At 49.3% G+C, this 71,217-nt stretch overlaps 2 protein-coding genes across 4 annotated transcripts in view; both read right to left on the reverse strand.

Moving 5' to 3' along the window:
- Positions 1 to 1,155: 1,155 nt before the first annotated feature.
- Positions 1,156 to 47,705, reverse strand: rfwd3 (ring finger and WD repeat domain 3). Of its 3 annotated transcripts, none has more exons than XM_072518492.1 (13): positions 47,606 to 47,705; positions 39,792 to 40,143; positions 27,546 to 27,754; positions 22,943 to 23,028; positions 20,826 to 21,053; positions 19,245 to 19,336; positions 16,936 to 17,050; positions 12,810 to 13,038; positions 11,526 to 11,676; positions 10,236 to 10,412; positions 9,415 to 9,629; positions 4,891 to 5,108; positions 1,156 to 2,455 (listed from the first exon to the last, which is right to left on the reverse strand). In XM_072518492.1, exons 2-13 carry the CDS (start codon positions 40,139 to 40,141, stop codon positions 2,312 to 2,314), a joined length of 2,214 nt encoding a protein of 737 aa, XP_072374593.1. In that variant the 5' UTR covers positions 40,142 to 40,143; positions 47,606 to 47,705; the 3' UTR covers positions 1,156 to 2,311. The 3 variants fall into 3 exon arrangements, with proteins under 3 accessions (XP_072374593.1, XP_072374592.1, XP_072374594.1); XM_072518491.1 differs by having other exon boundaries at positions 4,891 to 5,111; XM_072518493.1 differs by lacking the exons at positions 39,792 to 40,143; positions 47,606 to 47,705 and adding an exon at positions 39,318 to 39,706 and having other exon boundaries at positions 4,891 to 5,111.
- A 17,076-nt stretch (positions 47,706 to 64,781) lies between these two features.
- LOC140430796 (mixed lineage kinase domain-like protein) overlaps positions 64,782 to 71,217 on the reverse strand; it is a 68,779-nt gene continuing 62,343 nt past the window's right edge. The window contains exon 11 of the mRNA XM_072518494.1: positions 64,782 to 65,578. Within this exon, the coding sequence (XP_072374595.1) occupies positions 65,502 to 65,578 (77 nt within the window). The 3' untranslated portion in view covers positions 64,782 to 65,501. The remainder of the gene's footprint in view (positions 65,579 to 71,217) is intronic.

The raw sequence follows: 71,217 nt of genomic DNA on the forward strand, positions 1-71,217 counted from the left end.
AAAAAGGTGTAGAGTTGATGGTGGTGGGGAAAAAAAATGAAACCACAACTGAGAGGTTATAACTATCAGGAAGACTGAACAGACGGAGTCTCTTATCTCTGGAAAAAATGGTGGTTGGTGGGAGGGAGGGGATTGGCGACATGATAGAGATCTTTAAAGTTAAGCGATTTGATAGGATAGACCAAGAGGATGTTTCCACTTGTTGGGGAGCCCAGAAGCATAGGCCACAAATACAAGAGTTCCACTCATAAATTCAATCAGAAATACTGGAGAAACTGCATTACCCAGAGAGGAGCTAGAATCTAGAACTTTGGCCCAGTGGTTAGCACTGCTGTCTCATGGCACCAAGGACCTAGGTTTGATCTCAGCCCTCGGTCACTATCCATGTGGAGTTTGCACATTCTCCCCGTGTCTGCGTGGGTCTCACCCCCACAACTCAAAGATGTGCAGGGTAGGCAGATTGGCCACGCTAAATTGCCCCTTAGTTGGAGAAAAAAGTTATTTAAAAATGTAGAACTTGTTAATTTATGGGCTGATTGAGGCAAAGGAGATATGAGGGAGAAAGCAATAGGTTAGATTGATAGGGCAAGATGAAGTAAATAGAATTGGAGGACTCAATTAGCATAAAGACGAACCCAGGTTTTTGGGCCACATGGCCTGTCCCATCATTTTATATAATCCCACTACCAGTGTAATCCGAAGAGGTCACTTAGCTAGGCTGAGACTATTCCTGGTGCTACCCCCATTATAAGCCATATAACATCACCCATAACCCCAAATATTCCTTTCATTTATTGACAAACATTTCCAACCTTCTGTATCTTGCCCAAGTGGCTATTATTCACCTGAGCCTCAGTAAGATTCACAGGCTAATCAATCATGAAATATCACTCAGGTGAACTTCCGTTAAACGAACACAAAATTCTCACAGAAAATAGTCAAGCAAGTTTCCAATATTGGAAATACAACAGGTATTTGGTTGCCACAGACTGTAAAACGTCAATCCCAGTACACCAAGGTTCAGTTAGCACTATGTGGAAAGTGACAAAAGCCCAGTTGACAACTCTGGCACATTATTGAAGTTGCTCACAGTACAGGTCTGATACAGAAATGCTGCTAGTGTTCTACTATTACTGTTGTCTAGAAGAAAACAAATAGAGTTCACATTTTTTTTTATTTCAAAGTAATAAGAAAATGGCAATACTGTACATTAGCAAAGTTCAAATTGTACACAATTAGCAGATACAGATTTTCCATTCAAGCACACAATCATTACAGCTCCAGGCAATGTCTTTCAAAGCCCTCACCGGCAACCCATTGGGCAATGCTTCTGCACGGAATCAGACTAGGTTTCCGCCTTTCAGTCACATAACCTTCATGGATGTATATACTCAGTCATGGACTCCCTCCCTCAACCTTGGAATTATTAAATATCACATCTGTTTCCTTATTAAAAGACAAAATAAGCATTTGTCTATGTGAATCTCTATTTCCCAATCAAATCAACAGAACCAAAAATCAAGTCACCCAAAATAAATAGAAAGAGGTCAAGGCATTACACAGTATACCGTGACCTCAATATTCCTCTGCAGATTTCCCTGGCCGGAACCCTTTCTACTTTGTTATCAAACAGATCAAGATCTAGGGGGATTTAAAACAAAAGGTGGCTTCAAGTGGCAGTGTAGCAGACCAGTCCACAGCAGTAATAAGACAATACGCCACTGAATCATCACTGGTACTTTCAACTCTTTGGCGGTTTATTGCAAGAGTCAGTGAAGGGGAGGTTAGAAAGTCCCTATCGCCAGTGGAAGGGGAAACAAATGCACATTTGGGTAGATGATTCACTGCAAATCACCAAGTGGTTTCCTGGTATTGGGACACAGATTAGAGGCAAAGGTGGGAATGAATCTCCATGAAGAAAAATAGCAAAAGAAAAAAAAAAAAGACATGAATAGGGCTTTTATTCAAAAACAGTCTCCCTGGAAATGTCACAAATATGAAAACAAATAAACATTCATCAGAAAGTAGCAAACCTTTGGAAATGTGAGACTACTGATCATTATATTTAAGTAAAGGCCACGGTTTAAAACAAAGGGGGAAATTTGTGGATTACCAGGAAACAGCTCGGATTGGGCAGTCAAAGAAATCCAACTCAACCTGTGAGGACAGCTGGGCTAGTTTTAAAAAAGTTGCTTTGTTTCCTGGTCAGGTGCAGTGGAGCAACTCATTTATGACATCAACACCAACCTTGGGCCATAGATTTCCAATCCGAGTGAGTCTTCGAAGGCGAGCACTTAAGCACAAAGTCCCATCAGGCCCACTTGTAGATCTTGACCATTTTTTCTGTCAGAGTTCCCAAAAGATTAGTGTGATTCACCTCAAAGGGGCAGATATCCAGTACAGGCTGGTCGGCTTGGAGCTTCTGGATGAGGGAGCCACTCCCTGCATTCCACACCTGCCACATCAAGAAAGTAAAAAGGGTTAACATGGTCAGACACCTGCAGACAAAACTGAACCGAGGCAGCCTGCAGAATTCTACAGGTCAAACAATCAGGGTGTTTTGTTTCTTTCTCCACTAACAATCCCCTCTCAACAGTCTAACCCTGACATTCCCACATTTATGGTAGGTTACAGGGAGAAAGGGCAGAAAAATGACATGAAACACACAAATACCAGGAACTAAAGTAAAATTAAATGCTGGAAACAAAGCAGCCGGTTCACAGTCAGATGATCCAACAAGGAGGTGCAGTTTATAGATGAATGCAAATTTTCCTTTCACAGATGTCAAGAAACTCGCTGTGCATCGTCAGCATTTTAAAATCAGAAAGTTTGCCAACTTTTATACACATCACTGGATTGTGTCCAGTCTAACAACATTTACACAATCCCTCAATCTTCCTCCCACCCACGTTTGCCAAGCAGCCTTCTGTCTAGCCATCATTCCTCTCATTCCCACCCTTTTTTCATCATGCAAACACACATTGGTCCTCTATTAAACAGCATGACCCCACCCCCTTCACATATGCTCAGCACGCTTGGTTATAGATTGCTTTTCATCTTTACATGGCATCAGCAAAAATGATCAAACAAGTTGCAAAATTACATTGCGGCAAATGGAATGGAAAGAAAACGGAATCACTTTTCTTTTTCTTTAAATTTTCCAATTAAGGAGCAATTTAGCGTGGCCAATCCACCTATCCTGTACATCTTTGGGTTGTGGGGGTGAGACCCATGCCAGCATGGAGAGAATGTGCAAACTCCACACAGATAGTGACCCCAGGCCGGGATCGAACCCGGGTCCTCGGCGCTGTGAGACAGCAGTGATAACCACTGCACCACCACGGATCATTTTTCCATGACACCAAATCTTCAATGAGTTCAAGTTAAGTTAAATAATCAGCTTTTATGAATTCATGTTTTAAATCGAATTCAACACCGGGAGTCTAAAATCTCACGCAGAACTGCAGGATGAGTGTACCACATAATCTGGATGCTCTCACCAGTGCTGCCCATGACCAAAGTATTCATTTCATTTTAATTGGACAAAATAGAACCCTCAATCACAAGTCTGAGCATACCTGCTGCCACCATGTGGCTTAACTCAGGATCACACCAGAAATCACTAAAATATACTAGCCACCCAGAATTAAGAGTGTGTACACAGCTCTTACAACTATACTGCAGGATCGGTGAACCGTGAATATGTGTTCAAAGGCACCATTGGTCATTATCTGTAATAAACATGAAGACACTTCACTGAGACTTACTGCAGCTGAACTATGCCAGTGAAATTACAACTGCTGACAATCGGGCACCACGCACTGTGTTGCAGAGAGGCAGCCTGTAGTGTATCACATAAGCACACGGGTTCATTGTCCTGAAAGTTGTATGGCAGTGATTGTCAATTGGCTGGAAGCCCACTCTTGTACAAATCACAGCCTGGTGATGGAATCAACCACAGGGATTCCCACTATGTGGGCGGCAAGCCCCAATGGGGTCACAGAGGTAACATTTGGAGTCACGAGATGCCCTCCTCTGAGCAGTCACGTCAATTGTGCGTAGGAGCCAACCCAGTCCAGAGGCTCGAGTGGGACAGCCCTTGAAACAACTGAATTATTTCTGCCAAACAGTAACCCAAAGTGCTCCTAGATTAATCGTTTTATTAGTGGTGAGTGCAGAGCAGGCCCAGGATGTTTGCGCGGCTGCTTGGTGCAGCTTGAGGCTGGCAAGTGTAACTCCGTCACCAACTGAGTGCAGAAAAAAAACAAATAGTGCTGTGGCTGAGCCGGAAAGGTGAGTGGTAGCTTTAGTGTGTGATCTGGTCCTTACCCAAGACAGCATCTGCTTCTCAGATACTGGAAGCGACACAGAAAGGGCAGCAAGTAAGAGAGGCTGCTAAGTTTATAATAATCTTTATTAGTGTCACAAGCAGGCTTACACTAACACTGCAATGAAGTTACTGTGAAAATCCCCCAGTCGCCACACTCCGGCGCCTGTTCGGCTGCACTGAGGGAGAATTCAGAATATCCAATTCACCTAACAAGCACGTCTTTTGGGAGAAGGGGGTTTGGGAAGAGGGGTTGCTGACTGGGGTTCAGAAAAGGGGGTGATTATGTATAATTTTTTGAGTGGGGGGAAAAAAAAAAAAAAAAAAAAAAAAAAGAGGGGCTTATGCTCCCTTCACACTTTGTTCATATTTTCAATCATTATTTGACCCTGATTTTATGAAGAATACAACAGAACAATCTACCACCGTTGTCCTCAATAATCTAACCGGCTGCCATGCTGTAACTCCGAGCGCAGAATGTCAAGGAAGCTAATCTGAAAGTCGATAATCGAAGATGTAGCTGGTGACAAAGTTGATGGAGAAGAAGGATTGCCATCACCTACCATAGCACTGTTGGTTGCCTCATCCCCAGCACACACCAAGACAGTGCCGTCATTCTCTGGACTTGCAAAAATGGCATTTTTGGTGAGTAGTTTACACGTCGGGCCCGCTTGAAACGTTTGCACCGGGTAACATGTGCAGACTAGGTTTTCCAGCGAATCTGGGGAAGGACTGCTCGACAGCTCCATCATCACACACCGTAAAGAACTATGAGTTTTACCTGCTTTAAAAAGAAAACATTCATCATGCATTTAAGAGTGGCAGCGGTTTTCAATTTTGAAAGTATAAAATTCTCCCTTTCAACAGGTGAGGGTGTTTGCTGAGATTTAGCGCCACAGCTGCCAGCAACACGAGGAAAGTGGGTCTTTCAGAACTGGGGGAAGATATTTTATAAATATATTAATGGTAAAAGGTGTCTGCGTGGGTTTCATCCCCACAACCCAAAAGATGTGCAGGTTAGGTGGATTGACCACACTAAATCGCCTCTTAATTGGAATGATATGGAGATGCCGGCATTGGACTGGGGTGAGCACAGTAAGAAGTCTTACAACACCAGGTTAAAGTGCAACAGGTTTGTTTCAAACACTAGCTTTCGGAGAACTGCGGGTGGGTGGTGTTCTCGCGTATAATGGTGGTATTCATGTCGATGATCTGGCACGTCTTGCAGAGATTGCCATAGCAGGGTTGTGTGGTGTCGTGGTCGCCGTTCTGAAGGCTGGGTAGTTTTCTGCAAACAATGGTTTGTTTGAGGTTGCGCGGTTGTTTGAAGGCAAGTAGAAGGCTGCGAAGATGATGTCGTAGTTTCTCCTTTCCCGGAGCGGAGAAACTACGACATCTTCTTCGCAACCTTCAACAAGTCATCGATGAAGATGAACATCTTGCCAAGGTCATCCCCACACCCCCACTACTTGCCTTCAAACAACCGCGCAATCTCAAACAAACCATTGTTTGCAGCAAACTACCCATCCTTCAGAACAGCGACCACGACACCACACAACCCTGCCATGGCAATCTCTGCAAGATGTGCCAGATCATCGACATGGATACCACCATTACACGTGAGAACACCACCCACCAGGTACGCGGTTCATACTCGTGCGACTCGGCCAATGTGGTCTACCTCATATGCTGCAGGAAAGGATGTCCCGAAGCATGGTACATTGGCGAGACCATGCAGACGCTGCGACAATGAATGAACGGACATCGTGCGACAATCACCAGGCAGGAATGTTCCCTTCCAGTCGGGGAACACTTCAGCAGTCAAGGGCATTCAGCCTCTGATCTCCGGGTAAGCGTTCTCCAAGGCAGCCTTCAGGATGCGCGACAGCGCAGAATCGCCGAGCAGAAACTTATAGCCAAGTTTCACATAAGAGTGCGGCCTCAACCGGGACCTGGGATTCATGTCGCATTACGTTCATCTCCCACCATCTTGCCTGGGCTTGCGAAATCCTACCAACTATCCTGGCTTGAGACAATTCACGCCTCTTTAACCTGGGGTTACCCCTATCTCTGGATCTGTGAACACTTAATTAACTGCAAATGCTCGCATTCAAAGCATTGTCTTGCATCTTTGAATTTGTCTATATATGTGTTTCTGGAACATACCTCTTCATTCACCTGAGGAAGGAGCAGTGCTCCGAAAGCTAGTGTTTGAAACAAACCTGTTGGACTTTAACCTGGTGTTGTAAGACTTCTTACTGTCTTAATTGGAAAAACATTTTTTTTATTATTTTTTTTTTTTAAATTGGGCACTCTAAATTTATTTTTAAAAAATTAATGGTAAATGGTTGGTTGAGGAAAAAATGGGATCTATTAGAGAGGAAAAAGAGAACTTGTGTAGATGCAGAGGCTGTGCGAAGGGTTTTAAATGAATATTTTGTCTGTGTTTACAAAGGAAATGGATGATGCAGATATAGAAGTCCAGGAGGAAAATGGAGATATTAGATGGTATGATCATAAAGAGAGAGGAAGTACTTGAAGGGTTGGAATCTTTGAAAGTTGATAAGTTGTCAGGGCCAATTGGATTGTTTCAGAGGTTACTGAAGGAGGTCAGGGAGGACATAGCAGATGCTCGGAGGATGATTTTTCAATCCTCACTTGATACAGGGGAGGTGCTGGAGAAATGCAAACGAAAGAGGTTCCATTGTTTAAAAAGGGATTGAAGGAAATGCAAAACAACTATATTAGTCTTACATTGGTAGTGGGCAAATTAGTAGAATCAATCCTGAGAGATAAGATTAAAGGCATGGACTAGTCAGGGATAGTCAGCAAGGATTTGATAAAGGAAGGTCTTGCCTCACAAATTTGATTGAATTCTTTGAAGAAATGACAAGAAGGGTTTATGAAGGTAGTGCAGTGGATGTTGTATACATGGATTTTAGCAAGGATTCTGACAAGGTCCCACATGGCAGATTGGTCAAAAAGTAAACGCCCATGGGATACAGGGCAATGTGGCAAACTGGATAAAACGTTGATTTAGTAACAGGAAACAAAGGATAAATGGTTAATGGCTGGCCTTGCAAATGGAAAGTTATTTCAAGTGGTGTTCCAGAAGCTCGGTGTTGGGACCCTTGCTGTGCGTTATATATTAACGATTTGGACGTGAATGCGGGGGGCACAATTGGGAAGTTTACAGTCAACACAAAGATTTGCTGAGTGGTGGACAGTGTAGAGGATAGCGATAATCTCCAAATGAATGTAACTGGTTGGTGGAGTGGACAATAAAGTGGCAGATGGAATTTAACACAGAAGTGTGAGGTCATGCATTTATGAAGGTCAAACAGTTATAGGGAGTACACATAAATGGGAACATACTAAAGGGTAGATGAAGTGAGAGATCGTTTTTAAAAAAAATTCCAATTAAGGGGCAATTTAGTGTGGCCAATTCACCTACCTTGCACATCTTTGGGTTGTGGGGGTGAGACCCATGCAGACACAGGGAGAATGTGCAAGCTCCACATGGACAGTGCCCTGGGACCATGATCGAACCCGGATCCTTGATGCCATGAAGAAGCAGTGCTAACCACTGCACCACGAAGTGAGTGATCTTGGCTTACAAGTTCACAGGTCCCTAAAGGCAGCAGTTCCAAGTAGACAAGATTTTTAAAAACGCACATGAAATGCTCTGCTTTATAGGTAAAGGTATAGAATATCAAGGTAAAGATATAATGCTGGAATGGTATAAAAACTGGTGAGGCCACAACTGGAGTAGTGTGCAGTTCTGGTCGCCACATTACAGGAAGGACATAATTGCTCTCTCCAAGTGCAGGGGAGGTTTACAAGAATGTTGCCAGGGCTAGAAAAGTGCAGCTACAAGGAGCGATTGGATAGGTTGGGGTTAGTTTCTTTGGAACAAAGAAGGCTGAGGGGTGACTTAATGGAGGTGTACAAAATTATGAGCAGAAGTGATAAGAGTGGACAAGATAAAATCATTTCCCTTTACGGATAATTTTAGAACCAGGGGACATAGATTCAAGATAAATGGCAGAAGGTTAAAGAGGACATGAGGAATAACTTTTTTTAGGTAGAGTATTGTGGGAGTTTGGAATTTGCTGCCTAAGTTGGTGGCGGAGGCCCTAAACTTAAAAAAAAAAAAATCTGGATCTGCAGCTCAAGTGTTGTACGCTGCAGGGCTATGGACTGGGTGCAGGAAGGTGGGATTAGAAAGGGTGTCCTCGGGCTGACATGGATAAGTTGGGCCGAATGGCCTCCTTCTGCGCTGTAACTTTTCTACGGGTCACTATTTAAAAATAAGGGGCCGTTCATTTAAGACAGATGAGGAGTACATTTTTCTCTCACCGAGACTCATAAATCTTTGGAACTCTTCTTCAAAAAGCAGTGAAGCACAGTCTTTGAATATTTTTAAAGTCAAATGTAGATAGATTCTTGGTAAAGGGGTGAAAAGTTGTTGGGATAGGCGGGAATGCAGAGCGGACGTTACAATCAGATCAGCCATGATCTTATTGAATGGCAGAGCAGGCTTGAGAGGCCAAGTCATAGAATTTACAGTGCATGAGGCCATTCGGCCCATGGAGTCTGCATCGGCCCTTGGAAAGAGCACCATACTTAAGTCCATGCCTCCACCCTATCCCCATAAGCCAGTAACCCCACCCAACCTTTTGGACACCGAGGGGCAATTTAGCATTGCCAATCTATCTAACCTGCACATCTTTGGACCGTGGGAGGAAACCAAAGCACCCGGAGGAAACTCACGCAGGCACGGGGGGGAACATACAAACTCCAGGCAGTCACCTGAGGCCGGAATTGAACCCAACTCCCTGGAGCTGTGAGGCAGCATGCTAACCACTGTGCCACCCTGGAGCCTGATGCTGTCTTCACCCATGAGGCTTACTGGACCAGCAGTATACAATCCTGGCTGGTTCCATCTTCTCTCACTCAAGGGCACTAAAGCCAGTATCACTCTGCCTTCCATTCAAGCCAGATGGCCTAAAAGATTCAGTGTCCATAACTGCTTCATTGGGCATGCCATAACTCCCCCACCTCCTCCCAAATGTTGTCCAACGTACTTGGCCTGTAAGTAACGAGACAGTGTCGCATCGTGGGTTCGATCTGTATATCTGTGCAGCTTCCAACTTCTAGGGGCAGCAAATGCGCCTTGTATGTGTTTGTGGATTTCTGCTCCCAGAAGCACCCTCCCTCCAGGGTGCCGGCCACCAGACCACCGCATGGAAATGCTGCAGAAGCCATACGTGGGAGATAAGACAATGAAGTCACAGGACACCTACATATTGAAATGTACAACAGGGAAAAAAGTTATAATATGCAATCACAGGTGACAAGAGGGAGAAAATTAAAATATTTTTTTCACATATAACTGCATTAGGAGGGGCAGGAAGCAAATGAGAGAATCACAACTATAAATGTATTCACTAGCAATTATACATAGATCAGAAAACTAGTCTTGGAATAATGGAGGCAGATCCTAGTAAAAATAGGACAGATGTGATGGACATTTTTTCTAGGATACAATGTGGGCCAGTCATGTGACTTGGGCCTGAAAGGTTACTCAAAGGAAAAGGCGCCCTTGCCACTCTCTACCTCCCGGTCCCATCAATCCCTGTAGTTCTAGAATGCACCATATATGATTAGTCAAGTCTTCTAATGCACTTTGTAAAACAATGTTACATGCTTGATTATCTGAATGCACTGCAGGTGAAGCTTCCCACTGGTTCATTGCAACAAATGCCACATTATCAGCTCCTGGGAGATCCAGCCTGCTGTGCAACTGCTGATATGCAAGGACTATAGCAAGCATCAGAAGGGACAAATACAGTAACCTAGTACACCAGCAAAAAGTAAAACTCCACAACGTATTGAAAAAACCCACCTGGAACCCTGTGATGGCAGCTCCTGGACATGTGTGGTGGTGTCCCTCATGTCGTAAATCAAGATGGAACCATTTATCAGCCCAGCATAGATGTAGTTTGTGTCATCTGAGCACCAGCAGCAGCTCCAGACAGGGCGGCCAGTGTTGTACGTCTGAACCACAGTGTTGGCAATCAGGCTACAAAGACAGTAATTAACAGGATCGTTGCAGGCAGTTAGGCCAAGCACAGGGTGATGGAATAGCATTGTCAACATCTTGGATAGTTCACCACAGGAAAGAAAACAATGCAGATAAAATGTGGCTGCAATTCTAGACTGTTCCTATCAGTGAGCTGCAGGATTATGCAGACCGCAAAGGACTTGGCTTTATGCCAAGGCCAGTTTCATCCTATAGCAGCACGAAGGGACTACGGGTCAGCCTGAGCTGCCCTCAGCTGCCATTTCTTCTTGGGATGAGAGATACTGTGCCCAGATGAGTTTGTGGTGGGGGTGGGCCTTCTTCCAATGTTTTTAGAATTTCTTGCGGGGCTACTTAGTGAATGGTATCAATAATTTTGAAGTCATTTTATGGTCCCACATTAGAAGAAATATTAAATACAATTTGATATCTTACCATAACGTCATCTGGGTTCATAACCTCCGAATGCAAGGCTAGCACCACAACCGCTAACCTGTATACTGAGCTATGGGTTCAAGGATTGACCAGGAACCTGCTCCTCTATTACCAGCAACTCCTTATCTAAGTGTATGAGTGAGCTGTAATGCTCTGGCAGTCAAATAGCCTGCTAACTTTTGAGATTTAGATTTGCATAGGCATGTCATTTGGAGAATGATCGTTGCCAGTGGAATCGGATTCCAGGAAAAAGCCAACCCCTTCAAGAGAGGAAACAGGAATAAAAAATGTCCAGGGAGCAGATCAACTGCAGTTCCTTGTTCCTGAAAAGCAGTGGTGGAAAGTGTAGGCAGAGTTCTCCTGCAAGATAAGTGCGGCAACATTTTTTAACGTGACAGCCTCAAGTCCGAAACAACTAATTCACCCAGATTGCAAGTATGCAGAGGATTCCATGTGTCTGCCACCCTCAAAGACAGTTAAGAGACATGCAGAAAAACAAGAACCAAAGACCAGCATACCTGAATACGAGAACCGTGCACAGGTTTCTCAACCTCCAACAACAGGAAATTAACAAGTATTGATCAAGATCGAGTCTTGGAAGGCACGCGTGAAAACTTGACATTTTGTCAATGCTTTGATCCCTTATCCAATGCCCGCTGTAGTTCGATGCCCATTTACCTGGTTAATTTGATGGTGTTGTCCAGGGATGCAGAAAGGAGTACGCTGTCGGGATGGTCACTGAATGCCAGACCTCTGATCTGTTTAGAATGGATTGGAACATACTGGGTGCTGCGGAAGTTCATCCCACTTATCTTCTTCACGCCACACCCTATGCAGCAGACAAATGAGGTAAGTTGGGCAGCAAACAATTAACTAATGAAGTTACCTTAATTGCAATGCAATTGCAAAAATATAGGTAAATATAACTGCACCTTAAAATAAAAATCCAAAACTGATTGGTAAAATAGTTTGACTCCAGAAATGTTAGCTCTGATCTCTCTCCCCACAGATGCTGTCAGACCTGCTGAGATTGTCCAGAATTTTATGTTTTTGCTGTAGCAATAAGTTTTACCAATGTACTGATGTATCATCTTTTACATCAATGCATCCCATCTTGCAGCAAGATCTATAAAGTAGCCCAAAATCTCACCACAGAAGAAAGATAGGACAAAGACCAGAGAGAAAGCAGCAAGGAAAAGATTAGAGAGGACAAAAGGACTGCTGCAGGAAACTTGAGCCTCAATTTAGGGGAAATGAATGGGAAGCTGAAGAGCAGACAGAATTTTGGGAACTGTAACTTAGATACCAGGACACTATCTCAAATTGGTTATCCAAATACTGGGGTTGCCTGAAAACCAAACATTTTTATAAGTTGCAATGCAATTTGATTAATTATTAAATGAGTAAAACGTAGCGGGACAATTCAGCTGTGCGCTGCACTGGCACGGAGACACACTGCACAAATTATCAGCTACTCTTTTCCATGCTGAGTAGTCAGAGTGCTTCTTGATCCCACCAGACCCGAGTCTAAGAGTCAGCCGTACGTGTATTATTTAATTTATCCCTCAAATGTTGTTTCTTCACTATTATGTATTCTATTTTCAAACATTAATAAAAGGAAATATATTCACTCGATTTCATGTGGCTATTAATTGAATTAAGGTTCGGGGGCTGGGCTCTTTCTGCTTCACCCTGCCGGCGGGATGCTCCGTTACTCCGGCTAGTCAATGGCGTTTCCCATTGTGGAGCAGCCCAACGTCGTCGGGAAACCCCCGGGCTGCTGGCAAAACAGAGCATCCCGCCGGCGGAGAATCCAGCCCCTGACTTATTTCTCTGAAAAGCAGCAATATCCAAATTTCAACAGACTCGGCCCCGAGGTTACTAGTTTTGAGACATTTTAACTGCAAGTCAGCACTTTAGCAGAAACTAGTAGCAGTTGTAGAAACCCCATGTGCAGCTTACCAGGTAGGAGAGTTGTTTGAGGAGAAGGTTGGGACACAACGAGACAGCTCATCAAAGCAGAATATGCCATGACTCGGCAGTTCCCACTCTGCGAAACCATGATTCCTTTCTCAAACTGGTACTTGCACTGACTTTGACTAGAACTGGTGTGACCAGTTAGGGAATTACAGGAACTAGAGGGGCCTTGAGAAGCACTTGGATTGTGCCTGGCAATCAGACATCTCAGTTCCTATAGTAGAGACACAGAAAATTCAATGTCATTTTCACAAAAGAATCAAATATAGTTAGACATACTCCGTCCAACATAGTCGCACAGTCAGAAGGAACCCAGCTGAGAGCGAAGTTCAAAATATATTCAGTATATAGCTATAATATCACACACACACGCATGCACACAGGGAATACAGTACAGAAAGGATTTAATATACAGTTACAAATATACCTACACAGGGAATTCAATATTTGGCTTCATAAACAGGGAATTTCATATATAAAAAGTTCACACAGCTACATGTGGAGGAAACTCAATACACACCCAGATGCTATCTTCTATTCTATGCGCAGTTTAGTCTGATATTCTGTTGTGTCTCTGCCCTGTAGCCCGCTTATTGTTGAACTGATTCTCAATCGTGCCTCAGTATTACTTGCAAATTTTGGCTCTACCAAGATTAGCTGCTGTCCTTCAAAGATGCCAAATGGAAAATACAGCTTTGCATGCCAGGCCTTAATTCACAAAGCTGCATACAGAGCAGAGCTCCAGAAAGCTCAGAGTTTGGGACCACGCCACTGATGAGTTCCAGCTTGGCTGGATCATTTGTCAACTCGCAAATTGCAGAAAATATTAGGGTTAACAATTTGGGCCAAATCAATAGATTTCAGATCAGCAAATAAGCGGACTCAAATATGAAACTGTCCTTCAATGGGGATTAGGAAAATACAGAAATATTTACAATATGCAGAAACACCAGTTGAAGCAACAAATCAAATAAGAGACCAGGGATCATTGCTGTTCAATGGTTTTATATTGAATTAATAAAAACAAGCATACAAAGAATATTTACCGAGGCTATACAAGGATTTGAGAAGTGCCCAACTTTGGCCCCCAAACATGGCAAAGGATAAAAAGGATCTAGAGACAGTGCTGAGCAGAGCATCCCGAATGATACCCAACCAAGATGTTTTAGTGATTTGGAGAAGCTCCTGGTGTTCGAGAATTTACTTGATTCACAGATTGAAGAAATGATCGAGATTTGTTTCAAATAAAGGGGTTGGATTGGTTTGGACAGAGCCTGATTGAATCGGTGAGGTGGATAGGAACGCAAAACTAGAGAACATTAGAGTAGTCAGGCAGAGGTAGGTTAAAGTGTTGAAAAGTCCACCAATAGACATCGCACTGTTGAAGAGACCAGCAAAACAGATGGAGCAAAAGTGCTCTGAACAAAAGCCTTCGAAGAGGATAACATTAGCCGCCATTAGACTAAGAATATCTGGTAGTAGTAATAATGAAGCTGTCACCAGAAACGGACAGCAGTTAAATACAGAAATCTGGTGTAAGGGGCAGCATGGTGGCACAGTGGTTAGCACTGCTGCCTCACAGCACCCAAGTCCCAAGTTCGATCCCGGCTCTGGGTCACTGTTTGTGTGGAGTTTGCACATTCTCCCAGTGTTTGCGTGGGTTTCACCCCCACAACCCAAAAGATGTGCAGGGTAGGTGGATTGGCCACGTTAAATTTCCCCTTAAATTGGAAAAAATTAATTGGGTACACTAAATTTTAAAGAAAAAAAAAAGAAATCTGGATGTTGCTGTCAATGATATTCTGGACTTCTTCAGGCGACATCAATGCAACCATTGAATCATTAACAATTACTGATTGTTGTGAACTTGAACTATATGCACATTATTGTCACTGTGAAAATAGGAATGAAAATGTTCAATCAGGACAGTTTTTCAAAAATTGCAAATTTTGTATGAAATTAAATGGTAAAATACGTTCTCTCATATTTATGTTTCTCCCTTACTGTAAAATGATTTGTGGTGCTTGCCCGAGAATTCTTCAACTTGATTGGCTGATTAGCCTACTACTGAATGTTCTGTTACTGGATCTCAGAAATCCCATCAAAATTATATTGGAAATGAGGAACTCTACGCTGTCCAACCTGCTGAATAGCTTTTTGCTACTGCCCACAAATCTTGATCCATTGAGTAACGGGCTACAGGCTGCTCCATTCCCTTCGCGGTACAGAGTAATTTCCCCAGAGTATTTTATGAATTGACCACTGGTTCTCTTCTCATCTCCCACAGAAAATTGCAGAGGAAAAGTAAAATTGCAAATGTCAGCACTGAATCTGGACTAGGTGCCTATGAAGGCCTTTTTCCACTCTCTTTTGCACATTTGCACACAAATCCATTCGCAGAGCACCAACCTCATAGGACCAGCCCAATAGGGGCATGGGGCTAATAAAGTTAGATACATGCACGCTACACACATAGCTAAGAATCCAAAGCATGATGGAATTCTTTTATGAAGAATGTTGAGCAACTCATCATTTGATCATTATTCCTGTCTGATTGATATGTTTGCGTCCACAAATAGGAGTACGGACATACAACTATTGATGAGGTGCAAGAATTAATGCAACACCATCTAGTTATTTACATTCAATGCATTTTCTAGAGAAAACCTAATCAAGCAAAAACATCTCGACTAAGCCTCTTGGCTTGCTGGAGAACGACAACAATCAAGGTTCAGGCTAACAATGGGAGATGTGGGGATTATGGCAGCAAACCCAAAAGGTACTTTTATATTACAGGAGTGAGTGTACCAGAGCTACATTTTTCTTTCCTCTAGTTGCAGTAATACGGAGAGTTGGACTTGCAATGAACCATCACAACACAAACTTATGGTTGCTTGAGAATCTGTTGCTGGGTTAAGGCAAGAGTTTCTAAAGCAAATATAGGAGGCAATCTCACATTTGGCCTCAGCCCCTACGTTCCACAGCAGGATTATCTTGAGATCATCACTCAATAGAGCCTCACGTGAATCATAGAATTTACAGTGCAGAAGGAGGCCATTGGGCCCATCGAGTCTGCACCAGCCCTTGGACAGAGTACCTTACTTAAGCACACGCCTCCACCCTATCCCCTTAATCCAGTAACACTGCCCAACCTTTTGGACACTAAAGGGCAATTTAGCATGCGCATCTTTGGACTGTGGGAGGAAACCGGAGTATCCAGAGGAAACCCACACAGACACGGGGAGAAAATGCAAACTTCACACAGACAGTTACCCAAGGTCGGAATCAAACCTGGGTCCCTGGCGCTGTGAGGCAGCAGTGCTAACCACTGTGCCACCGGGCCGTAAACGTGTACGCAGGAATTTATTGAAGATCAGAGAACACCTGGAAAACAGAATAGCCTTCAGTGCCAGATGATGCCAGTCTCAGCTTTATATGTTCACTGGCAGATTAGAAGTAAATTGTCTCTAATCATAGCTCATTGTCAAGCACAAGCTGTGAACTAAGTGTGAATGTTTCTTACTCAATTAGAGCAAGATTAGAAGTATTATGCTGCATACAGCAGATTAGAAACACAGACACAATGTAGAATATCACTAGTTGAGAAATAGAATATATGTTATTCAATTGACATGACAGCTCCAACTTCAGAAATGAAAAGACATGTAATGAAATGACAAACATCAACATCCACCCAAATCTCACAGCGACTGACAGAATTCCAGCCAACATATTACCTAGAACAGCAACATCGTGATTAATCCCAGAAATCTTTTTTTTTTTGTTTAAATTTTGTAAAAATTTAGAGTATCCAATTATTTTTTTTTCTCCCAAGGGGCAATTTAGCGTGGCCAATCCACCTAACCAGCACATCTCTGGGTTGTGGGAGTGAAACCCATGCAGATGCGGGGAGAATGTGCAAACTCCACACGGACAGTGACCCAGGGCCGGGATTCGAACCCGGGTCCTCAGCGCCGCAGTCCTAGTGCTAACCACTGCGCCACGTGCCGCCCCTAATCCCAGAAATCTGGTGGAGACCTGGTAAAGCAAATAGTAATGGACCCCATTTTCTGCACTTATGTATGAGGATTCGCGGGAGATCAATCCTTACCTGCAGCTGTTTACGTAACTTGCTGCACTCGTCTGTCAAGAACTGCAGTTGGAGACGACACTGTGCAGACTCGAGCTCTGCTTTCCGACGCATCACCTGCTCCTTCTCCAGATCTCTGCCCAGGAGAAAGAGATCAAAGTGAAGGCAAAAGAGACAAAACTTGAAAGGTTCCCCAAAGGAAAATGAAAACAGGTAAACTTCACAATATAATAATTCATTCTCGGTAAGAATGGTATCCAAGGAATAAATAGTGATCACAAAGTTACCTTGGAGGAGTGGGGTGGGGGGTCTTTCATAGTCAAGAGGGCAGGTAAGGCTTTGGTTAACAGCTTATCAAAAGAGAGCACTTCCTCTGTACTTCAATGGATAGGTGGATCGAACACGCTAAATTGCCCCTTAATTGGAAAAAAAAGAATTGGGTACTCTAAATTTATTTTAAAAAGGGGGAAAAAAGTACTTCACTGGAGTGTCAGCCTGGATTACCTACTGCACTTACTTCAGTGGGACTGAGTCTGAAACCTCCAAATTCAGATGACATTTGGCAGCTGATGCAGTCACGCACTACGCATAAAATGGAGGGAAGACTCCTCTGGGTTTACCTCGATAATACCCACAGGAATTAAATTTGTGGCAACACTGTCAAAGGATTGCGATCAGGTTATCCAGCCACATTCTCAGACCAGTACTTTGCTGGGCAGAGAAGAGTGCCGCAATATTGAACAGCAGCGTTCCTAGAAGAGTTAAATTAGAATTAACAAGCTTTCATTGACACATCCCCGTTTTGAGTATTTTCCCTCCCTTTCTTTCCAAGGTCTTGGGAGGACATGAAAAAAAGTAGTTTTGGAAACATTTGCAAGAAGGTCACAAAACAAAAGCAGAAAGTGAGAAGTGCTTTCTGAAAGTTGCCTTTTATTTGCATTCCTTTGTGAACTTGTGGAGGACTTGCTGCATATCAGATTTTGTGTATATTATGTTTGTGTTACTGTAGTGGAATGGGGGCAAATAATGCTGATATTGCCAGGAGGTGACTCTCTTAGAGCACACCTATTAAAACACACCTGGTTTCTGCTGCGGCTTTTTGACAATATACCCGAGATATGAGCATAAGTAAATTTACTGGAGCTACCTTTTATGCTACTTCTTCTGCCAAGCAGGCAGTTCTGGTACTGTGGTGGCAGTTCGGATGCACTGACACAATTTATAATAATCTTTTATTAGTGTCGCAAAAAGGCTTACAGTAACACTGCAATGAAGTTACTGTGAAAAGCCCCTAGTCGCCACACTCCAGCACCTATTCAGGTACAGCGAGGGAGAATTCAGAATGCCCAATTATTCACCTAACAAGCACGTTTTTCAGGACTTGTGGGAGGAAACCGGAGCACCCGGAGGAAACCCACGCAGACACGGGGAGAATGTGCAGACTCCGGGACACAGAGTGACCCAAGCCAGGAATTGAACCCGGGTCCCTGGCGCTGTGAAGCAACAGAGCTAACCACGGTGCTACCACAATTTGGAGATATCTGCTTCTCAATGAGGTTGCAGCTGACTTCTACTTTAAGTAATTGAGGGAACCTGGCCTCAAGAAGCCAGGGAGGGTAGGAGTGGGGTGGAGTTGTCTCTATACCATTACATATTTTCCCTATCACGAGGTGCTTCCTTAAACATCTCCCTTGGCTTTATTTTAATTCATTTTTAGGATATGAGCACCTCTGGCAATATCAGCATTATTTGCCCCCATTCCACTACAGTAACACAAACATAATATACACAAAATCTGACAAGCAGCAAGTGGCAGACACAGATCCTGAAAAGGTGATGATAACTACTAGAGAGTAGTTAACCTCAAGCGCCAATCCAATTAGTGTGGGGGTGGAGTCATACGCAGGCAGGGTGGCAGATTTCCTTCCCTGCCAGTTTGGTTTTTTTCATGACAATCCAAAACGTTAAGGTCACTTAATCAATTCCAGATTTTTTCAGCTATTCATTTTTCAAACTGAAACTAGTCCAGTTACATAACCATTAGATTACTGTGTCCAGGTCTGGGCTGTAGATTGTGAACCTTTAATAACCTTTCCCCACTGATCAGCCACTTTCTTGGCATCATTCACATTCAGCTTCCCTGTGCTCTCTCCAACATTTGAACATTCCCTCTTCAGTTTTGTTACCTGCCTAGTACAAAGGAATCCAAGTAAGACATAAAGTCCTTTTTCACAGTCCCTCCACAGAGTAAGGCACTCTTTTTGCTGTTAGAAAAGGGTGAAACTGCAAAAAATGTCAGTCACAAGTATTTTCACTTCATTAGTGTATACCTCTTCAATCGCTCCTGCTCACTGGTATCCACAACTTTCACTGTTGGGGCATACACCAACACCACATCTGACCGCTTAGCTTTCTTATTACACTGTAAAAGACAAACACGATTCTTGTTCGGTTATAAAGCAGTCACAATTTTCCATCGGAGGGAAAAATAAAATCATAATTTTACTGGGACACATTCATAAACTCGTGTCCCCAAAGTCCCGGCCCCATTTCTGACTCACTCCACAACACTTATATTTTATAAAAGAGATAGAGGCACTGGAGAGGGTTAGAAAAAACATGTATCAGGATATTGCCTGGAATGCGGGAGCATACCTATTGGGAGAGAGTGAACAGACTGGGCCATCTTTTTCATGAAAAAAAACAATATGAACTGATTGGCGGTCTTTAAAATTATGAACGGTTTTGACAGTGTAGACACAGAGTGGTTCCACTTGTGGGGAAGAGCAAAACTAAAGGCAATGGAAAGTAGTCACCAATAAATCAAACTGCAAATTCAGAAGAAGCTTCTTTACGAATAGCGTGGGGGAAATGGAAAACTCACTAGCATAATCATTGAAGCACGTAATGTAGATATATTTAATGGGGAGATTAGACAAGTGCGTGAGGGCGAAAAAGGATTATGTTGGTAGGCTTAGATGAGTAAAGGCAGAAGAGGCTCAAGTGCAACATTAACACCGGCATGGACTAATCAAGCCGAAACGGATGGTGTCTGTGCTGTATGGCCCAGATATACACGGTAGCATTGTGGATAGCACAATTGCTTTACAGCTCCAGGGTCCCAGGTTCGATTCCGGCTTGGGTCACTGTCTGTGCGGAGTCTGCACATCCTCCCAGTGTGTGTGTGGGTTTCCTCCGGGTGCTCCGGTTTCCTCCCACAGTCCAAAAGATGTGCAGGTTAGGTGGATTGGCCACGATAAATTGCCATTAGTGTCCAAAATTGCCCTTAGTGTTGGGTGGGGTTACTAGGTTCTGGGGATAGGGTGGAGGTGTTGACCTTGGGTAGGGTGCTCTTTCCAAGAGCCGGTGCAGACTCGATGGGCTGAATGGCCTCCTTCTGCACTGTAAATTCTATGAAATAATTCCATGCAAAGCCAAATATTGACATAATGCCACTGACATTTTCACTGTTGTTAATCGATTCTCAGATGAACTTTGCTTCCTCTGTCAGAGAAAAAAGGCCACTCGCACCATAACCCAAAATCAAAACTTTCTCATCTCTTTTTGAAAAAGAAAACTGAAATTCCAAAACTTTTTTGCTCCACTTGAAACATCCCAAAGTTTCAGTGGGCTCTAAAGGAAGTTAAGCAGCAGATCTAGCTAGGGCTTTAGGTAAGCACGAGGTAGACCACGAGTAACTTGAGACCTCAATTGCAAGATCATTAACTGCTCCATACATTCTTCCCACTTGCTGAAATTCAGCAAACCTAGCAGAACAAAAACGGTTCAAACCCATCCCAACTTCACCTCTGACGGTTCCATTCATTTGAGCAGTTCCTGTTACAGCGAAACTCTAATAAAAATATGAATTGTCGATTTCACCCACCGCCAAGAGCGTGCCACCAAATTACCTGTGGGCATTTTCCTCCTCCCCCCTTCAGCCATTGGAAGATGCAGGTAGAGCCAAAGAGATGGCCGCACTGCAGAGTAGCAAGATGGTGCCCTCCATTAGTGCACGGCTCAAAGCAGATGGGGCACGAATACACTTCTTCATCAGAGGCTGCAGCGTCGGTGGTTTTGGTGCTCGCTGCATCTTCTTTCACATTTAGAGTGTCTTCAGAGTGCGAAGTCAAGCTTTCCTAAAGGTAAAGCATTCATGAAGACCCTGTTAAACCTCCATTACATACATATTTTATTTTCTCTTAGATGAAGCGTGACCTCAGAATGCTGGTGGATGGGCATGATTACCGATGGCTCATTAAATGAGAAAATACTCAAACCTTCCACAAGCTTTTTAAATCGTCAAAATTGTCACTTTCTCAACTTCCCTGGACCTTTCAATGAAAGTTCTGAAAGTACAACAATGTGATGCTTCTGCTGGGATGCATGAGGACTACCAGCAGTAGCTGCTTCAAGTGCTTGTTCCAGCAGATACTCCTCACTACAAGTTGTGACAAGCCAAGACCTAAAGAGAGCAGTTTTAACCAGACACCCATGGGCTCACTTCTACTCTATAATGTACTTCCACAATTAACCATATTAAATCAGTCTCTTAACTTTTGATACGCACTACAGGAAGCAAAGGTAACCAATGCAGTACAGCAGCAACCGCATCATGATATTTAAGTCTCTGTAGCGATCATTACAACAGTAAATCTATGCTAACGGTTGATAGACCAAGTGTTTAAAGTAATCCATGCATTTTCCACCACTGTTTCTTTTATTAATGTGCCCAATAGTATTCTTAAAAATTTTTTTTTTTCGAGTACCTTTCCCCTTTAAGTATTTTCTCAGTACATCCTCCCATATGGGACACGTCTCAGACATGTCGATTACTTCTACTTCAGTTTGCTGTGGGTTCATCTTCTCTTTATTTTATAAATTTAGAGTACCCAATTATTCCCCCCCCCCCCCCCCCAATTAAGGGGCAATCCACCTACTCTGCACATCTTTGGGTTGTGGGGCTGAAACCCACACAGACACAGGGAGAATGTGCAAACTCCACACGAAAAGTGACCTAGTGCCGAGATTGATCCTGGGTCCTCAGCGCATGAGGCAGCAGTGCTAACCACTGCGCCATCATGCGCCCTAATGTGCCCAATATTAAATAAAAATAATTTTAGTTCAAGATTGAAGCATGTTGCCAAATGCAACAAAACTAAACTGGATAGCAGTGAAGCACAAATGCCCAGCAAAAGACCATGTGTCCACTTGCACATGAAGCTAGGTTTGTGCTCAGGTCTGAGTGGGGCCTGAAGCCACAACCTTGTGCATCAGATGCAAGAATGAGCCACAGCTGATACCTTAAGGCTCACAAGTTACAAGCTTCATCAGTTATTTTTCACCGCAGTACACTCTCACCCCAAAATTAAATTTGTCTCCCCACTCCTCCTTTCAGTTCAAAAAATACACAGGCCTCGCAATCCATTTCATAAAAAGCTGCCCATTCAACTTACCATCTATTTTTCTCAATCTGCTAAATATTGGGGTTAATGCCACAAATCCATGTCTCACCATTTTGGGACCAATGTTCCCTCTAATTTCTATTGCACGCTCAGGCAATTTCTTTAAGTGCGCAGCAACGTTTGGGTTGCTGTACAACTGTGCAGCTCAGGAGGAATGGTGTTGTTGCACAAAATACTGGAACGTTAATGTGCCAAGTCATCAAGTCACCATATATTCCACACATACTTGGAGATAACAGCTCATCGCCAACATGTCAACAAGCGAGAGCACATATCAAAACAAATCTTATACAACACAAGTAGCCCTATCGCGGCTGATCCAAATTACTTGCTCACCTTGGTTCCATATTCCTTCATACCGTTACTGAACAAAAGTATGTCAATCTCTCTCTTGCGAGACCTCAAGAATACTCATTCCCTAACAGTTATTCCCCGTTAATTTCCACGGGACCTTCACATTCTAGGATAAGGCAAACTTTCCAGATCTAAATGAGTTAGAGTGCTTCGCAGAACTTTGCAGTTGTTTATGGGACAAAACATTTATAATTTCTGAAATGCCTTACCTGCTCTTGCCGTGCAGACTGTGAATCTCCAGTCTCGGCACTCTGAACTGGCACGGGGTTGACCAGCACGGGGGCACTAGCAGGAGCTGCAAAAGCACAGGTCAGTCAGGATACTGATGACAAAACTCTGTATACAAGAAGTGGGAATGTCAACATTTAAGGCCATGAATGGGCCCAAAAATAAACATTTGCCACCACCCATTAATCACTCACCATTACACCTCCATTATTAAATGCCCAAGTAAACCCCAATCGTTTTTAGGAAAATTGAACTACAGAATTCACTTCAATACAACAAAACAAAACCTGCCGAGGTTTTAACAGAGAATTGTTTTTAAAATTCACTCTCCGGATGTCACATCACTTACAACGCTGGTATCTATTTGCCCCGATATAATGAAGTGATTTGTTCAGCCACTTCAAAGGGAAAATACGAGTCACATGTAGGCTAGATTGGATAAAGGCACTAAATTACCTTCCCCAAAGGACATTTACGAACCATCGGATTCTTTATCACAACCTGATGGCTGCATTGTTACTAAATGCACTAATGGTGCAAGTTCAAATTCAAAAGCGATCTTCTGAATAGACTTCGGTTAAACAAAGTTAAAAAAGAACACGTTATATTTTCAAACACTGATGTTTCAAAGTCTTGCCCATCTTTAAAAAGGTGAAAATGGATCAATTGCAAGCAATACAATGCAAAATGGTATCAGCACTCACACGATAAGTACATTTGGAGCTGAAGAGATATTTCTAAAGTGAAGAGAACATATATAGAACAAGGCACTGGGAGTGTCAGTCACACTAATAGGTGGGGCTGAGTGAAGCCCGACAGGAGACAATGTTTCTTAACTACATCAATGGCCAAGATGCATAAAGTTTGTTACATTTACCAACTCTTCTACTCTCCAGATTTTAGAGGATGCAGTGAACTAAAGAATTCAACTCAGTTACAAGTGGCTAAATAGCAACAGAGTAAAGCATCAGCTTGTACAATACATTGCATGTATAGCAGTACCTTTAACATACCCAGGCTGTAAAGCAATTTACAGACCGATTCTTTCCCACTCCCCCCACCCACCCAAATACATTTTCAGTTAAAGTGGGTAAATTAAAAATAGAAGGAACACGGACAAACAGAATTAGTAAAATAAGTTGGAATAACTGTTATTCCCGGCTCCTTGTAGATTCATCACTTTCAATGTCAAGGCTAAAGTCAAACTCAGAATGTGGAATACAGGTCAACAGAAGCTCCCAATAAGTTGCCAGATCTCACTTGTCTTCGTAATGGTGAACATGAAACCATAGTCATTAAAAATCTGGTTCACTCATGTCCTTCAGGGAGGGAAATCTGACATCCTTACCTGCTCTAGCTTACACACGACTCCAGCAATATGGTTGACTCTTCTCAACTGCTCTCTGAAATGGCCAAGCAAGCCACTCAGTTCAAGGGCAATTAGGGATGGGCAACAAATGTTGGTCTTGCCATCGACACCCATATCCCACAAAGTGAGGCAGATAATGGAGTTTCAGACCGATCAGCGTAACATTAGTAGGGAAAATGCGAGAGTCTCTTATAACAGGGCACTTAGAAAAATCATCAGGATTGAACAAAATCAACATGGATTTATGAAAGGGAAATGAATGAAATGAACATCGCTTATTGTCACAAGTAGACTTCAAATGAAGTTACTGTGAAAAGCTCCTAGTCGCCACATTCCGGCACCTGTTCGGGTAGGCTGGTATGGGAATTTAACTGCTGGCCTGCCTTGGTCTGCTTTCAAAGCCAGCGATTTAGCCCTGTGCTAAACAGCCCCAGTTATTTTGAGGATGTAAATAATGGAATAGACGAGGGAGAACCGTGGATGTTGTGTATTTGAATTTTCAGAATGCTTTTGATAAAGTCCCACACAAGAGATTAACATATAAAATTAATTGAGGTAATATATTGGCATGGATTGAGAATTGGTTAGCAGGCAGGAAACAGAGCAGGAATAAATGGGTCTTTTTCAGAGTGGCAGGCGGTGACCAGTGGAGTACCGCAGGGACCCGTACTTGGACCCCAGCTATTCACAACATATATCAATGATTTGGATGAGGGAACCAAATGTAATATTTCCAAGTTTGCTGATGACATGTAAACTGAGTGGTGAGCAGGATGTTAAGAGGCTTCAAGGTGATCTAGACAAGTTTTTGAGTGGGCAAATACAAGGCAGATGCATTATAACATGAATGTGTGAAGTTATCCACTTTGGTAGGAAAAACAGGATGCAGAGTTTTATCTTATTTAAATGGTGACAGGTTGGAAAATGTCAATGTACAAAGGGACCTGGGTGTGCTTGTACACTGAAAGCAAGCATGCAGGTACAGCAAGCAGTTAGGAAGGCAAACAGTACATTGGCCTTCACTGCAAAAGGATTTGAGAACAGGAGCAAGGATGTCTTACTGCAACTATACAGGACCTTGGTGAGACTGCCCCTGGAGTAATGTGCACAGTTTTCATCTCCTTATTGAAGAAAGGATATACTTGCCATAGAGGGAGTGCAGCAAAGATTCACCAAACTGATTCCTGGGATGGCAGAATTGTCATAAGAGGAGAGATTGGTTTGAACAGGTCTGCATTCACTCGAGTTTAGATGAATGAAGGGGTCTCATTGAAACAAATAAAATTCTGACAAGTCTGGGCTGGCTGGATGCAGTGATGACTTCCTCTGACAGGGGAGTCGAGAACAAGGGGTCACAGTCTCAGGATATGCGGTAGGCCATTTAGGACTGATTTTAAAAAAAATTTCGAGCACCAAATTCTTTTTTTCCAATTAAGGGGCAATTTAGTGTGGTCAAGTCACCTACCCCGCACATCTTTGGGTTGTGGGGATGAGACCCACGCAGATACGGGGAGAATGTGCAAATTCCACACGGACAATGACCTGGGGCCGGGATCGAACCCGGGTTCTCGGCGTCAAGAGGCAGCACTGTTAACCACTGTGCCACCCCATTTAGGACTGTGATGAGGCAAAACATCTTCACTCAGAGGATGGTTAACCTGTGGAATTCTTTATCACGGAAGGCTGTGGAGGCCAAGTCACCTAATATATTGAAGAAGGAAATAGGTTCCTAGACTCCAAAGGCATCAAGGGGCATGGGAGAGTGCAAGAGAATGGTGCTGAGATAGAGGATCAGCCACGAGGTGGCACAGTGGTTAGCATTGCTGCTTCACAGCGCCAGGAACCCAGGTTCAATTCTAGCCTTAGGTGACTGTGTGGAGTTTGTACTTCCTCCCAGTGCATGCATGGGTTTCCTCCGCGTGCTCCGGTTTCCTCCCACAGTCCAAAGATGTGCAGGTTAGGTGGATTGGTCATGATAAATTGCTCCTCAGTGTCCAGAGATGTACAGGCTGGATTACAGGGATAAGGTAAGGTGGACGGATGAGTGGACATTGGTAGTGGTCTTTGAAGGTTCGGTGCAGACTATAGGAGCTGAATGGCCTCCTTCTGCACAGTAGGGATTCTGTGATCCATGTAACAATCAATAGCTTTCTATAATAGTGAATGGCGGAGCAGGCTCGAATGACCTACTCTTGCTCCTACATTGTTTCCAATTAAAAATAAACTTGGGATATTGTATTATAATACAAAAGATATATGTTGACATTGAAAAGGGCTCAGAAACTCGCATCATTCCTAGTGAGAGCCAGCTACACGATATGGCAAAAGATACAAGTCTAAAACGGTAGCTGTAGGGCATAAATACTGAAAAACAAATGAGAGATAACATTAACTATTTCCATTTAAAATGATGAAAGTATGAAACAATCTATTAACCTGGGTGTTGAAAACATGACTTTTGAGTAATCCAACTGTGGTCAGCGCTAGGTCAGGTGCGTTTAGTTTTGATCAATCAAATGGCCTTTAAGTGCTGTTAGAACTTAGGGCAGCACGGTGGCACAGCGGGTTAGCCCTGCTGCCTCACGGCAACGAGGTTCCAGGTTCAATCCCGGCTCTAGGTTACTGTCCGTGTGGAGTTTGCACATTCTCCCGTGTTTGCGTGGGTTTCGCCCCCACAACCCAAAGATGTGCAGGTTAAGTGGTTTGGCCACACTAAATTGCCCCTTTCTTGGAAAAAATGAATTGGGTACTCTAAATTTATATTTTAAAAAAGTCCCACTAAGTACTTCAAGTAGGTTAAAGCAACTTACATTTTAAAGTGCAAAAGTAATCCCCATTCATTCTTCAATGAATTATTAATGTTTATGTCACCTTTCCCCAGTTGGAAAGCAGACATGGTGTTACAAGGTGGCATGTTACAGATACATTCAGTCCAGCTGCAGCACTTGGTTCTCACCCCTCTGACCTGGATATCCTGGAGCTGCTGGGTTGGTGGATACAGGATATCAGAAGCAAAGTTCTATCCAGCAAACTCTACCAGTTCCCGATCCTGCACTCAAGCATATCAGAGAACGGAAACATGGAAGAAAGCTAGAGTGATTTGAAACCCCCAGAAAGATGAAAGTGGAATGCATCCATTTGGGTTGATCCTGCTACAGTAAGTAGGTGAACTTGGTGAGTCTTCATGACACTTCAGAGAGGCTCTCTGAACTCACCTGGCGGAGCTGCTGCAGATTCATCGCCCTCATACTCATCCTCTATCTCTGTGGTGCTGCCACTCTCCTCAGACTCACTGATATCGGTGCTCAGATCGGTACTGGAATCTTCACTGCTCATCTCATCTTCTCCATATTCGGCTACTAACCTGGCTGATTGTGTGCGTTGCTGTCTGTTAACCCGGAAGTAGTTGTCCAAAGCTCCAGACCTGGAATTAAAAGTGTTGCACATAAATTACATTCTATGCTCAAGAGATGCTCAGCGGATAAAAGTGTCACCAGCTTTTTCAATCGAAGCACATCTGCCTAACCTGCAACTTCTGCAACCAAAGGCTCTCCTCTCCTTAAGCTAGAATATACAATGTTGTTGATTCCAAGTCAGAAGCTGATTAAACAAAATTATTCGGCTTGGAGAGAGAACCCTGTATCAGTGGATTGCACTCTTGCTTACAGTCAGTGGCACTATCTATGCATGCCGGGTCTTTAATCCAACTATTAGTAAACCGGTGCAGTTCCATTTTCTAGTCCTTCCCACTAATAGAAAGGCTTATCTGCCAGTTGAGAACTTAAAAAGATACAAGGCCTCCTTGCCCTGGGTCACTGTCCATGTGGAGTTTGCACATTCTCCTTGTGTCTGCATGGGTCTCAACCCCATAACCCAAAGATATGCAGGGTAGGTGAATTGACCATGCTAAATTGACCCTTAATTGGAAAAGAAAATGGATATTCTAAATTTTCTCAACAAAATACAAGGCCACTTGTTCTGCATGCAGGATCGTAATACACTGACGTGCAGCAATCTTTCTCACAGCATCAATGCTCTTCCACCAGGTACTAGTTGGTTCTGGCCTGCCCAAAGAGGAGTCCAGGGCTGTTGCTTTTAAAAAAAATAATTCCTGGAAAAGTAGCAGAATGGGAAGTTGCTGGACTAGTAATCTAAGTGCTTGGAGATCTGGAGATAACTTCAATCCCAACAGTGCAGCTTGAGAACTAAATTAATTAATAATCAAGATTCAATTAAAATCTGGAATAAAATGAGTTTCATTAATAATCATGAAACTACCAAACTGTCATTAAAAACCCATCTTCCACTATGTTCTTCAGGGAGGAACCTGCCATCCTTACCCAGTCTGGCCGACTGATGTTTCCAGATCTACAGCAATGTGGCTGATTCTGGAGTGCCCTCTGAAATGGCCCAGCAAGCCACCCAGGTGGATCAAATTGTCACAAAAGAAAAACACTCGAGTGCATCTGCACTATATGGCCTGCAGCAGTTCATCACCATCCACCAAGGGCAATTAGGGATGGGCAACAAATACTATCCAAGCCAGTGACATTCATGTCCCAAGAATGAATTTTTAAAATATGAGAGTGTCACAACAAACATTGACCATTCCAACGACACTTGCATTTTTTCTTCCAATTCTTGGGATTTGAGCATTAATAATAATAATCACTTCTTGTCACAAGTAGGCTTCAATGAAGTTACTGTGAAAAGCCCCTAGTCGCCACACTCCAGCGCCTGTTCGGGGAGGCCAGTACAGGAATTGAACCCGCGCTGCTGGCATTGTTCTGCATTACAAGACCAGCCCCTACATTACAGGGTAAGCCAGTATTTAGTGCCCATCCCTATTTGTCTTCAAGATAGCAGTGAACCAGCTTCTTGAACCATTACAGTCCATGTGGTCTAGGTCCATTGACTGTGCTGCAGGGAGGAAGTGCTAGATTTTTGATCCAGAGACAGTGAAGGAACATCATTACAGTGTCAAATCAGGGGAACATACAGGTGATCGTGTCCCCTTGCACTTGCTGTCCTTGTTCTTCTAGCTGCTAGACTGCAGGCTTGGAAAGTAATGCTGAAGAACTTCTTTCAAACTTCTGCATTGCATCTTGCAAATGGTATGAACTGCTGCCACTGAGTGTCAGAGTGGAGGGAGCGAATACTTAAGGTGGTGGATGTCATAGGGACTTCAATAACTCAAGATTGTTGGAGCTACATTCATTCCAGTCCAAGTGGAGAAAACCACACTCTTGATTTGCGCCTTGTAGATGGTGGACAGGCTTTGCAGTTAGATGGTGAGTTGCTTGTTACATAATTCCTAACCCTTGACCTGCTCTAGTATTTATATGGCTGGTCCAGTTCAGTTTCTGGTTAATAGTAACCCCCAGGAATTTGATAGTGGTGGATTCAGCAATGGTAATATCTTTGAATGTCATGGGGAGATTCTCTCCTGTTGGAGATGGTTATTGCCTGGCATTTGTGTGACACAAATCTTACTTAGCACTTAACAGCCCAAGCCTCAATTTGTCCAGGTGTTGCTGCATGCGGGCACAGACTGCCTCAGTATCAGAGTTGTGAATGGTACGTCATAGATGAAGCAGCAGAAGATGATTGGGTCTGGGACACTACCATAAGTAACTCCAGCAGCAATGTCCTGGGGTTAAGAAATTTGGCCTCCAGAAACCACAACTACAGCTCTTTGTTCTAGGTACAATTCCAGGTACTGAAGAGTTCCCCCCAATCTCAAATACCACTGATTTCAATGACAGCACTGTCAACAACATCTTCCATCATGAGTAATGAAATGAAATGAAATGAAAATCACTCATTGTCACAAGTAGGCTTTAATGAAGTTACTGTGAAAAGCCCCTAGTCGCCACATTCCGGCGCCTGTTCGGGGAGGCAACTAAAATACATAGCATCTCTACGGTGCAGGGCGAGGCCATTCAGCCCATTGAGTCTGGATCAGCCCTCCGAAAGAGCATCCAACCAAGAGCCACTCCCCCACCCTATCCCCATAACCGCACCTAACCTACACATCTTTGGATGGTGAGGAAACAGGAGCGCCTGGAATAAACCCATGCAGGCACGGGGAGAACAGGCAAACTCCACACAGTATGTCTGGACTATACACAGAACAATACTTTTCACTGTACCTTGGTACACGTGACAATAAATCCAAACCCAAACCCAGTCACCCAAGGCCAGAATCAAACCCAGGTCCCTGGCGCTGAGGCAACAGTGCTTAACAGAAAAGGGTGGTAATTGGCTGGATTGGATTAGGCCTGCTTTTTGTAGACAGGACTTACCTGGGCAATTCATTACATTGTTGGGTAGATGTAGCTGTGACAGAGGATTGGTGAGGTGGAGGTCAAATAGATATTTCCCTTTTGTTGGCTCTCACCTGCTGCAGGCCATGTCTGGCAGATATATCCTTTAAGATTCAGCTAGCTCGGTCAGTTGCGTTGCAACCAAGCCACCCTCAGTGATAGACATTGATGTTCCCCACCCAGAGTATATTTGGTGCCTTTGCTACCCTCAAGTGCTTCTTCCAAGTGGTGTTCAACTTCGACAATCGAGTCTGCGTCAATCAAAAACAACCACCTAACTATTCTAATCCCATTTCCCAGCACTTGGCCCGTAGTCTTGTATGCAAGTGCACATCTAATTACTTTTTAAATGTTGAAGATTCTCTGCATCCATCACCCTTTCAGGCAGCAGCGAGTTCCAAACTCCCACCATCCTCTGGGTAAAAAAGTTCTTCCTCGCATCTCTAAACCTCCTGCCCCTTACCTTAATTCTATGCCCCCGGTCATTGATCTCTCCACCGAGGGGAAAAGTTTCTTTCTGTCGACTCTATCTATGCCCCTTGAGGAATTGAACAAACGAATGTGATATAAAATAGTTAGTTCAAATATTAGTTACAGTAATGTGGATGTGATCAGTCTAATAGTAGTAAGTTCACAGACAAAGGATTTCAGAAAGCATGGCAAGGATAGGGAAAAGGATGCTGGGTAACAAGAGGCCCAGGGTTAAGGAATGCGAAGTGAGCCAATCAGGATGTATGGCCAGGTCAGGAGGGGTATAGGATGACCTATGGGAATCTTGTATGTGAAACTTGATGCCATTTGAATGTATTTGCAGAGATCTCTTTGTCTCCGACCTCACTCGGTTCCTAGGGTTTCAGAAGACAGCTTGTGCGTTCTGAGGCTCATTATGAAGCGAGTCAGACTTGCAAGTGAGTTAAAATAAATAATACTATACCTACAAATCCATCTAGAGTTTTATTGAGGCCAGACTGACAGGTAAAGAATTCAATATTGTCATTTGGTGCCGAAACCCGGGATTTCTCCAGACGGTCACTGGCCAGCTGCAAAATCAGAATCAGACTGATGTTGGACAAGGAAAGTGGAAATGGGCCCACAATGTGTGTAGCTGGAAAATGACCACATTGATTTTCCCCTCTTCTCATGGTCCGATTGGTCTGGTCACTCGCGGTTGGTACGGAAAGATCGTCGCGACGAAATCAAAGGTCAGTCTGGGGATTAGAAAATTAAACTGATGGGATATCATAATATTGATAGTTCAGTTTTGGGTTAATTGTGGAACTGATGGGACATCGGAAAGATGGTTCAGTTCCACGAGTGTTTTTGATGAACTGATGGGACATCGGAAAGATGGTTCAGTTCCACGAGTGTTTTTAAAACTATAGTTGATTAAGCTAAAATTGTATCCTTGGACTGTAGTGGCGAGAAACGCAGTCTTGAGGACTAGTTAGAGATTATGGGGAATTGCTTGGATAAATTTCAAAACAAAGACGCATCCATAGAACTGGATGCTGCATGTTAGTTAAAGCAGAAGTTTCTCAAAGGGTTAACAGCAGCCAAAGTTAAAGACTACAGACAGTGCTTCTCACACGGGCATTGAGATAACAGGCAGCCTGTGGTGTAATCGGATACCTTTCTTTCGAGTCAGTGAAACTCCAGCAAAGTTACGTTTTGAATTAAATAAAGAAAACCAGTGGATTTCTCCACCTCTTTGATAAAAGTTAATTATTTTAGCAAGCAATTGATTGAAATTGCCAGAATCTTAAGTTTGAATTACTTGAAGTAATGTTTATTTCATTTTATTTGTGAATTAATAGAAACTTAAAGAAACTCACTGACACCATTTTAAAAAGTGTAAATCTGGAGATGACAGTTAACTTTGCTCCGGTATAAATCACTGCAGCCAACTGCTCCCTCATTGATAGCAGCCAACATTTTTGTGAATGTAAGAAAAACTTGTTAAAAGAAAAATTGTTAAGATAAAGAATTAATTAAGTTGTAAAAGTTATACAAGGTTGTGTTAAGCAAATCTTAAATTCAGTTCTGAGTTGAGATCAGAACTAAGCTTGCAGTTTGCAGTAATTCAATTTGAATTTTCAAACATTTTAAATTTTAAAAGAAAACTGCTCAAAACCTTTTTAAATAACTTTGGCAAGTAGCAAAAATTGCCATTGGTTATAAATAGGCAAATAAATGAACAAATAAAAAAGAGCCAAAGTATGAAAGCTAAAGAGTTAATTGGATTATGGAGACAATATAGTCAAGAGGAGAGGGACACGATCATGTTATTAAGTTGGCAAGAAAATGCCCTTAAAATGGGGATTCCAATTAGTGAAGGGGTGATACCAGAAAACTCTGGAGATCTTGAAAAAGGAGTGTGCATTAAAAAAAAAACGCACAAGTAGAGAGAGGGAGACACCTAGCGGGGCAGACTCAAGAATAAAAATGGGCTACATAGTTCAATGGCTGGCCTTGCATTGACAGAGGCAGACGATGACCTAGAGAATTGGACCATGTCGAGTGGAGTCCCGACTGCACCGGTAGCATTGTCTGCACTAATTCCAGAACCACCAGGGTATCATAATTTATATCCAGTCACTGCTCCCAGATTCAAGGCATGCCAGCCTCTCCAGTCCCTTTGGTTAATAGTTTGGGCCCAATTTCTGCACCTTCACCATCTGTTAGAGAAGGGGAGATCTGTTCCACAAGCCCAGTTAGCTCTAGGACCCGATCTCAGACAATGAAAGAGGGGCCAGATCCTATCCAGAAACAATTACGCATACCACCTAGATCCCTTAAGACCAATATAGTAGGACAGAAAAGTATGAGAACAAAGAAAGAGGATGGGAATGGTTCGGAGGAGCTGGAGCCCCCCCTAGTGGAAGGGAAGGACGTTGAAGTATTTGAAGAGCCAGAGGAATCCGCTAAAGCACCCCCGAGTGAGACTCTGAGACAGTTGCCGATTAGGAAAATACCCAACCCTGATGTTGCAACAGCAGCAGCCCAGCCCACGATAGACTTTTATTTCCCATGGAGACCCAGTGAGATGATGCTGCAATCCCAGACAGGAAGAAATCTCCTGCTGCTTTCGTGGACTCGGAGAACTACCATTTCAGTTTATCAAGCTGATTATAGGGACCTCTGGGCCCTAGTCCAGCAGCTTTTAACTCCAGCAGAGTACCGCAGTCACCTCAACCACTTGAATTATGCTAGCCATGCTGCACTTCAGCAAGCCCATGCCTTGGACAATGATAGACGGGCACAAATCCTGAATGTGTTGAATGCCATATTTCAAAAGCCCATAAACATCTCTGCTATCTTAGACATCAAACCTAAAAAGACTGAAGAGCCAGAGCAATTTCTGGAACGTTTTAATGAAATCTACCGTGAGCAGTCAGGCGACTTGCTGTACCAAAATGGTCAGAATTCCCCTCAATATTGTGCTATGTTAATGCATTGCCTACCACTGCCGTGAAATGAAATAACATGAATAGGACAAGAGAACGACCCTTCCCAGATGGCCCGGGCAGTCAGATTTTATTGAAAGGAGGGTGTAAGCCAGGAAGGAGGCTCAGTTACAAAGATTAAGACTGAGTATGTAATGAAAAAGGATGATCTGAGACCCCAACTAGCGGCAGATATAGAGGGAACAATGCATGTTTTAATTGTGGCCGTACAGATCACTGGCATCAGGAATGCCCCTTTAAAAGACGGGCAGCAGGAGGCGACTACCCGACCCAAGGGAGGGGGTACCCACTAAGGGGAGGACAGATGAGGTACACCAACTTCTCCCAGGCAAACCCTTTCCCAACACAAGATTGACTAGCTAATTTAGTCATAAGGACTCTCCAATCGGGCAGGGAACCTATTATCTCTCTGCAGACAGGAGATCAACATTACCCATTTGTAATCGACACTTGAGCAGCCATGCCTTCGGTGCAATCAGAGCTTCGACTACCACTATCTGATCACACCCAGCATTTGTCGGGGCCCCATGGACAGGTGTGTGAGCATCCCATTTCTGAACCTGCGACAGTCACTTATGAGAATAAGTCGACAGATCATCAGTTTGTGGTGACTACTGGATTGGACTGTAACTTGTTGTCCTGAGATTTACTGTGTATCTTCCAGCTACAGCTAGAGTGCGGAGACGAAGGGGTAACGATTCAATCATGGAGGATGAGACAACAGTGCTATATTTCTATTACACCCCAGTGGTGGACGTTAGACATTGAACATTCACTGCACCACGTTACCCTGGCCTACGACAGAGCCGGACAAAACAGGGAGTTGGAGGACAAATACCGGCCGTTAACTGGGACCGAATGGCCAGTCAAGATTACAGCCACAGTCACGGGAAAAGGAGGTACAGCCAATTTTGTTACAATACCACCACATTGTCCACCCATAGTGTCCAAAATTGCCCTTAGTGTTGGGTGGGGTTACTGGGTTATGGGGATAGGGTGGAGGTGTGAACCTTGGGTGGGGTGCTCTTTCCAAGAGCCGGTGCAGACTTGATGGGCCGAATGGCCTCCTTCTGCACTGTAAATTCTATGATTCTATGATTTATGGCCACAGTCAGCTTCTGTAGGCCCTCATATTACATGTCAGGTCCACGATCAGTACCATGCCAAGGATCTGGGGCCTATGGTAAGGAGGGCAGTGGATCATTCAGACCCAACAGAGTACGCACTTCAAGTCATGCCAGACGGCACTTCCATAAAATATTGTGAGGTCCCTGAAACGATTAATACTCTACGTCAGCATCACCTGGGACGTGACTTTTGGAATATGTCAACCCACAGCTCTGGAAGAATTGGGGATTCCTTACCTCGGCCGGCACGGAAATATCCCACTGGGGTTTAGTTAATGACCTACTGCAGGCCCTCCTTATGCCCGCGCAGATTTCCGTCATTAAATGCGCTGCCCATACAAACGGTAAGACCCCAGTTGACGTTGGTAATGAACGAGCAGATTGTGCAGCGCGGACAGCCGCACAAATTCAGCAAGTGATGGTGCCTAAAATGTTAAGTCAGACTAAACGATCTACTATAAATATGTCTGCTTCTGACAAGTCAATGCCAACCATCCAAGACGTCATAAGGTTACAGGAGGACGCTCCTGAAAGTGATAAACAAATGTGGAAACGGTTAGGTTGTACATATGATTCTGTTTCCTCTTTATGGACCACGCCAGCACATCAGACTTGTATGTCTGATGTACTGGCTTTATGGGTCATCGAATGTGTACACTTTGCAACTCATTGTGGGGCTTGGGGGATTAGTGATTTGTTGCTGGACACTTGGTGGCACCCTAAATGCAGGGGCTGGCCCAGAGTATCAGTAATCGGTGTTTGATTTGTCAGCAATATAACACCGGCAAAGGTATCCCTTGTGGTATGAGGCAAACCCCATTGCCCAGCGGTCCCTTTGAGACACTCCAAATGGATTACATTGAGTTGGAAAGGTGTCAATGTTGTCAATGTTATAAATATGTTTTGGTTGTTGTGGATGTGTTCAGCAGATGGGTTGAGGCGTATCCGACTACCGATAATAAAGCTGCTACTGTGGTTAAAGTTCTGATGCGGGAAATCATTCCCCGGTACGGCATACCAGCTCAGTCAAGTTCTGATGACGGGCCTCATTTTCTTGGACAGATTAATCTGCCTCCCTTCCCCAGCGCTGTTTTACAGGCGTGGAGCACGATGGGTGGCTACGCACCGCCTGCGCCCGAAATGGAAAAGGGAAATATCATCTACACCTGTAACCCCAACCAAACTACAAGGACATTTCACTGATGCAGAGGTGACGTCCCCATATATGAGGACATGGTAACGACTCATGGAAGGTCATCAGGTTAACGGACAATGCAGAACTCATGAAGCAATTGCACCAGTCCCGGCGATGGGAAGGGAACATTACATGGACATTGCCTTGTTTTTGGAGTACATGTAAATTTTATTTTGATGTGTTAAGATTGGTGCCATAAAGGTAAAGTCAGACCGTGAAGAGAGGGTAGGAAGAGGTTGAGAGAGAGAGAGAGGGGGACGTGAGAGAGGACGGAGCATGTGAGAAGGGGAGTACAACTAGAACGTAGGTTATCGGGAGATATATTTAATTCATTTAGGACTGAGGGAAGCCTGGGTAAAATGCAAGGTGCACTGGAACAGATAAGACGCCCCTAGAATCTTGGCTGTTAGGATCCACGAGGGTGCACGGATGACGGGGGGGCTGCAACAGGAATTGGAAATGCAGCGACGAATCTTCTTAGATGAGGGGCCATAGCTACGGGTTCGTCAGATAGGTTATCATGAAATGATAAAAGGAGGGACTGAGGAATTGAACAAATGAATGTGATATAAAATAGTTAGTTCAAATATTAGTTACAGTAATGTGGATGTGATCAGTCTAATAGTAGTAAGTTCACAGACAAAGGATTTCAGAAAGCATGGCAAGGATGGGGAAAAGGATGCTGGGTAACAAGAGGCCCAGGGTTAAGGAATGCGAAGTGAGCCAATCAGGATGTATGGCCAGGTCAGGAGGGGTATAGGATGACCTATGGGAATCTTGTATGTGAAACTTGATGCCATTTGAATGTAATTCAATATTGTCACTCAATTTTATACATCTCAATTATGTCTCCCCTCAGTCCCCTCTGCTCCAAGGAAAAGCAGTTGGTGGTAATCAGTAGCCCATGAGACTTCATGGAGTCCGGAGTCAATGTTGCAGACTTTCAGCTTTCTTTCCCGATTATATGCCCCTGCCCCATTTGTTAGCCCTGTTTTATTATTCTTTAACTGTTCAGTTGCAGTGTGGTACACCTGGGTGACTTGCTGGGCCATTTCAGAGGGCAGTCAAGTTAACCACATTGCAGTGCATCTCGAATCACACGCACACCAGACCAGATAAGCAGATTTCCTCCCCTGAAGGACATTGGTGAACCAGGTGGACTTTCCTGTAGTTTCATGATGATCATTGACATTAATTCCAGATTTATTTGTTTGAATTTAAATTCATCCAGTTGCCAGAGTGGGATTTTAACACGTGTTCCCAGAACATTAATCAGGGCACCTGAATCACTAGTCCAGTAACTATGCTATCATCCCCGTTGTCCAATACCCAATCTGCTGGATTAAGCCAGTTTCCCTCAAATGGACATGACCAAACTGCACTGAAAACCTCAATTTCTAGTCACCAAGGTAAATTCAACTCTCTTGCCACTTGGCCAGTCCAATCAGACCAAGGACAGCTTTGGTTTCCTGATTCACTGCAAGGCATATTTCAAACTCCATAACCTACACACCAGCAAGGTGCCCACCATTACAAAATAACCACACTCAGCCCTAATACCCCAAACCTCTTTCCAAGCTGATATTGCTGCGAGACACAATTTCTCCTCATAGAATCATAACAGTGCAGCAGGCCACTCGACCCATCCGAGTCTGCACCAACACCATCGAAAAATCACCCAACCCATGCCCACGGCCCCGTCGACACCACCCTACCCCTGTAACCCCATAACCTAATCTTCACATCCCTTGACACTAAGGGGCAATTTCGCATGGCCAATCCACTGTGGGAGGCAACTGGAGCACCCGGAGGAAACTCACGCAGACACAGGGAGAACGTACAAAACTGCACACAGTGGTGCTGTGAGGCAGCAGTGTTAATCACTGTGCCACCGTGCTGCCCTCAAAGTTCTCCTTGCCAACCTTTCATTCGGCAGACTAGCTCAAATCTCAGCTACCAGCAGGAACTCAGCATCCCTCCTATCACCTCTGCACTCTGCTACACTGACATCCTGTTCCCGCAATGTGCAGACATTTGCATTTTCTAATCCCTTCACAACCTTGACCGAACCAAACCCTACACTCTGTAACATGACTGATATAGAAAGTTTGATCAGAATTGTACTCTCTGTAATGAAAATATTGAAATGTTTGTAATGTTATTACTGAATTGAAGCACCTCAGAATGCATCTTGATTTCTGGAGAATATGTGAATATCATTGCACTTTCCGGTTATGACAATTTGAAATCTTTTGTAATGGCATTCAGATTTTTTATGACTTTCCCCAGCCTTACATTCATGACCCATGACATTTCCCACCTTCGTCCCAGTACTGCTGACAGACTCTATATTGCTGCAATGACCCTATACATTTGAAACTTACATGAAAATGGAAATAGGATTTAAGTTTGCAGGATTCGAATGCCACAACTGATACCGACAGAAGGTGCGACAAGCAGCAGTTCAGAGATGCATGACTTACTTCCCGCTCCAGCCTGCTGGTTGAACATAGATCGATAGTTTCCAATCTAAATCCCGGGACAGGGAAACCACAGTGAACTTGAGCATTAAAAGTATGTTATTCAGAATGACCAATTCCCCCTTGAGGACACCTTGCCTCAAATGTTGGCGGCAGGTATTGGTGGGATTAGGCTGCGACAGAGCAGTGCGACAAAGTTTCCCAACAGCATAGACACAAGTACAATGAGGCACCCAGATTTCGTCAAATGGAAAAACATGAAACTGGAGGCAAATTCATTGGGATTTCTCTAAATCCAACCAGCATGGCTGGCCATTCAACTGGATCATGAATCAAGTCTAGAGTGCTACAAGTGGAAAGGTAGATGGAGAGAACCAGAGCATGAGATCATTCACCTGATCAAAGGGCAGCACAATAGCATTGTGGATAGCACAATTGCTTCACAGCTCCAGGGCCCCAGGTTCGATTCCGGCTTGGGTCAATGGCTGTGTGGAGTCTGCACATCCTCCCAGTGTGTGCGTGGGTTTCCTCCGGGTGCTCCGGTTTCCTCCCACAGTCCAAAAGATGTGCAGGTTAGGTGGATTGGCCACGATAAATTGCCCTTAGTGTCCAAAATTGGTGTTGGGTGGGGTTACTGGGTTATGGGGATAGGGTGGAGTTGTTGACCTTGGGTAGGGTGCTCTTTCCAAGAGCCGGTGCAGACTCGATGGGCAGAATGGCCTCCTTCTGCATTGTAAATTCTATGATAATCTATGAAAGGGGCATTGAAGTAAAAGCAAGTGACGTGAAGCTAATGGTCCCGAACAGAAGAAAATCTAGTTCACATGACTTGCATTGTCAAATTGTTGCTGAACAGTTTCAGAGGTTACCTGGATGATGCAGATCTCTGGGAAGCGCTTGTTCCCAGCTGACGGCGGCCAGTCCGCCGCATTTGCCTTCGCTGGTGCCCAGGTCTCTGCCCAAGAGAAAAGTGCTGTGCCACAGTTCTCAGAGCTCCTTGCAGTCTTTGAAGTTCCTCAGTTAGCAATGCTGCTTCCAGACCACCACTGTGAGCAGTTGAAGGGGCTTCGGTTCCAGACGGTGCCCCTGCCTCCTCGCCAATGGATGCAGTACTCAAACCAGATCCTGTTGGCCTCGACGCTGGATCATGCAGACTCAACTGTGCCGACACAGCTTGCTCCTCCGACTCCATATCCACGTCAATTACTTCTTCAGCCATCCCTATGAAAAGAACAAAGGTCAGCCAGTGGGAGGAACCAGTCTCCAAAGTGGAGCAAAATAAACATTAGATCCGCAGAGGGAGCTGGGGGAGGAGGGCGCAAAAGAGGGTGGTGGGGGGGAGAGAGGGCGCCGAGGAGGGTGGGGGGCGGCGGAAGAGGACGCCGAGGAGGGTGGGGGGGGGAAAGAGGGCGCCGAGGAGGGTGGGGGGGGGGGGGAGAAAGAGGGCGCCGAGGAGGGGGGGGGGGAAAAGAGGGCGCTGAGGAGGGTGTGTGTGGGGGGGGGGGGGGGGGAGAGAAGAGGGCACCGAGGAGGGGGGTGGGGCAGAGAGAGGGAGCCGAAGGGGGGGAGGGGAGGGCGTCGAGGGGGGGGGTGGGGGGGGAGGGCGTCGAGGGGGGTGGGGGGGGGAGGGCGTCGAGGAGGATGGGGGGGGGGGGAGGGCGTCGAGGAGGGTGGGGGGGGGGAGGGCGTCGAGGAGGGTGGGGGGGGGGGAGGGCGTCGAGGAGGGTGGGGGGGGGGAGGGCGTCGAGGAGGGTGGGGGGGGAGGGCGTTGAGGAGGGTGGGGGGGCGTCGAGGAGGGTGGGGAGCGTCGAGGAGGGTGGGGGGGGAGGGCGTCGGGGAGAGTGGGGGGGGGGGAAGGGCATCGGGGAGGGGAGGGCGTCAAAGAGGGTGGGGGGGGAGGGCGTCAAAGAGGGTGGGGGGGGGAGGGCGTCAAAGAGGGTGGGGGGGCGTCAGGGGGGGGGGGGGGAGGGCGGCGAGGGGGGGGGGGAAGGGCGGCGAGGGGGGGGGGGGAAGGGCGGCGAGGGGGGGGGGGAAGGGCGGCGAGGGGGGGGGGGGAAGGGCGGCGAGGGGGGGGGGGAAGGGCGGCGGGGGGGGGGGGGAAGGGCGGCGAGGGGGGGGGAGGGCGGCGAGGGGGGGGGGGGAGGGCGGCGAGGGGGAGGGAAGGGCGGCGAGGGGGAGGGAAGGGCGGCGAGGGGGGGGGAAGGGCGGCGAGGGGGGGGGGGGAAGGGCGGCGAGGGGGGGGGGAAGGGCGGCGAGGGGGGGGAAGGGCGGCGAGGGGGGGGAAGGGCGGCGAGGGGGGGGAAGGGCGGCGAGGGGGGGGAAGGGCGGCGAGGGGGGGGAGGGGAGGGCGGCGAGGAGGGGGAGGGGAGGGCGGCGAGGAGGGGGAGGGGAGGGCGGCGAGGAGGGGGAGGGGAGGGCGGCGAGGAGGGGGAGGGGAGGGCGGCGAGGAGGGGGAGGGGAGGGCGGCGAGGAGGGGGAGGGGAGGGCGGCGAGGAGGGGGAGGGGAGGGCGGCGAGGAGGGGGAGGGGAGGGCGGCGAGGAGGGGGAGGGGAGGGCGGCGAGGAGGGGGAGGGGAGGGCGGCGAGGAGGGGGAGGGGAGGGCGGCGAGGAGGGGGAGGGGAGGGCGGCGAGGAGGGGGAGGGGAGGGCGGCGAGGAGGGGGAGGGGAGGGCGGCGAGGAGGGGGAGGGGAGGGCGGCGAGGAGGGGGAGGGGAGGGCGGCGAGGAGGGGGAGGGGAGGGCGGCGAGGAGGGGGAGGGGAGGGCGGCGAGGAGGGGGAGGGGAGGGCGGCGAGGAGGGGGAGGGGAGGGCGGCGAGGAGGGGGAGGGGAGGGCGGCGAGGAGGGGGAGGGGAGGGCGGCGAGGAGGGGGAGGGGAGGGCGGCGAGGAGGGGGAGGGGAGGGCGGCGAGGAGGGGGAGGGGAGGGCGGCGAGGAGGGGGAGGGGAGGGCGGCGAGGAGGGGGAGGGGAGGGCGGCGAGGAGGGGGAGGGGAGGGCGGCGAGGAGGGGGAGGGGAGGGCGGCGAGGAGGGGGAGGGGAGGGCGGCGAGGAGGGGGAGGGGAGGGCGGCGAGGAGGGGGAGGGGAGGGCGGCGAGGAGGGGGAGGGGAGGGCGGCGAGGAGGGGGAGGGGAGGGCGGCGAGGAGGGGGAGGGGAGGGCGGCGAGGAGGGGGAGGGGAGGGCGGCGAGGAGGGGGAGGGGAGGGCGGCGAGGAGGGGGAGGGGAGGGCGGCGAGGAGGGGGAGGGGAGGGCGGCGAGGAGGGGGAGGGGAGGGCGGCGAGGAGGGGGAGGGGAGGGCGGCGAGGAGGGGGAGGGGAGGGCGGCGAGGAGGGGGAGGGGAGGGCGGCGAGGAGGGGGAGGGGAGGGCGGCGAGGAGGGGGAGGGGAGGGCGGCGAGGAGGGGGAGGGGAGGGCGGCGAGGAGGGGGAGGGGAGGGCGGCGAGGAGGGGGAGGGGAGGGCGGCGAGGAGGGGGAGGGGAGGGCGGCGAGGAGGGGGAGGGGAGGGCGGCGAGGAGGGGGAGGGGAGGGCGGCGAGGAGGGGGAGGGGAGGGCGGCGAGGAGGGGGAGGGGAGGGCGGCGAGGAGGGGGAGGGGAGGGCGGCGAGGAGGGGGAGGGGAGGGCGGCGAGGAGGGGGAGGGGAGGGCGGCGAGGAGGGGGAGGGGAGGGCGGCGAGGAGGGGGAGGGGAGGGCGGCGAGGAGGGGGAGGGGAGGGCGGCGAGGAGGGGGAGGGGAGGGCGGCGAGGAGGGGGAGGGGAGGGCGGCGAGGAGGGGGAGGGGAGGGCGGCGAGGAGGGGGAGGGGAGGGCGGCGAGGAGGGGGAGGGGAGGGCGGCGAGGAGGGGGAGGGGAGGGCGGCGAGGAGGGGGAGGGGAGGGCGGCGAGGAGGGGGAGGGGAGGGCGGCGAGGAGGGGGAGGGGAGGGCGGCGAGGAGGGGGAGGGGAGGGCGGCAAGGATGGGGGGTAAGGCGGCGAGGAGGGGGAGGGGCGCGGGCGCGGAGGGGGGAGGGGCGGGCGAGGAGGGGGGAGGGGCGGGCGAGGAGGGGGGAGGGGCGGGCGAGGAGGGGGAGGGGCGGGCGAGGGGGGGAGGGGCGGGCGAGGAGGGGGGAGGGGCGGGCGAGGAGGGGGGAGGGGCGGGCGAGGAGGGGGAGGGGCGGGCGAGGAGGGGGAGGGGCGGGCGAGGAGGGGGGAGGGGCGGGCGAGGAGGGGGGAGGGGCGGGGGAGGGGCGGGCGAGGAGGGGGAGGGGCGGGCGAGGAGGGGGGAGGGGCGGGCGAGGAGGGGGAGGGGTGGGCGAGGAGGGGGAGGGGCGGGCGAGGAGGGGGAGGGGCGGGCGAGGAGGGGGAGGGGCGGGCGAGGAGGGGGAGGGGCGGGCGAGGAGGGGGAGGGGCGGGCGAGGAGGGGGAGGGGCGGGCGAGGAGGGGGAGGGGCGGGCGAGGAGGGGGAGGGGCGGGCGAGGAGGGGGAGGGGCGGGCGAGGAGGGGGAGGGGCGGGCGAGGAGGGGGAGGGGCGGGCGAGGAGGGGGAGGGGCGGGCGAGGAGGGGGAGGGGCGGGCGAGGAGGGGGAGGGGCGGGCGAGGAGGCGGAGGGGCGGGCGAGGAGGGGGGAGGGGCGGGCGAGGAGGGGGGAGGGGCGGGCGAGGAGGGGGGAGGGGCGGGCGAGGAGGGGGGAGGGGCGGGCGAGGAGGGGGGAGGGGCGGGCGAGGAGGGGGGAGGGGCGGGCGAGGAGGGGGGAGGGGCGGGCGAGGAGGGGGAGGGGCGGGCGAGGAGGGGGGAGGGGCGGGCGAGGAGGGGGGAGGGGCGGGCGAGGAGGGGGGAGGGGCGGGCGAGGAGGGGGGAGGGGCGGGCGAGGAGGGGGGAGGGGCGGGCGAGGAGGGGGGGGCGGGCGAGGAGGGGTGGGTGAGGAGAGGGCGGCGAGGAGGGGGGGGGAGGGCGGCGAGGAGGGGGGGGGGAGGGCGGCGGGGGGGGGGGAGGGCGGCGAGGGGGGGGGGGGGAAGGCGGCGAGGAGGAGGGGGGGGAGGGCGGCGAGGAGGGGGGGGGGAGGGCGGCGAGGAGGGGGGGGAGGGCGGCGAGGAGGGGGGGGGGGGGGAGGGCGGCGAGGAGGGGGGGGGAGGGCGGCGAGGAGGGGGGGGGGGGGGCGGCGAGGAGGGGGGGGGGGGCGGCGAGGAGGGGGGGGGGGGGGAGGGCGGCGAGGAGGGGGGGGGGGGAGGGCGGCGAGGAGGGGGGGGGGGGAGGGCGGCGAGGAGGGGGGGGGGGGAGGGCGGCGAGGAGGGGGGGGGAGGGCGGCGAGGAGGGGGGGGGAGGGCGGCGAGGAGGGGGGGGAGGGCGGCGAGGAGGGGGGGGGGAGGGCGGCGAGGAGGGGGGGGGAGGGCGGCGAGGAGGGGGGGGGAGGGCGGCGAGGAGGGGGGGGGGGAGGGCGGCGAGGAGGGAGGGAGGGAGGAGAGGGCGCTGAGGGGGGGGGGGAGGAGAGGGCGCTGAGGGGGGGGGGAGGAGAGGGCGCTGAGGGGGGGGGAAGAGGAGAGGGCGCCGAGGGGGGGGAAGAGGGGAGGGCGCCAAGGAGGGAGGGAGGGAGGAGAGGGCGGCGAGGGGGGGTAAGAGGGGAGGGCGCCAAGGAGGGGAGGGGGGGGAGAGCGCCGATGAGGGGAGGGGGGAGAGCGCCGAGGGGGAGGTGGGGAGGGCGCCGAGGGGTGTGTGGAAAGGGTAGTGGTGGGGGGAAAGGTGGGGGGGGGGGGAGAAAAGAGGAAAGTGGGGGGGGGAGAAAAGAGAGGAAAGCGGGGGAGAGGGAAGCGGGGGGGGGGAGGGGAGAGGGAAGCGGGGGGGGGGAGGGGAGAGGGAAGCGGGGGGGGGGGAGGGGAGAGGGAAGCGGGGGGGGGAGGGGAGAGGGAAGCGGGGGGGGGGAGGGGAGAGGGAAGCGGGGGGGGAGAGGAGAGCGGGGGGGGGGAGAGAGGAGAGCGGGGGGGGGGGAGGAAAGCGGGGGGGGGGGGAGGAAAGCGGGGGGGGGGAGGAAAGCGGGGGGGGGAGGAAAGCGGGGGGGGGGGAGGAAAGCGGGGGGGGGGGAGGAAAGCGGGGGGGGGGGAGGAAAGCGGGGGGGGGGGGAGGAAAGGGGGGGGGAGGAAAGGGGGGGGGGGAGGAAAGCGGGGGGGGGGGGGAGGAAAGCGGGGGGGGGGGGAGGAAAGCGGGGGGGGGGGGAGGAAAGCGGGGGGGGGGGGAGGAAAGCGGGGGGGGGGGGAGGAAAGCGGGGGGGGGGGGGAGGAAAGCGGGGGGGGGGAGGAAAGCGGGGGGGGGGGAGGAAAGCGGGGGGGGGGGAGGAAAGCGGGGGGGGGGGGGAGGAAAGCGGGGGGGGGGGAGAGAGGAAAGCGGGGGGGGGGGGGGAGAGGAAAGCGGGGGGGGGAGAGGAAAGCGGGGGGGGGGGGGAGAGGAAAGCGGGGGGGGGGGGGAGAGGAAAGCGGGGGGGGGGGGGGGAGAGGAAAGCGGGGGGGGGGGAGAGGAAAGCGGGGGGGGGGGGGGGGAGAGGAAAGCGGGGGGGGGGGGGGAGAGGAAAGCGGGGGGGGGAGAGGAAAGCGGGGGGGGGGGGAGAGGAAAGCGGGGGGGGGGGGAAGAGGAAAGCGGGGGGGGAAGAGGAAAGCGGGGGGGGGAGAGGAAAGCGGGGGGGGGGGAGAGGAAAGCGGGGGGGGGGGGGAGAGGAAAGCGGGGGGGGGGGAGAGGAAAGCGGGGGGGGGGGGGAGAGGAAAGCGGGGGGGGGGGAGAGGAAAGCGGGGGGGGGGGAGAGGAAAGCGGGGGGGGGGGAGAGGAAAGCGGGGGGGGGGAGAGGAAAGCGGGGGGGGGGGGAGAGGAAAGCGGGGGGGGGGGGGAGAGGAAAGCGGGGGGGGGAGAGGAAAGCGGGGGGGGGGGAGAGGAAAGCGGGGGGGGGGGAGAGGAAAGCGGGGGGGGGGGGGAGAGGAAAGCGGGGGGGGGGGGAGAGGAAAGCGGGGGGGGGGGGGAGAGGAAAGCGGGGGGGGGGGGGGAGAGGAAAGCGGGGGGGGGAGAGGAAAGCGGGGGGGGGGGAGGAAAGCGGGGGGGGGGGGAGAGGAAAGCGGGGGGGGGGGAGAGGAAAGCGGGGGGGGGGGAGAGGAAAGCGGGGGGGGGAGAGGAAAGCGGGGGGGGGGGGAGAGGAAAGCGGGGGGGGGGGGAGAGGAAAGCGGGGGGGGGGGGAGAGGAAAGCGGGGGGGGGGAGAGGAAAGCGGGGGGGGGGGGAGAGGAAAGCGGGGGGGGGGGAAGAGGAAAGCGGGGGGGGGGAAGAGGAAAGGGGGGGGGGGGGAGAGGAAAGGGGGGGGGGAAGAGGAAAGGGGGGGGAAGAGGAAAGCGGGGGGGGTGGGAAGAGGAAAGCGGGGGGGGGGGAAGAGGAAAGCGGGGGGGGGGGGGAAGAGGAAAGCGGGGGGGGGGAAGAGGAAAGCGGGGGGGGGGAAGAGGAAAGCGGGGGGGGGGGGAAGAGGAAAGCGGGGGGGGGGGGAAGAGGAAAGCGGGGGGGGGGGGGAAGAGGAAAGCGGGGGGGGGGGGGGGAAGAGGAAAGCGGGGGGGGGGGGGGGAAGAGGAAAGCGGGGGGGGGGGGGAAGAGGAAAGCGGGGGGGGGGGGGAAGAGGAAAGCGGGGGGGGGGGGGGAAGAGGAAAGCGGGGGGGGGGGGAAGAGGAAAGCGGGGGGGGGGGGAAGAGGAAAGCGGGGGGGGGGGGAAGAGGAAAGCGGGGGGGGGGGGGAGAGGAAAGGGGGGGGGGGGAGAGGAAAGGGGGGGGGGGGAGAGGAAAGGGGGGGGGGGGGAGAGGAAAGGGGGGGGGGGGAGAGGAAAGGGGGGGGGGGAGAGGAAAGGGGGGGGGGGGAGAGGAAAGGGGGGGGGGGGAGAGGAAAGGGGGGGGGGGGAGAGGAAAGGGGGGGGGAGAGGAAAGGGGGGGGGGGAGAGGAAAGGGGGGGGGGAGAGGAAAGGGGGGGGGGGGAGAGGAAAGGGGGGGGGGGGGAGAGGAAAGGGGGGGGGGGAGAGGAAAGCGGGGGGGGGGGGGAGAGGAAAGCGGGGGGGGGGGAGAGGAAAGCGGGGGGGGGGGGGGAGAGGAAAGCGGGGGGGGGGGGGGGAGAGGAAAGCGGGGGGGGGGGGAGAGGAAAGCGGGGGGGGGGGAGAGGAAAGCGGGGGGGGGGGGAGAGGAAAGCGGGGGGGGGGGGAGAGGAAAGCGGGGGGGGGGGGAGAGGAAAGCGGGGGGGGGGGGGGAAGAGGAAAGCGGGGGGGGAGAGGAAAGCGGGGGGGGGGGGAGAGGAAAGCGGGGGGGGGGGAGAGGAAAGCGGGGGGGGGGGGGAGAGGAAAGCGGGGGGGGGGGGGAAGAGGAAAGCGGGGGGGGGGGGGGAGAGGAAAGCGGGGGGGGGGGAAGAGGAAAGCGGGGGGGGGGAGAGGAAAGCGGGGGGGGGGGGGGGGGAGTGGAGGACGCGGTTGGCGGACGTGATGAAGCTTCCGAGTGCTGACTGCGGCCGGCACTGGGAAGGTGTTCATTTCCCCTCCGCCAAGCAGTGGGGAGCGGCCCCGGGCTGGGCCTGTCCCCACTCCACAACCCAGGCCGGTGTTCGCGCCGAGACTCAGGCCCCTGAGTCAGGTCCTTGCCTGGAAGGCTGAGCAATCCCCGGGGGGGGGGGGGGGATTAGACCGCGGCTGCCCCGGGGGGCCCGACCTCGAGCCTCACACTCACCCCCAACTCTCAGGCTTCAGCTTCAACCGAAAGTCCGCGCCACTCACTGGGCCGCTCGCTGTCTCCCGCCCAACCCGGCGGGAACCAATGGACGCGCGGGGTCACCTGCCAATCACCGCTCAGCACCCAATGGGATGTGGAAGCGTCCTGTCAATTACTGATCTTTGTCTTCCCTGCTCATCCTGGGGCAAGGTGAGGAGTTCATGTCCTGCAGTGACAGTGAGGAGTATATGTCCTGCTGTGAGAGTGAGGAGTTCATGTCCTGCAGTGAGAGAGGAGTTCATGGGGCCAAGTGAGGAGTTCATGTCCTGCAGTGACAGTGAGGAGTATATGTCCTGCTGTGAGAGTGAGGAGTTCATGTCCTGCAGTGAGAGTGAGGAGTTCATGTCCTGCAGTGAGAGAGGAGTTCATGGGGCCAAGTGAGGAGTTCATGTCCTGCAGTGACAGTGAGGAGTATATGTCCTGCTGTGAGAGTGAGGAGTTCATGTCCTGCAGTGAGAGTGAGGAGTATATGTCCTGCAGTGAGAGTGAGGAGTTCATGTCCTGCAGTGAGAGAGGAGTTCATGGGGCCAAGTGAGGAGTTCATGTCCTGCAGTGACAGTGAGGAGTTCATGTCCTGCAGTGAGAGTGAGGAGTTCATGTCCTGCAGTGAGAGTGAGGAGTATATGTCCTGCAGTGAGAGTGAGGAGTATATGTCCTGCAGTGAGAGTGAGGAGTATATGTCCTGCAGTGAGAGTGAGGAGTTCATGTCCTGCAGTGAGAGAGGAGTTCATGGGGCCAAGTGAGGAGTTCATGTCCTGCAGTGAATTATAGATGGCTGATGGGCACAAAGAAAACACCGATTGAAGAAATAAAACAAAAGTGGGAGGAAGAGTTGGATATGGAATTGGAATGGGGAATATAGAGTGAAATTATGCACAGGGTCAGTACTGCATCTTCAAGTGCTAGGATGAGCTTAATACAATTCAAGATGGTACATAGGGCCCATACGACACAGGAAAGAATGAGCAGATACTTCACAGAGGTAGAAGATACATGTGAGAGGTGTAAAGGAGAGCCAGTTAAGCATGTCCAAATGTTCTGGTCATGTCCAAAATTAGGGGAGTCTTGGGTCTCGATATTTAAAACATTATCAAAAATTGTGGAGGTGGAAATATTACCAGGATCTCTTGAGGCAATTTTTGGAGTGTCGGACATACCAGGTCGAATAGAAGGGAAAGGAGGCGACTTCCGGGTGCGGCGATGACCAGCTGAGTCGCACGTTTCGGCAGCTCCCGGTGAAACGGACTTTTGGGCTCTTGATAGGAGCCCAACAGCAATTTTGACGGCTAAAAACACTGTGCGGTAAACCAGAAGGGAATCCCCCCTGGATACGGATGAAAAAAGGAGGAGAAAGTGGCCGGATTGCAGTGGATCCTTTAGAACAGCGGCAAGGAAGGCAAGCAAAAACCAAGATGGCGTCGGAAGGTGGCAGTTTAACATGGGGCCCTGAACAACAAGAGTTCTTGAAATGCTGTGTGGAAGAGCTCAAAAAGGAAATGAAGAAAGAGCTGTTGGCCCCGATACTACAGGCGATCGAAGGGCTAAAGGAGGAACAAAAGACCCAGGAGCGGGAGCTTCGGGTCGTGAAGGCAAAGGCAGCCGAGAATGAGGACGACATACAGGGCCTGGTGGAGAAGACGGAGACGCATGAGGCACATCAGAAACAATGTGTGGAAAGGTTGGAGGCACTGGAGAACAACGCAAGGAGGAACAACCTGAGGATTCTCGGTCTTCCTGAAGGTGCGGAGGGAGCGGACGTCGGGGCATATGTGAGCACGATGCTGCACTCGTTAATGGGAGCGGAGGCCCCGGCGGGTCCGTTGGAGGTGGAGGGAGCATACCGAGTGATGGCGCGAGGACCGAGAGCAGGAGAAATTCCCAGAGCCAGAGTGGTGAGATTCCTCCGTTTTAAGGATAGAGAAATGGTCCTTCGATGGGCAAAGAAAACTCGGAGCAATAAATGGGAGAACGCGGTGATCCGCGTTTATCAAGACTGGAGTGCGGAGGTGGCGAGAAGGAGGGCGAGCTTTAATCGGGCCAAGGCGGTGCTTCATAAAAAGAAGATAAAATTTGGAATGCTGCAACCGGCAAGACTGTGGGTCACATATCGAGGGAGGCACCACTACTTTGAGACGGCGGATGAAGCGTGGACTTTTATTGTGGAAGAAAAACTGGAATGAGCGGGTTATTAAAAAGAACGTTTGAACAAAGTGGTGGGGCGAATGTGGGGGGCGAAGAGGGGGGTTAAAAAGGGGGGAAAGAGGAGTTTTATGTACTAATCCTGCGAGGTGGTAACTTTTCTCTCTTCCACAGGTGGTGATGGGGGAGGAGGGGAGGTGGAGGAGATGGGGCGTTGGCCATTGGGGGCGGGGCCAAGGGAGAAGCGCGGGCTTGGTTCCCGCGCTATGATAATCATGGCGGGAATAGAGAAGCAGGAAGGAGGGGGCGTCGCACGGTGCTAGCCGAGGTCACGGGGGGAAGCCGAGGTCGGCCAGAGTTTGCTGACTTCTGGGAGCAACATGGGGGGAGTAATTACGCTAGCGGGGGATCTAGCGGGGGGGGTGGGAGGGGGGAATTACTGGGTTGCTGCTGCTGGGGAGAGGGGGGAGCTGGTATGGAAGGGGATGGGCGGGGGGGGTACCGACTGGGGGAGATACAGCTGCGTGGGAACCGGGTGAGGAGCTGGAAAAAAGGGGATGGCTAATCGACAAGGGGGGGGGGGGGGTAGGAAGCCCCCCAACCTGGCTGATCACGTGGAACGTGAGAGGGCTGAACGGGCCGATAAAGAGGGCACGGGTACTCGCACACCTTAAGAAACTTAAGGCAGATGTGGTTATGTTACAGGAAACGCACCTGAAACTGATAGACCAGGTTAGGCTACGCAAAGGATGGGTGGGGCAGGTGTTCCATTCGGGGCTAGATGCGAAAAACAGGGGGGTGGCTATATTAGTGGGGAAGCGGGTAATGTTCGAGGCAAAGACTATAGTGGCGGATAACGGGGGCAGATATGTGATGGTGAGTGGCAAACTACAGGGGGAGACGGTGGTTTTGGTAAACGTATATGCCCCGAACTGGGATGATGCCAATTTTATGAGGCGGATGCTAGGATGCATTCCGGACCTAGAGATGGGAAAGCTGATAATGGGGGGAGATTTTAATACGGTGTTGGAACCAGGGCTGGATAGGTCGAAGTCCAGGACTGGAAGGAGGCCGGCAGCAGCCAAGGTACTTAAAGATTTTATGGAGCAGATGGGAGGTGTAGACCCGTGGAGATTTAGCAGACCTAGGGGTAAGGAGTTCTCGTTTTTCTCCTATGTCCATAAAGTCTACTCGCGAATAGACTTTTTTGTGCTGGGAAGGGCGTTGATCCCGAAGGTGAGGGGAACGGAGTATACGGCTATCGCCATTTCGGATCACGCTCCACACTGGGTAGACTTGGAGATAGGGGAGGAAACAGGAGGGCGCCCACCCTGGAGAATGGACATGGGACTAATGGCAGATGAGGGGGTGTGTCTAAGGGTGAGGGGGTGTATTGAAAAGTACTTGGAACTCAATGATAATGGGGAGGTCCAGGTGGGAGTGGTCTGGGAGGCGCTGAAGGCAGTGGCTACATGTAGAATTTGACTTGCTGACTACAGGCACTTCAGAGGCACAATGGAGGAAGGCACAGGGTGTACAGTACGAATATGGGGAGAAGGCGAGCAGGTTGCTGGCACACCAATTGAGGAAAAGGGGAGCAGCGAGGGAAATAGGGGGAGTGAGGGATGAGGAAGGAGAGATGGAGCGGGGAGCGGAGAGAGTGAATGGAGTGTTCAAGACATTTTATAAAAAATTATATGAAGCTCAACCCCCGGATGGGAGGGAGAGAATGATGGGCTTCTTGGATCGGCTGGAATTTCCCAAGGTGGAAGAGCAGGAAAGGGTGGGACTGGGAGCACAGATCGAGGTAGAAGAAGTGGTGAAAGGAATTAGGAGCATGCAGGCGGGAAAGGCCCCGGACCGGATGGATTCCCAGTCGAATTCTATAGAAAATATGTGGACTTGCTCGCCCCGGTATTGACGAGGACCTTTAATGAGGCAAAGGAAAGGGGACAACTGCCCCAGACTATGTCTGAAGCAACGATATCGCTTCTCTTAAAGAAGGAAAAGGACCCGCTACAATGCGGGTCCTATAGACCTATTTCCCTCCTAAATGTAGATGCCAAGATCCTGGCCAAGGTAATGGCAATGAGAATAGAGGAATGTGTTCCGGGGGTGGTCCACGAGGACCAAACTGGGTTTGTGAAGGGGAGACAGCTGAACACGAATATACGGAGGCTGTTAGGGGTAATGATGATGGCCCCACCAGAGGGGGAAACGGAGATAGTAGTGGCGATGGATGCCGAGAAAGCATTTGATAGAGTGGAGTGGGATTATTTGTGGGAGGTGTTGAGGAGATTTGGTTTTGGAGAGGGGTATGTTAGATGGGTGCAGCTGTTGTATAGGGCCCCGATGGCGAGCGTGGTCACGAATGGACGGGGATCTGCATATTTTCGGCTCCATAGAGGGACAAGGCAGGGATGCCCTCTGTCCCCATTATTGTTTGCACTGGCGATTGAGCCCCTGGCGATAGCGTTGAGGGGTTCCAAGAAGTGGAGGGGAGTACTTAGAGGAGGAGAAGAACACCGGGTATCTTTGTATGCGGACGATTTGCTACTATACGTGGCAGACCCGGCGGAGGGGATGCCAGAAATAATGCGGATACTTGGGGAGTTTGGGGATTTTTCAGGGTATAAATTGAACATGGGGAAAAGTGAGTTGTTTGTGGTGCATCCGGGGGAGCAGAGTAGAGAAATAGAGGACCTACCGTTGAGGAAGGTAACAAGGGACTTTCGTTACCTGGGGATCCAGATAGCCAAGAATTGGGGCACATTGCATAGGTTAAATTTAACGCGGTTGGTGGAACAAATGGAGGAGGATTTCAAGAGATGGGATATGGTATCCCTGTCACTGGCAGGGAGGGTGCAGGCGGTTAAGATGGTGGTCCTCCCGAGATTCCTGTTTGTGTTTCAGTGCCTCCCGGTGGTGATCACGAAGGCTTTTTTAAAAAGGATTGAAAAGAGCATCATGGGTTTTGTGTGGGCCGGGAAGACCCCGAGAGTGAGGAAGGGATTCTTACAGCGTAGCAGGGATAGGGGGGGGCTGGCACTACCGAGCCTAAGTGAGTATTATTGGGCCGCTAATATTTCAATGGTGAGTAAGTGGATGGGAGAGGAGGAGGGAGCGGCGTGGAAGAGATTAGAGAGGGCGTCCTGTAGGGGGACTAGCCTACAGGCTATGGTGACAGCCCCATTGCCGTTCTCACCGAGGAACTACACCACAAGCCCGGTGGTAGTGGCTACACTGAAGATTTGGGGACAGTGGAGACGGCATAGGGGAAAGACTGGAGCCTTGGGGGGGTCCCCGATAAGAAACAACCATAGGTTTGCCCCGGGGGGAATGGATGGGGGATATGGAATGTGGCAAAGAGCAGGAATAACGCAACTGAAAGATCTGTTTGTGGATGGGAAGTTTGCGAGTCTGGGAGCGCTGACCGAGAAATATGGGTTGCCCCAAGGGAATGCATTCAGGTATATGCAACTGAGGGCTTTTGCGAGGCAACAGGTGAGGGAATTCCCGCAGCTCCCGACACAAGAGGTGCAGGACAGAGTGATCTCAAAGACATGGGTGGGGGATGGTAAGGTGTCAGATATATATAGGGAAATGAGGGACGAAGGGGAGACTATGGTAGATGAACTAAAAGGGAAATGGGGAGGAGATCGAGGAGGGGCTGTGGGCAGATGCCCTAAGCAGGGTAAACTCGTCGTCCTTGTGTGCCAGGCTAAGCCTGATTCAGTTTAAGGTATTACACAGGGCGCATATGACTGGAGCACGGCTCAGTAAATTCTTTGGGGTGGAGGATAGGTGTGCGAGGTGCTCGAGAAGCCCAGCGAATCATACCCATATGTTTTGGTCATGCCCGGCACTACAGGGGTTTTGGATGGGGGTGACAAAGGTGCTTTCAAAAGTAGTGGGGGTCCGGGTCGAACCAAGCTGGGGGTTGGCTATATTTGGGGTTGCACAAGAGCCGGGAGTGCAGGAGGCGAGAGAGGCTGATGTTTTGGCCTTTGCGTCCCTAGTAGCCCGGCGCAGGATATTGTTAATGTGGAAAGAAGCCAAGCCCCCGGGGGTGGAGACCTGGATAAATGACATGGCAGGGTTTATAAAGCTAGAGCGGATTAAGTTCGTTCTAAGGGGGTCGGCTCAAGGGTTCACCAGGCGGTGGCAACCGTTCGTCGAATACCTCGCAGAAAGATAGATGGAATGGAAAAAAGAAGGCAGCAGCAGCAGCCTAGGATCGGGGGGGGGGGGGGGGGGGGGAAGAGGGGGGGGGGAGGAGGAACCAGAAGGACTCTCAGGCTTGTTAATATATACTGTATAATATGTATAGGTTGTTGCGACAGATAATTATATATTGGACTATTAAATTATATTTTTGGAGAGTGTTACTTGTGATAAGGCAGTTGCCAATTAGGGTTAGTTTTCATTTTTGTTATTTATTATTTATTCATTTTTGTTTATAAAATAGGTCATTGTTATTTGTGTTGTTACAATGTTGTGTAAAGGATGCACAATGTACTGTGTTGGTTGACCAAAAATTTTCAATAAAATATTTATTAAAAAAAAAAGAAGGGAAAGGAGTCGATGTAGTGGCCTTTGCCACATTGTCCGCCCAGAGGTGAATTTGATTAGAATGGAAGTCAGAAGATCTGCCAAAAATATCAACATGGTTGGGGGGGATGTTGCGGAATTCCTTAAACTTATTTGCCCTTTGTGGCTCAGAAGGGGAATTCTGGATGAGTTGGAAGCTGTTCTTGTCTCTATTTACAGATCTATATGTTGTCAGTGGGTAAGGCGGGGGGGGGGGGGGGGGGAGGGGGGTGCGTCAGGGAGATGGGATAAGCGTGGAGGAAAAAAAGGAAAGGTTTCATGGCAATAAGAGAAAAACATCTCAAATTATGAGAGTTGTACGTTGTTTATTTTGTTATTGATCGATTGTTTGTATGTTGTTCCCTATTTGAATAAAAATATTTTAAAAAAAGAAGTGAACGGAGTTCCAGGTCACCTATGACCTGCTTTGGTTGACCAAATTTTACAAGTATTTCATCCAACTTCTCAATAGTTTGTTCTGTCATCGTGGATTTCATAATCCCTACAATCACTACTTCCAGCCATTTTAGAGTGTACATCCATAATCACTAAGAACATGTGTCCCTCAACTGGACCAGTCCATGTGTATCCTCTGCCATGGCTGTGTTGGCCATTCCCATGGCTGTAAGGGTTGCAATGGTGAAGTGTTCCTTACTTTTGCATTGGTCTGACATTGCCCCACTTTCTCTTCAATTTGAGCATCTAATCCTGGCCATAAAAACAACTGCATGCCATTTCCTTCATCCTCACCAAACCAGGATGTCCCCCATGCAATTGATCAAGGACTTTACTACTCCAGCACGGAGAAATAATCACTTGGATCACCATATAAAACTCCATTCTGCACTGTTAACTCAAGCCTTCTTGTGATGTTGGATTTGAGGTCTGGATTTTTATGATGTACGACTATCATCCTTTCTGGACCATGTTGATCACCATCCCCACCACTGAGTCGGTTCTTGTGTATATCTGTACTCGAGAAGAAGTCACAGGTATATTAACCATGTGTGAGAAATATAGGATGTTGATGGAGACTTCCGGGTGCGGCGATGACCAGCTAAGTCGCACGTTTCGGCAGCTCCCGGTGGAACGGACTTTTGGGCTCTTAATAGGAGCCCCAACGGCAATTTTAACGGCTAAAAACACTGTGCGGTAAACCAGAAGGGAATCCCCCCTGGACACAGATGGAAAAAGGAGAGGAAGGTGGCCGGATTGCGGAGGATCCTTTAGAGCAGCGGCAAGGAAAGCAAGCACAAAGCAAGATGGCATCAGAAGGTGACCGTCTAGTATGGGGCCCTGACCAACAAGAGTTCCTGCGGCGCTGTGCGGAAGAACTTAAAAAGGAGATGAAGAAGGAGCTGCTGGCCCCAATATTACAGGCGATTGAAGGGATAAAGGAGGAGCAAAAGACCCAGGAGCAGGAGCTTCGGGTTGTGAAGGCAAAGGCCGCTGATAATGAAGATGAAATACAGGGCCTGGTGGTGAAGACAGAGATGCACGAGGCACAACACAAAAGGTGTGTGGAAAGGCTGGAGGTGTTGGAGAATAATGCGAGGAGGAAGAATTTAAGGATTCTTGGTCTTCTCGAAGGTGCGGAGGGGGCGGACGTCGGAGCATATGTGAGCACGATGCTTCACTCGTTAATTGGATCGGAGGCCCCGACGGGCCCATTGTAGGTGGAGGGAGCTTATCGAGTTATGATGCGAAGACCGAGGGCTGGAGAAATACCTCGAGCCATAGTGGTGAGATTTCTCCGATATAATGACAGAGAGATGGTCCTCAGATGGGCGAAGAAAACTCGGAACAGTAGGTGGGAGAACGCGGTGATCCGCGTATATCAAGATTGGAGTGCGGAGGTGGCGAGAAGGAGGGCGAGTTTCAATCGTGCCAAGGCGGTGCTTCACAAAAGGAAGGTCAAATTTGGAATGCTGCAACCGGCAAGACTGTGGGTCACACACCAAGGGAAGCACCACTACTTTGAGACGGCAGAAGAGGCGTGGACATTTATTGTGGAGGAGCAGCTGGAATAGGCGGGCCAGAAAAAGAACGTTTGGGACAAAGTGGTGGTGTGATTACGTGGGGTGAAGGGGGGGAAAAAGGGGGAAGGGATGATTTCTCAAGTTGTTAATCTTGCGACCCTGTAACTTTTCTCTCTTCCCCATGTCGTGGGGGAGGGGGGGGTAAGGATGAGGAATTGTGGGCGCCGGCCATTAGGGGTGGGGCCAAGTGGGAAACGCGGGCTTTGTTCCCGCGCTATGGTAATCATGGCGGGAACAGGGAAGCAGGAAGGAGGGGGCCTCGCACAGTGGGGGCCGAGGTCACGGGGGGAAGCCGAGGTCAGCCAGAGTTTGCTGACTTCTGGGAGCAACATGGGGGGCGCAATTACGCTAGAAGAGGATCTAGCGGGGGGAGGGGGGGAGGGATTAACTGGGTTGCTGCTGCTGGGGAGAAGGGGGAGCTGGTACGGGGTGGGGTGGTCGAGGCGGGAGGGCGCCATCGGGGGGAGATACGGCTACGTGGGAACCGGGTGAGGAGCTGGATGAAAAAAGGGGATGGCTAGTCGACAAGGGGGGGGTGGGGGTAAAGAGCCCCCCAACCCGGCTGATCACGTGGAACGTGAGAGGGCTGAACGGGCCGATTAAAAGGGCACGGGTACTCGCACACCTAAAGAAATTAAAGGCAGATGTGGTTATGTTGCAGGAGACGCATTTGAAACTGATAGACCAGGTCAGACTACGTAAAGGATGGGTGGGGCAGGTGTTTCATTCGGGGTTAGACGCAAAGAACAGGGGGGTGGCTATATTAGTGGGGAAACGGGTACTGTTTGAGGCAAAGACCATAGTGGCGGGTAGCGGGGGTAGATACGTGATGGTGAGTGGCAGATTGCAAGGGGAGGCGGTGGTTCTCGTGAACGTATATGCCCCGAACTGGGATGATGCCAATTTTATGAGGCGAATGTTGGGATGTATCCAGGACCTAGAGTCGGGAAAGTTGGTAATGGGGGGAGACTTTAATACGGTGCTGGACCCAGGGCTGGACAGATCGAGGTCCAGGACCGGGAGGAGGCCGGCTGCAGCTAGGGTGCTCAAGGACTTTATGGAGCAGATGGGAGGAGTAGACCCCTGGAGATTTAGCAGGCCTAGGAGTAAGGAGTTCTCGTTTTTCTCCTATATCCATAAAGTATATTCACGGATAGACTTTTTTGTATTGGGAAGGGCGCTGATCCCGAAGGTGACAGGGACGGAGTACACGGCAATAGCTATCTTGGACCACGCTCCACATTGGGTGGACCTGGAGATAGGGGAGGAAAAAGAACAGCACCCGCCCTGGAGAATGGACATGGGACTATTGGCAGAAGAGGGGATATGTTTAAGGGTGAGGGGGTGTATTGAAAGCTCAGCCCCCGGAAGGGAAGGAGAGAATGATGTGCTTTCTGGATCAGCTGGAATTCCCTAAGGTGGAGGAGCAGGAGAGGGCGGGACTGGGAGCACAGATTGAGATGGAGGAGGTAGTGAAAGGGATTGGGAGCATGCAGGCGGGGAAGGCCCCGGGACCAGACGAATTCCCGGTGGAATTTTATAGGAAGTATATGGACTTGCTGGCCCCGCTTCTGACGAGAACCTTCAATGAGGCTAGGGAAAGGGGGCAGTTACCCCCGACTATGTCAGAGGCAAAGATATCGCTCCTCCTAAAGAAGGAAAAAGACCCGCTGTAATGCGGGTCCTATAGGCCCATTTCTCTTTTAAATGTGATGTGGAGATGCCGGCATTGGACTGGGGTGAGCACAGTATGAAGTCTTACAACACCAGGTTAAAGTCCAACAGGTTTGTTTCAATGTCACTAGCTTTCGGAGCGCTGCTCCTTCCTCAGGTGAATGAAGAGGTCTGTTCTAGAAACACATATATAGACAAATTCAAAGATGCCAAACAATGCTAGGAATGCGAGCATTAGCAGGTGATTAAATCTTTACAGATCCAGAGATGGGGTAACCCCAGGTTAAAGAGGTGTGAATTGTCTCAAGCCAGGACAGTTGGTAGGATTTCGCAGGCCAGATGGTGGGGGATGAATGTAATGTGACATGAATCCCAGGTCCCGGTTGAGGCCGCACTCATGTGTGCGGAACTGCGGACCCGCGACAACGCAGAATCGCCGAGCAGAAACTTATAGCCAAGTTCCGCACACATGAGTGCGGCCTCAACCGGGACCCGGGATTCATGTCACACTATATTCATCCCCCACCATCTGGCCTGCGAAATCCTACCAACTGTCCTGGCTTGAGACAATTCACACCTCTTTAACCTGGGGTTACCCCATCTCTGGATCTGTAAAGATTTAATCACCTGCTAATGCTCGCATTCCTAGCATTGTTTGGCATCTTTGAATTTGTCTATATATGTATTTCTGGAACAGACCTCTTCATTCACCTGAGGAAGGAGCAACGCTCCGAAAGCTAGTGACATTGAAACAAACCAGTTGGACTTTAACCTGGTCTTTTAAATGTGGATGCTAAGATTCTGGCCAAGGTAATGGCGACGAGGATAGAGGACTGTGTCCAGGGGGTGATACATGAGGACCAGACTGGGTTTGTGAAGGGGAGACAGCTGAACACGAACATATGGAGGTTGCTAGGGGTAATGATGATGCCCTCGCCAGAGGGGGAAGCGGAGATAGTGGTGGCGATGGATGCCGAGAAAGCATTTGATAGAGTGGAGTGGGATTATCTCTGGGAGGTGCTGAGGAGATTTGACTTCGGAGATGGATATATCGGATGGGTACAGCTGCTGTATAGGGCACCGATGGCGAGTGTGGTTACGAATGGACAGGGGTCTGATTATTTCCGGCTTTATAGAGGGACGAGGCAGGGATGTCCCCTGTCTCCGTTATTGTTTGCACTGGCGATTGAGCCCCTGGCCATGGCACTGAGGGGTTCCAGGAAGTGGAGGGGAGTGTTTAGGGGAGGAGAAGAACACCGGGTATCTCTGTATGCGGATGATTTGTTGTTGTATGTGGCGGACCCGGTGGAGGGGATGCCAGAGATAATGCGGATACTTGGGGAGTTTGGGGATTTTTCGGGGTATAAATTGAACATGGGGAAAAGTGAGTTGTTTGTGGTGCATCCGGGGGAGCAGAGTAGGGAAATAGAGGATTTACCGCTGAGGAAGGTAACAAGAGACTTCTGATATTTGGGGATTCAGATAGCCAAGAATTGGGGAACCTTGCACCGGCTTAATATAACACGATTGGTGGAACAGATGGAGGAGGACTTCAAGAGATGGGACATGGTGTCCCTGTCACTGGCGGGTAGGGTGCAGGCGGTTAAAATGATAGTCCTCCCGAGATTCCTCTTTGTGTTTCAGTGCCTTCCGGTGATGGTCACGAAGGCTTTTTTTAAGAGAATTTAGAAAAGCATTATGAGTTTTGTGTGGGCCGGGAAGACCCCGAGAGTGAGGAGGGGGTTCTTGCAGTGTAGTAGGGATAGGGGGGGGGTTGGCACTACCGAGCCTAAATGATTATTACTGGGCCGCCAATATTTCAATGGTGTGTAAGTGGATGGGAGAAGGGGAGGGAGCGGCGTGGAAGAGATTGGAGACGGCGTCCTGCAAGGGGACCAGTTTACAAGCAATGGTGACGGCACCGTTGCTGTTTTCACCGAAGAAATACACTACAAGCCCGGTGGTGGTGGTGGCAACATTAAAAATTTGGGAGCAGTGGAGACGGCATGGGGGAAGGACGGGAGCCTCGGTGCGGTCCCCGATAAGAAATAACCATAGGTTTGTTCCGGGGAGAATGGATGGGGGATTTGGAGCATGGCAAAGAGCTGGGGTAGTACAATTGAGAGATCTGTTCGTAGATGGGACGTTTGCGAGTCTGGGAGCGCTGACGGAAAAATATGGGTTGCCCCAAGGGAATGCATTTCGGTATAAGCAACTGAGGGCTTTTGTGAGGCAACAGGTGAGGGGATTCCCGCAGCTCCCGACGCAGGAGGTGCAGGATAGAGTGATCTCAGAGACATGGGTGGGGGATGGTAGGGTGTCGGACATATACAGGGAAATGAGGGACGAGGGGGAGATCATGGTAGATGAGCTGAAAGGGAAATGGGAAGAAGAGCTGGGGGAGGAGATTGAGGAGGGGCTGTGGGCTGACGCCCTACGTAGGGTAAACTCGTCGTCCTCGTGTGCCAGGCTAAGCCTGATACAATTCAAGGTTCTACACAGGGCACATATGACTGGAGCATGGCTCAGTAAATTTTTCGGGGTAGAGGATAGGTGTGGGAGATGCTCGAGAAGCCCAGCGAATCACACCCACATGTTCTGGTCATGTCCGGCATTACAGGGGTTCTGGGTGGGGGTGGCGAAGGTGCTTTTGAAGGTGGTGGGGGTCCGGGTCGAGCCAAGCTGGGGGTTGGCTATATTCGGGGTTGCAGAAGAGCCGGGAGTGCAGGAGGCGAGAGAGGCTGATGTTTTGGCCTTTGCGTCCCTAGTAGCCCGGTGCAAGATATTGCTTATGTGGAAGGAAGCCAAATCCCCGGGCGAGGAGACCTGGATAAACGACATGGCAGAGTTTATAAAGTTAGAACGGATCAAGTTCGTATTCAGGGGTTCGGCTCAAGGGTTCACCAGGCGGTGGCAACCGTTCGTCAACTACCTCACAGAACGATAGAGGGAATGAAAAGAAAGAAAGACAACAGCAGCAACCCAGGGGGGGCGGGGGGGGGGGGGGGGGCGGGGCGGGGGGGAGGGAGGATCCGGGCGGGCTCTTAGGGATGTCATTGTATATGTATAGACATTTGTTATAGGTCACGTATATTGGACTGTTGGATTTATTTTTGGAGAGTAACTATTTTTGACAAGGCAGTTGCCATTTAGTTTTGTTTATGTTTCTGTTTATATATTATTTATTTACTTGTTTAAAACTGGCCACTGTTATTTATATTGCTTTACTGTTGTTTAAAAGAAAAACCATGTACTGTTATGTTTGGCCAAAAAATCTTGAATAAAATATATTTAAAAATATATAGGATGTTGATGAAATTTTCTTCAGGTTCTTGCTTGAACTGTAACAGCAATCTTGACAAAGCTCCCACATTTGCATGTTGCGCTGATTTACAATATTGCACATCGTGAGTGTGTGGAGCGTGGGTTTCCTCCGGGTGCTCTGGTTTCCTCCCGGAATGTGGCGACGAGGGGATTTTCACATTAACTTCATTACAGTGTTAATGTAAGCCTACTTGTAACACCAATAAAGATTATCATTATTATTATTATTATTTTGAGGGCCGTCGCTGTAACCTCTTGTTGCTAAGGAAGGAATACCTTTATCTGGTCCAAATATTGTCGTCAAGGGTCGATGGTCCATCAAGAGAGTAAAATTACATCCGTAATGGTAATGGTGAAACATTCTTACTCCTAAGATGATGCTCAAAGTCTCTTTTTCTATCTGAGCGTAATTTGTTTCTGCGCTAGTAAGAGTTTGTGAAGCAAATGCTATCGGTTGTTCCCCTCCCAAAGGCATCATGTGCGAGACAACTGCACCAACCGCACTGGGTGAGGCATCGCAAGCAAGTTGTAACTTCAGCTTGGGAGTGCAGTGAACCAATAGCTCTGACTTCTTTAATGCTTCTTTTACCTCTTTATATGCACTTGTGCATTCTTCTGTCCAGTGCCACACCTGAATGGCACATAACAAAGTGTGTAAAAGCTTCAACTGCATTGCTAAATTTGGAACAGATTTACCATAATAATTTATTAATCCCAGAAATGACCTCATCTGTGTCACATTTTAAGGGTGTGGTGCTTCTAAGATTTCAGTCATCTTTTTAGGCTCCTTCTGCAAGCCTTCTTTATCGATGATGTGGCCCAGGTAGTTTATGGATGTCTTGAAAAAGTCAAACTTTTCCATTTTAACTTGGAGATTGTGGCTTTGGAGGCATTCTTCAAGCGCTCTTGTACACTTGAACCAGTGATGAGAATATCATTGAGATAGCATTGCACCCCACTTAGCCCACTCAGAATTTGATTCATGGTCCTCTGAAAAAGACCAGGAGTAGATATTATCCCAAATATAAGTCTCCTGTAACGGAACAGATCTTCGTGCATCACGATAGTGAGCAGCAGCTATGATTCTGCAGCCACATTAATTTGTAAGTACACCTGTGATAGATCTATTTTACTGCATTTCTGCTCTCCAGACAGTTCAGCAAACAAACCTTCAATCAGCGGCAATGGATGATGATCTGCGCGCAATACTGGGTTAATAGTTGTTTTAAAATCTCCACATATTCGTACTGAACCTTCATGTTTTCATACAGGAACTATTGGTGTCACCCAATCACTTGTAATAACTGATTCAATGACTCCTGTTTGGACTAGCCTTTCTAGTTAATTTTTGACTTTTGGCCTGATGGGGTATGGTACTGTTCTAGCTTTGAGACATTTTGGCGTATTGTTTGGCTTAATCTTGAGCTGGACTTCAACTCCTGTCATTGAGCCCAGTGAGTCTGGAAACACCTTTTTCTAATTTGCCAGATGTTGTTGTAGGTCGTGCTTTTAATCTACCAGTTGATTCACCACTCCCCAGTTGAGTTTGATTTTTCCCAACCATGCTATACCAAACAAAGCAGGAAAGTTTCCATGGACAAAGCGGAGAGGCAACTTGGCTGTTTGTCCATTTACGTCTACTTTTACCATAACGTATCCCTTTAATAGTACAACCTCTTCTGTGTACCACATTTGATGGTTTTAACAGCAGATGCTTTAACTTCTGACTATAAATTGGCTCAGGGGTCAATGATACAGTTGCACCCAAATGCACTTCCATTTTGACTTGGTTACCATAACGTTTTGGGAATACCCAGAAATGTTTTTGAATGCCCTGTCCCGGCAAGACACCTAGTTTCAGCTGTTGAAGTTGTCCAGGTACGTCATTTACTAAGGGGTCTTGAATTTTGTCAATTAACTTATAGACTCAACTAGTCTGCTTGGATGTGTTTTTTTCTTGCACATCTTTGATGTTGGTGAAGATTGCTGTGTCCAATGTGCTTTGGTAATATGTCCCCCTTTGCCACTTACTTTCTCCAGCATTTCCCTGTTGCGTGCACAACCTGTGCACATCGATGACATGGTTGTACCCTTGCAGACTTGTTTTTGGTAGTCTCCATTTTGTGGCTCTTTGCTCCAGCTCCAATCTGTGAAGCTTCTTTTGTTACCAGCCCCATTGATATGGGAACCTCTACAGCAGATTTGAGAGTTAAGTCACTTACAGTAAGCAGCTTCCTCTGAATAGCTTCATTGCGGAGTCCATATACCAGCCTGTCATGAAGGGTATCGTCTAGTGTTGCACCAAACTCACAGAATTGTAAAATGCTTTCAGCTTCTTCCTGACCATGGCAGTGGAACCAAAACCTTTCTGCAATCAAGAACGATCATGGTGAGATATGTCCTTCTAGAATTTCATTGATTTGTTGTAGGTCTTATCTCCTGGCTTTGCTGGATGAACTAAGTTTTGTAGTAGCATAGCATTTTTACACCTTACTGAACTGAGAAATGTTGCAACCTTTAGGTCTTCGGTTGTTTATTTGCTATGATATAGATTGAAATCTCTCTTGGACGTTTGGATTTGTTCATTGTCACATGTACCGAGGTACAGTGAAAAGTATTTTTCTGCGAGAAAAATCATAGCTGCTACTCAATAGATCATTAAGTACATGAAAAGAAAAGAAAAGAAAATACATAATAGGGCAACACAAGGTACACAATGTCAAACCTGCAAGAAAAGATAAGAGAGAGGTTAGTAATAATGTTAGTCTTAGAATTAGATTTGAAAAGATTAGAACAATTGTAAGATAAGTGAAAAGAGGATCTGTTAGGGAGAGCTCGCAAAGGGTCGCCACGCTGCAACACCATCTTGTTGCAATAAGGATGAGTTCAGATGAGTTCCAAATCTCATTGTCTTCATCAAATGCATCCATGGTGCCAATTTTCCCCGCCATTTCTGATACCATCACCTAAGGTCTCTACTTCAACCAATCTTCCTCCCTTCCATTTCTTTAGCATGTAAGTAACAAGAGATCTCCTGATCCACAATGTAAATTTTCCTTTTGCCTTACTGTGGTTTATCTTTTCCCGATTAGTGGCCTGTGCGGAGTCGGAGGATGTTTTGAATTCCCATTCTCGTAGCCCATTTCCCCTCACCAAGTGCAAAGTCCCTGCACCCTAGAATCTGCCCACTTCCAACAAAAGCAACTGTTCTGCTTACTCACGGTTAGCTCATCTTTTTTAAACCTTCATCATTGACAGTGCTGGGGTTTTTCACCCTTAACCCATAAAATAATCGGAGGAAACTCAGGCACAGAACAATTGTTTATTAGCCAACACGTTTGGAGAGCACAGCTCTCAGGGCCTCTGGAGCTGACTCTGCCCAATGTAAGATATCAGGTAATATTTATACAGTGCAGGTCACATAGGCAAAAATATTGTTTCCATTTGGTCACCTGGTTTAAACAAGTTGCATATGTGCACCCAGGCAAAGTGAGTGTTATCTACTTCTATCTACCCTTCATCTTTCTATGGATCCCTCCCCAACCTCCCTTCTTGGTGTTGGACCCACTAAATGTGGCTGGTCCTTAGGTCGATTTCGAAAAACATGTTGTTAACCTTTATCCTGACTCCCTACAGATAGTGTCTCAAAAACAAGTTGTTAAGTCACTATGAACCAGTTAGACTGAAAACATGTTAATACCCCGTTATCGTGACTCCACACACATTCTACTATCTCAGCATTCAGTTAGCATTGTTTGTGTTTATTTAGTCAGATCAGCATATTAATAGTATTAATATTAATTTGTGAAATTATCCTTTTCTAGTCTACTATATTGTACTGCATTTTGTAAGTCCAAAGGTCTTTAAGCATAATTGTTGATTACCCAAATAAATTGTTGTTAATAAACCCTAATAATTTTTCCCCCACAACAGTCCCCCCTTTTGGTCCTTGGCCTAACCCGAGATGGCCAATTTACAGATGGCAATTGTTTCCTTTACTCCCCGCCACTATCGATATTGGGCAAGTATCCAGCTTAGATTTGTAAAGGCAGGCATCCAGCTTAGATTTGTAAAGGCAGGCATTCTACTCACAGTAGAAGGTTAGCTACGAATTGTAAAATGCTTTCAGCTTCTTCCTGACCACGGCAGTGGAACCAAAACGTTTCTGCAATCAAGAACGGTCATCGTGAGATATGTCCTTCTAGAATTTCATTCATTTTTGTAGGTCTTATGTCCTGGCTTTGCTGGATGAACTAAGTTTTGTAGTAGCATAGCATTTTTACACCCTACTGAACTGAGAAATGTTGCAACCTTTAGGTCTTCGGTTGTTTTATAGACCATCTATACCATAAGGACCTTTAATTCAGGCATTTAACTCTTTAGCTCATTACCCCAATTATTGAACCTAATTCTCCACTACCATTTCCTCTTTGCTTTCCTAGTTGGAAAGATAAGATAAGATAGGTATATAATCAATATCATTTGTACAATGACTAGGACATGGGAGATAATGTGAATCCTTGAGTGTATTTGCATATTCGAGCCACAGTTCCACAGGTCCTCCCACAATGTAGAGGAGTCTATTTGTGCGATATTGTTTGTTAAAGCCTTGGTTTGTTGTTGGAGTGTGTAGTATGACCTGTAGACTCATTGGGTTTGCGTCCGAATTCCAATCAGATATTCTGGTAGTGGTGGGATTATTTTTTAATTTTAATTTTTTTAAATGTAGAGTACCCAGTCCATTTTTTCCAATTAAGGGGCAATGTAACGTGGCCAATCCACCTAACCTGCACATCTTTGGGTTGTGGGGACGAAACCCACGCAGACACGGGAGAATGTGCAAATTCCACACGGACAGTGACCCAGAACTGGGATTGAACCTGGGATCTCGGCGCCATGAGGCAGCAATGCTAACCACTGCGCCACCGTGCTGCCCTTGTGATGGGATTATATAAGAGAAATAATTCAAACATTGCATCAGGTTATCTTTCATGTTTTCCAAAATTTGAATATCAGCTGTTTCTCTCTTATATATTTCACCCAATTCTACTTTCCCTATTCTCTTTTTTTGTCAAAATATTTTATTAAAGGCATTTTGCCCACAACAACCCCTGATAGCAATCCCACAACTCTCCTCGTCCACTTAGTTTTTTCCCCCTTATATCCCCCAAACCAACAAAAACAAACCCCTAAACTACCCCACCCCCGACTGACGCCTTAATTCATCTTGCAGAAATCGATAAACAGCCTCCATCTCCGGGTGAATCCCTCCTTCGCTTCCTCTCCATCAGCTCTCCATAAATGTCTGACACTCTCCCCACCCCAATGTCATCCTCAGACAACAGATTATCTGGCAACACCGGAGGCGGCAGCCCCAGGAAGGGGCACCTCTCTCCTCACAAAGTCCCTCATCTGATGCCGTTCCCCTGAGGCAACTTGTATGTTTCCTCCAGCTCCTCCAGGCCTCCTAATCTGGCCCCAACAAACAAGCCTATTTCCCGATTTTTAAAAGCGCAAGTGAACCTCGCCGTCAGGAATTCCCCCCAGTGGAGGCGGGGAATCGTGGAGGCCCTGGAGAATACCGGGTCAAGCCCGCTAATGATAAGCCAATGGCATTTAGTGTACGTGTGGAGTGGATCGCATTGACACCACTGTCGAGGCAACAGAGAATTGCAATTTGGCTTGAAAACGGCACCTGCCAGAATTTCGGCATCAGAATCGCATTTCTAGATTCCGACGTTTGCCGACCCCCCCCACCGGGTTGGAGAATCGCCGGGGGCTGGTGTGAATCCCGCCCCCGCCGGTTGCCGAATTCTCCGGCACCTGATATTCGGCGGGGGCGGGAATCGCGCCACACAGGTCGGCAAGCACCCCCCGGCGATTCTCCGGCCCGCGATGGGCCGAAGTCCCGCTGCTGGAATGCCAGTCCCGCCGGCGAGAATCAAACCACCTCTCTTACCGGCGGGACCAGGCGGCGCGGGCGGGCTCCGGGGTCCTGGGGGGGGCGCGGGGTGATCTGGCCCCGGGGCGTTCCCCCACGGTGGCTTGGCCCACGATCGGGGCCCACCGATCCGCGGGCGGGCCTGTCCCGTGGGGGCACTCTTTTCCCTCCGCCTCGGCCACAGCCTTCACCATGGCCGACGCAGAAGAGATCCCCCCCCCCCTCTGCACATGCGCGGGGATGACATCAGCAGCTGCTGAAGCTCCTGCACATGCACGGACTTCCGCCGGCCGGCGAAGTCCTTTCGGCCCCAGCTGGCGTGGCGCCAAAGGCCTTTCCCGCCGGCCGGCGGTGCGCCAACCACTCCAGCTCGGACCTAGCCCCTCAAGGTGAGGGCTTGGCCTCTAAAGGTGCGGAGAAATCCGCACCTTTGGGGTGGCCCAACGCCGGAGTGGTTCCTGCCACTCCATCCCGCCGGGACCCCCCCGCCCCAGCCGGGTAGGGGGGAGTCCCTAAAGGGGCGGGGAATGGATGGAGAAACTTGGTACACAATTGCGCCCCTTTATGTAATTAAAACATTTATTTTATTCTATTTACTTCAATTTAATTTCTGTCGTCTATCCTTTTCCCCTTCAATTTCCAGTATTTGCTGCGTAACCAAAGTTGCAAGAGGTATTCTGTGAAACGCGTTGTTAACTGAATCTCAACAATTTTTATAACTCAAATGTACTGCAAAGTTAAAATTAGATGGCTGTCAAACTTGTCTTATCTTTGTTTTGGAACAGACTGCCGTAACAATTTTCTCAACATGGATTGCTTACTTTCAAACCTATCTCTTGAATCCTAGTGCAGTTTGAATTTCTTTTGAACAGTTTCCATTCAATGAAGTTTAGTTTCCTACCCAAACTAATTAAAACATTTTTTTTAGAACTAAACACCACAATGACAAATCTCTTACTAGCATATCTGATAACGGGAGGACATTAAATTCACTCCTTACATTTTTAACTTTAACTGTTCTAACTCGCTAGTACAAAGGAAGGGAGAATGTATGACTGAACGTTTAGGCTAACTTCTCCCTTTGTAATCGCATAAGGAGCTGTACCTTTCCTTATCAACTTGCTCTGGATGGCCTTGGTCTAACGTTTTTCACAGACAGAATTTTTTTCATTTACAGTTATTTAATTTTAAGTTTGGCCAGTCAAATTGTTTCATTTTATCGATCAGTTTGCTATGCCTTCATGTGAGGTAACTCCTCACTTACCCACTCCTCAGCAATTTTGTGTTCCTTCAGGGTTAGTCTTATCTCGTTGGTCTACTAAATGTCTATCCTTTTCCCCTTCAATTTCCAACATTCATTAGTTATGGCCACAGGGACATGGGGCTTAGTGTCCCCAGCCCAAGGGTGGTTGGTTATTGTGTTTTATTGTACAGGGTGTTGATGAGGCCTCATCTGGAATACTGTGTATCAGATTTGGTCCCTTTACCTCACAAAGGATATCGTGGCATTGGAGGCAGTCCAAAGGAGATTCACCAAGCTAATTCCTGGGATGAGAGGATTGTCCGAGCAAGAGAGACTCAGTAGTCTGGGACTCTATTCTTTGGAATTTAGAAGAGTGAGAGATTGTAGCCATCTAAGATGGCCACCTGCAAAGGACCATGGGAATTAAGGCCAACCCAGGACTCAGACAGATACAGAGTCTATGTGTATCTGAAACACAGGTAACCAGGCCTGATCAAAACTCCCGCTCGTTTGCATTTTAATGGCCCATTTTCCCAGGACAATAGAACTCCAATCAAGCAACCGGTACAGCCACAGACTGATCGGGGCCACTCCCTTTACTCAGAAAGCCCAAGGTCAATGACCGCTAAGGACCCGCCCATCACCAAGGCACCCACCCCTTTATTGGCTGAAATCGAAGACAGTGATCAGAGCCCTGTCAAACTATTGGGTCCAAGGTTAAGGACCGCATCAAAGAGCGCGAAATCCCCGAGGGATAAAAGAGGACACAGCCATGTGTTCTGTCTCTTTTGGATCCGGCCTGTGCCAGCCCAATTGCAGCAGGAACAGCCAGCCAAGTTCAAGACCAACGATCGCTACCTGACGGATGAGCCCAGCAGAGACAGAGCCACTTTCTTCAAACCAGCCAAGTGAAATCCAGATAAAGACCTTATCCATTTGCACAGTGCCGGTCGCCCTGAAGTTAAGTATAGGTTATTGTAGCTGATAGGTGTAGTTTAACTCGCAGTAGACATTGTGTTTGCATGTCGGCATAACTCTTGTGTATGTAAATAAACCATCTTTTGAACTAACTAACTGGTTGTATGGTCATTTGATCGATAGAAGGGAAGGCTTGTGATTCACCAACATTATTAATAAAACAACAAGGTGACCTTATTCAAACATATAAGATCCTGAGGGGGTTTGACAGGGTAGATGGTGAGATGTTTTCACTATTCGGAGAGTCTCGAACAAGGGGACATGGCAACAAGATAAAAGGCTGGCCATTTAAAATCGAGGTGTGTAGAAAATATTTCTTGCAGAGGGTGGTGAATCCTGGAACACTCTGCCTTGGAGGGTGGTGGAGGCTGGATCATTAGAAGATTTGAAGTGGAGGTGGAGAATATTTGATAGGAGGAATAGAGGGCTATGGGGAAATGACACAGAAAAGGAGGTGAGGCTGGCATAGATCAGCCATGATCGAATTGATGAGGTGAGCTTGAAGGGTCAGTGCTCCTGCTTCTATTTGTTGTATTCCTGTGTACTGGGGTGGCCCTGCCCCTATATACCCAACCATATCAGTAGCACGGTGGTTAGCACTGTTGCTTCATAGCACCAGGGGCCCAGGTTTGATTCCTGGCTTGGGTCACTATCTGTGTGGAGTTTCCACCTTCTCCCCGTGTCTGCGTGGGTTCCTCCGGGTGCTCCAGTTTCCTCCCACAAGTCCCAAAGACATGGGGCGGGATTCTGTGATCCTGAGGTTAAGAGTTGACGCCGTCAGAAACGCCGTTGCGTTTCTCAGTGGCGTCAACACGGCCTCAGGATCAGCAATTCTGGCCCCTACAGGGGGCCAGCACAGCACTGGAGCGGTTCACGCCGCACCAGCTGCTGATCCCGGTGTCAAGTGGGTGCCATGGGATCCGCACTTGCGCAGTGGAACAGGCGCCAACGCGCACATGCGCAGTGGCACCGGCGCCAATGCAGCATGCACAGTGGCTTCCTTCAACGCGCCGGCCCCGACGCAACATGGCGCAGGACTACAGGGGCCGGCGCGGAAGAAAGGAGTCCCCCAGCCAGAGTGGCCGGCCTGCAGATCGGTGGGCCCCCATCGCGGGCCAGGCCACATCGGAGGCCCCCCCGGGGTCGGACTCCCCTCAGGCAGTCCCCCGACCCTTCCACGTCGAGTTCCCGCCGGCTGAGAGCAGGTTTGGCCGGCGCCGGCGGGACTTCTCTTTTTTACGACAGTCGCTCGGCCCATCTCGGGCCGAGAATCGGTGAGCCGGCCGCGTAGAGCGGCCCCCGACCGGCGCCGCGCCAACCACGCCGCCGCCAATGGTGCCGATTCTTCGCTCTGCGGAGAATAGCGTGCCGGCGTTGCGGCACGGTTTTCGCCTGTCGTGGGGATCCGCCGGCCCGGGCTGAGAGAATCCCGCCCATGCTGTTCGATGAATTGGACATTCTGAATTCTCCCACTGTGTACCTGAACAGGTGCCGGAATGTGGTGGCTAGGGGCTTTTCACAGTAACTTCATTGCAGTTTAAATGACAATAATAAAGATTATTATTATATCACTGCAAATTGCAGCCACTGGCAGTACTGGATTTAGTCATTCCCTTGTCTAATTATTGTCTAAATGTGGGCT

The sequence above is a fragment of the Scyliorhinus torazame genome, chromosome 10, assembly GCF_047496885.1.
Source record: "Scyliorhinus torazame isolate Kashiwa2021f chromosome 10, sScyTor2.1, whole genome shotgun sequence".
NCBI lineage: Eukaryota > Metazoa > Chordata > Chondrichthyes > Carcharhiniformes > Scyliorhinidae > Scyliorhinus > Scyliorhinus torazame.

What these genes read in the sequence shown, in the direction of transcription:
- rfwd3 (XM_072518491.1), bottom strand. Translation starts at nt 40,141, where the DNA reads ATGGCTGAAGAAGTAATTGACGTGGATATGGAGTCGGAGGAGCAAGCT. An exon ending in ATCTGCAGCAGCTCCGCCAG is followed by an intron (nt 23,029 to 27,545) that starts GTGAGTTCAGAG and finishes GTGCTTTTGCAG; the next exon opens with CTCCTGCTAGTGCCCCCGTG. An exon ending in AGGCAACCAACAGTGCTATG is followed by an intron (nt 2,456 to 4,890) that starts GTAGGTGATGGC and finishes TTGATGTGGCAG; the next exon opens with GTGTGGAATGCAGGGAGTGG.